Source organism: Mauremys reevesii, linkage group 4 (genome assembly GCF_016161935.1).
Source record: "Mauremys reevesii isolate NIE-2019 linkage group 4, ASM1616193v1, whole genome shotgun sequence".
In the NCBI taxonomy this organism is placed as follows: Eukaryota; Metazoa; Chordata; order Testudines; family Geoemydidae; genus Mauremys; species Mauremys reevesii.
The window spans coordinates 140,980,598-141,052,339 of NC_052626.1; the positions used below are offsets into that span (position 1 = coordinate 140,980,598).

Here is a 71,742-nt window from a genome sequence, read left to right on the forward strand (position 1 = left end):
GGTCTTACCATAAATAAATAATCAAATGACCCTAAGTCACAAGATATAATGCTGTGATAAACAAAGCTGACTAAACTGCTGACAGGTCACCGCATAATGTCAGTTGACACTAGTGTAGATAATTTAGGATAAGAACATCAGCAGATGTTCAACCACAGAAGTGCCATGGTAACCAATTGATGTATATCCTAATAAGCTTACGATAATTCATATACTAGCCTACGAGAAGAGAGAACCCCGGAATTATCAGCGTAAGGAAGTTTAGAAATAGACAGGGGACAGCTTCATGAATATTCATGATAGTCACAGAACCCTAGTCCACAGTCAGGGCTAAGCACAACCTAAGCTGCTGGGATCTTGGCACGCCAGGAACAGTACGACCACTTGTAGAGTGCCTATCTTGCCACGTTCGGGGTCTCCACAAGGGATGATGTGAGTATATGGACAGTCATGGGCTGGATGTACAGTCCTTTATTATCTCTATCTACTTGGCTGGGTTGGAGTATTTGTACTTCTGCTAACAAAAATATTACAAGGCTGTCATCCAAGTACTATGTGACATTCCTGCAGTATTTGCAAGCTTGCAGACATCATTTTAGGGTACCTGATTAAACGTGCAAGAAAATGCAAGTGGCCTCAGTGTAAGGGTATGTCTACACTACCAGATTAGTTCGGTTTAACTTAATTTGAATTTGTGGAATCGACCTTACAAAATCGAATTTGTGTGTCCACACTAAGGACACTAATTCGACTTTGTGAGTCCACACTAACGGGGCAAGCGTCAACATTGGAAGCGGTGCACTGTGGGAAGCTATCCCACAGTTCCCGCAGTCCCCGCTGCCCATTTGAATTCTGGGATTTCCCCACAATGCATGCTGGGGGGGAAAATGCGTCGAGGGTGGTCTTGGGTAACTGTCATCATTCAATGTGCTTTCGGACGTCTCATGGGGAGATGGAGGAGCTTACTGACTCGCTCGGATCTCAGCAAAACCAATATCCCCATTGTTATTGCAGCTTGCTGTGTGCTCCACAATCTCTGTGAGAGCAAGGGGGAGACCTTAATGGCGGGATGGGAGGTTGAGGCAAATCGCCTGGCTGCTGATTACGCTCAGCCAGACAGCCGTGCAATTAGAAGAGCCCAGCGGGAAGCGCTGTGCATCCGGGAGGCTTTGAAAGCTAGGTTCCTCAGGGAGCAGGGTAACCTGTGACTGTTCAGTTTCTTTACAGAGAAGCTGAACCTGCCCCTGTTTCAGTTACTGTTGACTTTCTTCTGCGGTTACATACCCCGTTCACCCCGTTTCCCCCCTTCCAACACACGTTTAAAAATAAAGTTAATGGAACACTGTTAATTAACAACATTTTCTTTATTAATGAATTTGCGTTAAAGGGTTGAAACAGGGACACAGACTGTGGTGGGTAGGGTGTGCAGTGATGTTAACACCGCTTCTACACTCGAGGAATGATAGGCTCCTGCTCCTAGAGCGGTCTGCAGTGCTGGACTGGTTGTTTCAACAGAGCCTGCCATCCCTCCTTTTCGGGACTCTGTGTGCGGGGGCTACGTGACCTTGTGGCGGGAGAGGACGGTTACAGATTCCCCTGCTGCGTGGCTCTGTGGTCCGGGACAAGGACTGCTGCATAAGTTCTGTAACCGCCCTCCCATGCCACAAAGTCACGTACCCCACACACACACAGAACATGGAAAACACCTCCCAGACCGACCAGGGTGCCTACTGACTGCACTGTGTGTGTGACCTGCTGTTGATCCTGCCCCCGTGTCCGTACCCTGGTAAAGTGACTGTTCTATGCAGTTAACAACCCCCTTCCCCGCCCCTTCACAGACAGTCTTCTGTAGAAAAACTTGACGGAAATAGTAATTAACAGCAAACTACTTTTAATAATCAACTACACAGTTAGGGGATGAAACTGGGATTGGGGCTTCGGTGAGCCAGGAAGGGAAGGACTTCTCAACATTTAGGGAATGAGAGCCTTCTTGTATTTGTGCACTCTGCAGGGGTGCAGTGACAGTTTTCACGGCCTCTGTCGCCCCTTCTTCTTGTTACTTTGGGTGAGGGGGGTTTGGGACTTTGTGGTGGGGGAGGGCGGTTGCAGATACAGTGCAGGGGGGCTCTGTCCTCCTGCCTGCGGTCCTGCAGAACATCCACAAGGCGCCGTAGCGTGTCAAATTTTCCGTGGGAATTTCCTGTGTGGCTGGTCAGAACATCCAAGCTTGGACTGCTGTCCAGAGCGCCAACAGAGTGGTGCACTGTGGGATAGCTCCCAGAGCTACTAAGGTCGATTTCCGTCCACACATAGCCTAGCGCTACTCCCCTCGTCGGGGAGGAGTACAGACTTCGAACTAAAGAGCCCTCTAGGTCGAACTAATTAGCTTCCTGGTGTGGACGGGTGCACGGTTAAGTCGAATTAACGCTGCTAAATTCGACATAAACTCCTAGTGTAGACCAGGCCTAAAAGAGGCAGTGAGGCCTGCCTTAATTCCAAAGTGAATTAAACTAAACTGAATTAAGGGCACTGTAAGCCGGGGCGGCCTTCGCTACCTCCGTCGGCGGTGGTGGAGGGGCCCGGGCACGCCCTTCTGGCACGAGCAGGCTGGCAATTGTCCACCGAGCGCCCCTCCGGCAGGGGCACTGGTATGAGTCCCTAGCGCGCCCCTCTAGCAGGGGGAGCGCTGGCAGTGGTCCGCGGCACGCCCCTCAGGCAGGGGAGCGCCGGCAAAAGTCTCTAGCGGGCCCCTCTAACAGGGGGCCGCTGGCACTGGTCCACGGCGCGCCCCTCAGGCAGGGGAATGCCGGCAAAAGTCTCTAGCGGGCCCCTCTAGCAGGGGACCGCTGGCACTGGTCCACGGCGCGCCCCTCAGGCAGGGGAACACCGGCAAAAGTCTCTAGCGGGCCCCTCTAGCAGGGGACCGCTGGCACTGGTCCACGGCGCGTCCCTCAGGCAGGGGAACGCCGGCAAAAGTCTCTAGCGGGCCCCTCTAGCAGGGGACCGCTGGCAAATGTCCGGATACACGAACCTCCTGCTCGGTCCGATAGACCGCTGCGGGCAGCTCCAGCTCCGCAAGGGGTTCCGGGTCCTCCGTTTCCCCGGAGTCAGCAGCTGGGCCGGGCGGAAGCAGTCCGGCATCAGCCCTTGCCCCCGTCCGTGGCGCCGCCGCCACGGAGCAAAGGGCCCTGCCCTTTGTACTCTCCGCTCCGCCCCTCCCACAGCTGGGTACGGAGCGAACTTGCCCTGGCGCCGCCCTCTCCGGCGGAAAACGCGGCGCGTTCCGCCCGCTCCGCCTCCCGCAGCTGGGGCGGGCGAGCTTCGCCGTGGCCCCGCCCGTCCAGCGGGAACCGCGCATCGGCCCGCTCCACCTCCCACCGCTGGGAGCGGGCGAACTCGCGTGGCCCCGCCTCCGCCGGCAGGGAACACGGCGCGTCCTGGTCCAGCTCGGTAGGGGGCCACCCTGGCTCCTTACAGGCACTTTAATTATGAATAAAGTGTCCATACAGGAATTGAATGTGGTTTAATTAATTCACTTTCAAAGTGAATTTGAATTAACTTTTCAGAGAATTCCTGTGTAGACAAGCCATGAGACTGTAAGGAGCAGGACCTGCCATGAGATTAACTGATGCAGGGATGGCTGCCTGGATTGACAAAGAGCCTGAGACAGTCATTTTGTGATGAGGGGGAAATGCCCAACACATCTCAATGAGGTGTTAACTCTAAGATCCACTGTTCTGGGGGTCTTGGTAACATCATGGTGGGAGACTGGTGGGAGGAGCGTGCAAGGAGCCTGGCACCACAAACACACTCAAAGAGAGGGACCCCTCCACTATCTCGCCTGCCTCTCTGTGGGGAGAAGGGAACTCTTGTCACTGCTTCTCTCCCACTGCCACCAAAATTCAAATGGAGGGGGTGGAGCCATAGACTGACAGGCATTTCCCCACAGACCCTTCAAAGGGTCTGAACTCTGCAGCCAACAGGGAATCCCTAGCCTTGCCAAGTCTCACAGGGTAGCTCCAGTCTTGACAAATCCCCAGATCCTGGAGTCCTGTGACATCATGACAAGCTCAGCTTTCCTTCACGGTAACCTGTTTCTTGCTCTTGTGGTTGTGGAAAAAATCTGGAAAACAAAGCCACGGAAGGATCCCAAACCAGCAGTCAAATTAAAAACCCCAATGGTTTTTTCCCCAAATCTCATGATTTTCAATCCAATCAGTTTTTGAAGCCTGACTCATGATTTTTGAACATTCCAATTTGACAACACTGAAAGTCCTTACGGAAGGCTTCATTTGGGATCAGTCTTTGCCTTGCCCCTCTCTGTTCTTGAGATGGGGGATCCTGCTTTTGTTTCCAAATGTGCTGAGCATCCATTGGCTTCACTGGGACTTGAGGGTACTCAACACTTCTAGCCATGAAGCATTGTAAGGCACCCAAGGTTGCAGTGCACCCAGCCCCCCACTAGTCTGGATTGTACCCTATGTCACACTATCCCCATACGATCTCTCTCTCTCTCATCAAGCTATTTTCTGTCTACACATCCTAGTGTCTACCCCACCCATCCCTTCATCCCAATCTCTAATCCATCTTCCTGTTTTTCCATCCTTAGGTCTAAACCATCCATCTGTCCTTCTTTTTGAATAACTAATCTAATCCATCTATCTAATCTAATTTCTACTTCAATCACTCATTCCTTTATCTAATCTCTAAACTCACCTCTAGTCTCTTTGCCACTCTGTTGCTCTACCAACTAATCTCTGATCTAATCTAATCTAGGGTTTACTTTATTTTAGGGAGGTAATAATGTCAAGAGGGTGGAGGCCAACCTTATAATGGTGTGAGGGTGTTTGTGTAGGACAAGTATTAGTGGTGGAGGTCTGTGATGGGGTGGAATAGGCCCAGAGGAAGGGCCGCCCAGAGGGGGGGCAAGTGGGGCAATTTGCCCCAAGCCCCACAGGGGCCCCCATGAGAATATAGTATTCTCTAGTATTGCAACTTTTCTTATGGAAGGAGCCCCTGAAATTCCTTTGCTCCAGGCCCCCTGAGTCCTCTGGGTGGCTCTGCCCAGAGGCCCCCTGCTGGAGGCCTCAGCGTCCTGCCACATCCATCCCAGGAAAAGAGTAGTAGAGGAGTCCTCCAAGCTACATAGAGAGGCTGAGGGGGATGCAGCCAATCAGGGGGTTGCAGGCTAGTATAAAGGTGCTGCAGTGTAGACCAGAGTCAGTTGCTGCTCAGGACCTGAGGAGTGAAACTGGTGCTCCTAGCAGACTGAAGTCTGCAGCACCATGGACAGCTCAGAGCTGGCAGGGATGGGGGAGTGAGGAAGAGCTCATGGTTGGCTGCTGGGACTGAACATAGAAGAGCCCTGAGGCAAGGGTGAAGCATTGGTAAAGGCTGGGGCCACGGGGAAGTGACACAGGGAACTGAAAGCAGTTTAGTTAAAGGGACACGGCAGCACATGGCTGCTATTCTTAGGGTCCCTGGGTGGGGACCCAGAGTAGTGGGCAGACCTGGGTCCCCTCCATAAGCCACTGGGGAAGTGGCCTGCAGTTGGACAGTGAAGGGGATCTGAATTGTTAAGAGGCTCAGGTGGATAGAACAGACCAGAGTGAGCGAAGAGTCTCCAGGGTGGAAGCCCTGGGATACAGTCTCCTACTAAGGCCAGAAGCACCTAAAGATTCAGTTGGTCTAATGCCTGTCTGAGTTCTGTACAGACTGTGACTTGGCCAGAGAGCTGAGTCACTAGAAACAGCCAGAAAAACTTAAAGAAGGAGTCACCACAGAGTGAAAGACACAGACACACACCTGAACAATGGGGTGCTTGCAAAAGGTGGGTGCCACCACATTGCAAGGTCCCAATCACAGCCAGGCTTCCTCTGGGATATGGGTTAGCAGGGCTGGGGTGTGAATGCATTGGATGCTAAACTCTTGATATGCGCCCATTACGTTGGGTGGGAGGTAGTGGAGGAGATGGGATGATTTTTGTGGCTGCTTAGATGGGTGGATAGAGGTGGATAGGGAAAGGATCATTTTCATCCCTTTGTCCTGCAGTCCTGGAGTCTTCAAACCTCCCCTTGCCCTGAAGAGTGAGAGCCACTGGATAATGGGTCAGTTCTGTAGTAACCTTAGACAAACCAGGTCGAGATGCAATAAGAATATGCTTGGATCCAAGCAATATGAATAAAGGGATATGAACGGAACATTTTCAATTGCCAAGAGGAGATGAAATCACCAACAAGTTGGCAAAACCTGCAACTTTCACTGTCATAGAGGCCACTAATGGATTTAGGCAAATACAGCTGGATGACCAAAGTTCTGGACTCTGTATGTTCAGCACACCATTTGGCAGATACAGGTTCACCGGATTTCCTTCTGACATCTGTGCAGCTCCTGAAGGGTACTGAAGCGTGATCCAAGGTGCTGAATGTTACGTAGACGACAACCTGGTGTGAGGGAATTCCAGATGAGAACAGGATGAAAGGCTCAGAAGAGTTATAGACAGGTGTCATGACAGGACCCTGCAACTGAACAAGAACAAAAGCAAATGGGCTCAAACAAAGAGAAAATAATTGCGGCATCACTTGACAAAAGAAGGTCACACGAGTATCAGTGGGAACAGAAACCTCTGCCCAGTGACTCTGCTCCAGTGAAGGCCCCTCATTCAGAATGTCCCCATGTGCTGAACCTCTTCCATATTCCATAAAGAACCACATCCAGATGATGGGGCATCTGCAGGAGAATGCAGAAGATGAGCTGAATGTACAGCCTTCACTTCAGCCCACAAGACCATACTACAGGGGCTGGGCATGACCAGATAGCTCTGCTGCACAGGCTAGCAGCCCAGGGCCTCTCTCCAAGGGAAATGGGTAAATGAGGGGTTACTAAATATTTGAATTTTTAACTCTTTCAATTGTCTCCCCTTCCCCATCCCCTGGGATGTGTGGGTGTGTTCAATAAATGTGTAAAGGAGTTTTTGCTCCTCGGGTGATGCCCAGCAACCACAGCCAAGTTCCTAACTAATGTGGCATTAATAGCTGCCCTAAAGGGTGAGATGGTGTCAGCCCCATCAGCAGTGTTTGCAGCTATTCCATGGACACAGAAGAGTCACACATACAAGTCTCCAGAGAACTCAGGAGGGCCAACAAAAGAGTGGAAACAACAAATTGCACCTGGACAGCAAGTCCATGTGGATGTGACACCTCCACCCATGTGACCCAAGGACCTCTTGATGCCAACAGGCAGAGGGTATATGGGGCACAGGGATCCCACTGGTTCACCAAAAGGGATCATCTGCTAAAAGCTTGTGTCACATTGGTCGTCATAACCATTGTGAGATGTATGTATAGAAAATATGTGAGGAGTAACGTATATCTACTCAAAATTATGTTCTCTGGGTCTGTAGTTAAAGACAGGTCACTCAAAGGTGACATACCTTGAGAACTCCTCCAGATGGGGGATGGGAGACACCTATCTCACTGGTGGACCATTGTGTGCCACACAATAGAAGAGTAGTAGCATGCTGAGTTAAATGCTAATGAAGAACTGAAGAAACTTCAGAAAGGAATTAACAGTAGGGTGGGAAGCCTATTTTCAGGTAAACACCACAGGTCTATTCTGGTACATTTGAAGAGGCAAAGAGACACCCTGTCTTCCTTCTGTCAGTGAAGATAAGCTGCCAGCAGGCTTGATATTATGAAAGTGGGATCTCAGCCCGCTTGGTTGAAAATGCTGGGAAAAATCAGAGAATCATAGAATATCACAGTTGGAAGGGACCTTAGGAGGTCATCTGGTCCAACCCCGTGCTCAACACAGGACCAATCCCCAACTAATTCATTCAATCCCAACTAAATCATCCTGTGGATGTGGATTAAGCTATGGGAGACTGGGGAATGTCTTTTGTAAGCTAAATTTAGTCTCTAGAAAGTAGGTCATGATTTTGTTAATAAAATTCTTATTTGCTATCACTTGAATCTCTGTTCTTTGATAATAAACTTACTCTTGTTTTCACTATATCACTATATCTAAGTGCTGAGTGGGGATCCTGAATTGAATCTGACAAGCTGGTGTAGCCTATTCCTTGGTAAATAGCGGATCTAAGAACTCTGGGAGTGTTCAGTGGAACATGGGCTGAGCAGAGGGACACTCGGAGGACGGTGTCTGCCTATCAACCACCTGCGCAGAGTCAGGGAAGCCTGGAAGGCAGTGCTTGTGTTGCCAGAGACTGGTGGAATTGGGGAGCTGGTTCACAGCCAGCACAAACAAGACTTTCTTGCTGCATTCCCTCTAAGGCGTGTTGCCTGAGCGACCACGCAAGAGGGCATCAAGGGCCGTGCACCTAATTAGTGGAGCCATGCAAGTGAGGCTCCACTAATTAGGTGCCTGGACCATGGAGAGGATGTACATATAAGAAGGTGAGGTGGTGGAGGGGGAATAGAGCTAGGTGGGGGGCTGTGGGGTGAGGTGGGGCGGGGAGTTTGGGCATGCAGGGCTGCGGTGGCCAGGGAGAGATGCCTCTCCCCTAGCCCCAGTTGGGCTGCAGGGTCCAGGGACTCGGGGAGAGAAGTGTTTTGCTGAATCAACCTTCCTGAATACGCCTTACTGCATAACTTTCTGCTTCAATCACATAAACCCTTAGAAATGCTGGCTTCTTCTACTCCTGACATTCCTAGCCATGTATTTGGGTTCCTGCCTTCTTCCTCACTGTCTCCATGCAGGGCCATCCTTAGGCACCCCTGGGCATAGGCACTGACTCCTGCTGAAGATTATAAAATCACATCTCTAAAAAATCCTTGCATAGATTTTTAGATCCACTATCTGAGTATTCATCTTTAGCCTTAAATGCTTGGATCTTCAGACATATAGGTTTTTTTAAATAAATCCTTCAAAAAAACTCTTATCTAAAATACACATCTTAATTTTAATTACTTTAGTACAAAAAACTTGTTTCCAAAGTCTTTCTGTCCATCCCTTTCTTTCTTCACCCCCCTGTTGAAGAGAGGCTAGCCCTTAAAGGGACAACACCCCTTTCCTTCCAGATAGCTGGACAAACAAGTTTCCCTCTCTTTACTTCTGACTATTTGATGAACTAGTTTTAAAAGAACTCTCCAGCAAAATCAGTACCTTCGTAAGATAGAAAATCCTTTGTTATGCCTAAAATCTTTGGAAACATATTTTTTAAAGTTGGTAAATTTCATAAACATGTCTGTTATGGAGATTACACAAAGTAAATTAGTGTTGCCTTTTTCTAAAAGTAATGAACATTGTGATGAACACAGTAAACCTCTGACTGATTCATTTAAAATAATGTCTTTATTTCAGTGAGTTAAATACATAGTCATCTGGAATGATTACTTTATGAAGGCTGAAGAGTGCATTTAAAATATAAAAATCATCTTAGAAATACTGATTAAGAAAATGTAAAACACAGAAGAGCTGCATCATGTATTCCATAATAATTAATGTTGTATTCAGCAGGGCAGCTGACTTGCCCTTACTGCAAATAAATCTCTGACAAACTTCAGGGTACAGTAACTCCTCAATTAATGTTATAGTTATGTTCCTGAAAAATTAGACCTTACGTGAAACGTTGTTAAGCGAATCCAATTTCCCCATAAGAATTAATGTAAGTGGGGGGGGGTTATGTTCCAGAGAAATTCTTTTCACCAGACAAAAGACATTATATACATACACTGTATAAGTTTTAAACAAACCGTTTAATATTGTACACAGCAATGAATGATTTTGAAGCTTGGTTGAGGTGGTGGAGTAAGAGGGTGGGATATTTCCCAGGGGATGCTTTGCTGCTAAATGATGAACTAGCACTCAGCTGAGCCCTCAAGGGTTAAGACGCTGTTGTTAATGTAGCATCACACTCTACAAGGCATCATGGACTGAGTCAGAAGGGAGGAAACACAATAGATGCAGGGTAGTAGCTGCAAACACTTCCCTGCAAAAACTGAACATGATGATGAGCCCACGCTATCTAGCTGGAGCGCACCACTCCCTCCTCGTGACAGCACATGCACGGCTGCACAGGTGCTGACTTTCCAAAGTGCTGGGGGGTGCGGGCATGAGTGAGAGAGAGAGAGAGATGTGCATTGCCCCTTTAAGTACGCTGACACCACTTCAAGTATATTGCCCTTTTATGAAGATCCGCCCATTCAGAGAGGAAGCAACAGCTTCCAGCCAGCTCCCTCCTTTCTGTCCCTCTCCTCCGCTTTGTGGAGCGGGGGTACAGAGCTTGGGGGGCAGGAGCAGGGGGACATCCTGACATCAGCACCCCGTCCCCCAGCAAGCAGGAAGATCCCGGGAACAGCTCCAGGACAGAGGGCAGGGCAGGAGCAGCAGGGCAGTGGGGGGAGGGACAGCTGAACTGCTGCTGGGCAGCTGTCAAGCCACATACCTTACAGGGAATTTAGGGGAGCTGATGAGGGGTGCTTTCTCTAAGGACGGCCCTGTCTCCACGTCTCTTTTTTTTTCCCCTCACAAAGCAGAGCTCATTGGATTTCCTGTACTTCTTCTCAGTCCATTACCCTTAAAGTGACAGAGCCTGACAGCAATCAGGACCTCCCTCAAAATGAGGAAAGCAGTAGGGACAGGAGCAGTTACAGGCAGCCGGGGTCTTCTTTCAGAAATAGGCATTAGGGCTCTGACAGGGAAGGCATGCAGCAGCTTCTGAGCTGCTTACCAACCCCTTGCACTCCTCCGTCACAGAACCATAGAATATCAGGGTGGGAAGGGACCTGGAGGTCATCTAGTCCAACCCCCTGCTCAAAGCAGGACCAATCCCCAACTAAATCATCCCAGCCAGGGCTTTGTCAAGCCTGACCTTAAAAACGTCTAAGGAAGGAGATTCCACCACCTCCCTAGGTAACCCATCGAGAAGATCTGGGATTAGTCAATGCCTGGAACAAAGTACCAATGATGAAGACAATAGAGACACTTTTGAAGACCATTTATACAGTCTTCTGCAGATCCTCAGTCTGAAGAGGACAATCTGAGGAAATGGCAAATGTCACAGAAAATGAGACTATTGTTTAAACCTCTAAATGAAGTGAGGTGGCTATCGAGACATTTCACTGTAAGTGCTTTGATGTGTAATTACGAGACCCTTCTTAGATACTTGAACATGAAATCTCAGAAAACAATAACCCGATAGCAAAGTACTTCCCGACTATGCTCTCTGACAATAATTACCATATCACTAACTGCGTGAAATGATGTCTTATATGAATTAGCAGAACCGACCAAATGCTTTCAGAAGAGCTCTTTAACAAGAGTGGAAGCTGTACACTTAGCAAGGGCCAGGGTGACCACAATGGCGTAGCCAGGTTCTAACATCAGGGGAAGCGAACACATAAAAATAGGTGCAACCCGCCGCCATATCAAATTACTAGTTAAATACTTTTACATTTGTAATACATATTTATTTTGTACTTAAAATAAAAACACAAGAATGATATTGTTTTATAAGTATGTGTGTTATTTTGCATTTAAAATATAAAAAAGGTTTACAGTATTGTATATAAAATCAAAACATAATAAAAACACGTGTTATTTAATTATTTTATATTTCATACTGTAAACCTATTTTAAATGCAAAATAACACATGTACTGATAAAACATCATTCTTGTGTGGCCCCTGAAAGCAGGCAGCACACAGGAGCAAGGCGGGGGGGGGGCACAGTCCCCCGCAAGAGAGAGACAATCGGACAGAGGTGGGTAGGGTCTGTTGGGGGTTCGCATGGGGAAGAGGGGGTGGGGAGCTGCACTGGGAGACTCTCCCATGCAGCACCTAGCCATGCTGGCTCTGTGCATCATGAGGCACTTGGGAAAAGGAGGCAGCAAGAGAGAGAGGCGGAGGAGGAGGTGCCCTTCCCCTCCCAACTGGGTCTATGAGTCCCTGATCTCACAGAGTCTCAGCGCTGCAGGCACCCAGCCCCCAGGTACTGGGCTGTAGTGCAAGCTAGAGGGGCTGATACAGAGAAGTCAGGACCAGTCAGAGCACTTCCCATGTCATCATGAAAACTCACTCCTGGAAAGCTGGGTGAGGTAATATGGCGGGGGGGATATATTTTATTGGACCAGCTTCTGTTGGAGAGAGAGACAAGCTTTTGAGCTTTCACAGAACTCTTCTTCAGGAAGAAGACAGAACTCCATGAAAGCTCAAAAGCTTCTCTCTCTCTCTCTCTCTCTCTCTCACACCAACAAAAGTTGCTCCAATAAGAGATATTACCTCACCCACCTTGTGGCTCTAATTTCCTGGGAACAACAGGGCTACACCAACACCGCATACAAAAATGCAAGATTCACATGAACAGCAGAGTGACCACCATCAAACCAGGACACTATTTTCACAATTCATCTTAGCATAATGTCATCATCACACCAAGGCAGTAGCACTATCAGCACAAGCACACTGGGATCCACACAGCAGGACAGTCGTGTCAGTTTAGCTCAGTCTCTGAGTCCATCCCCACTAAGCTAAGTCCAAAGGTTCAGCTAAACACAAGGGTACCTGCAAAGAGCTGTACTAACAGCAGGATCTACACTGGCACAATAGGAGGAGTTGCATGTCAGGGCACTGATTCCCAAGGCCAGTGCAAGGCAATATGGGATCCAGGCACCAGGTCCTTAGAACCAGAATTTGTACTCACAGGAGAGCGGGATGAAATTAGAGAAGTTACAGAAGGCAACTCCCAAGAAACAAGGCATTGACCAAATGGCTGGGTGGATGTTAAACCACCATCACCAGCCATTGTGTGCAGCAAGTGAATGGCAATTAGTAACTTAATGACCACCATCCCCAGAGAATTACTCAGCCCTGGGACTCAGCAATGCGTCCCCCTCCTCCCCACATGATCACAAGCCCTTCCCTTAGGAGACAATTCAGGTTTCTCCTGATAGGAGAGGGAAAATCAGGCTACCTCGCCCTGCCCCCCAACATGGTGCCTGGACTTGTGTTTGCCAGAGCACATGGACTAAACCAAACATACTACAACAGCAGATAGTTCGTTCCAGCCTTCCCTGGGGAGACGATTCCATTGTCGAAGAAAAACTCAGTTCTCGCTTTTTGTTTGGGTGCAGCAAAATCAAATACTTTATTATTTCTCCAGTAATTACAATGGAGGGAGAGAGTGCCATAGGACACAGGGTCCTGGACAGGTCTCTCAACTGGTAAACAATTACATCAAGCCTTTATACCTTTGTTACAGACAAGCTTAGACAATCATGGAGACAGTAAAAAGCAACAAATACATTTTGTTTATACATAAGCTTTTCTGCTATCTTACTAGAAAAAGCAAGACTGCACATTGCAAGGTCGTAATACTTTCACACAGTTCACTCTGTCTTACATTATCTTGCTTCTACAAATCTCACGTCATAAGGGTCACAGTATGGCCTGACTCTTGCTAACTGACTAACATGCATTAAAATCCCCTTCAAATCCTTATTAATTCTTTCCTTGCTTCCACACTCCCCCCTTTTGTACTTCTAGTACAACAAACAATTTCAAATCTCAATTCGTATTAAACCATGGAGTTTAGATTCTACAGCAGATATGTCAACCTGAGGGGTTGTCAAGGGATGTAACGACAATGCATGATTAGCATGATCATGAAAGGTATTATTACTATAATTATGTTTTTTTCAAAAACAACAACAATAACATAATCCTAGACTAACTAACAACACGACAAACAATAACATTCCCATAGGAATAATATAATGGGGCTGTTGTACAATTTTGATCACAAAACATAAAACATCATACCTAGTACATAAAGTAAACACTCTATAAGCTGTATGAAAGGCATTCTTTTCAGCTTAATATATATTCTAAAGCATGTGAATTTGCCCTTGCAATTCAGAGATTCTTTGAACCTTTGGTAACAATGAAAGCAAATTTTGAAACCGATCAGGCACTACCCTAGTCCAATCAAAATATACCTGAAATCTAAGAGCTACTTGCAACATTCTATCTGCATTCTATCTGCAGGCCAGTAAATTATATAATTGCCTGCAGCAGTGGTAAGATCAATATGTATATCTCGTCAGGTGTTATTCTAGGGGTACTGTCTATAAATCAGGTAGGTATACCAGGTGGTCTAATTTCCCAGATGTCTCGGCAAATAATTCAGTTCCACATGCATCCTCCCCATGGACCCAGCAGGATTCGGTATGTGGGAGCCCACACCCATCCTAACCGGTCCATATGCTTGGAAGGAGCACTGTGAATGTCCACACTTCCATCCAGAAAGTGTCCAAGTATGTCTTCATGACCACAGATCAGATGGTACTCCTGACGTGTCTGTAAGGGCAGTGGGCCAAGTCTGGTCTAGATCCCACTGCAATGCCTTCCCAGCCTCAGTGATATTGCAATACCATCTCTATCAGTAACTTCTGGGTCATAGAACTAAGGGCTGAAATGACATGTAACTTAACCAACTCCAGCCTGTACTGAAGATAGCTGAGCTTCAAAAATAAGGCTAGTGGCCTTTTCTAGTTGGCCCAATTTCTTATCATGTTCTTTGCTTTTAAGATATTGGCCCTAGCCCACAGGGATCTGCTCAATTCCCTTTTTGTCCAGAGGAAATAACCCAGGCCTTTTGTTGTGCTAATCTAATGGCAGCCCCTTGTGAGCAATCTGGGTATGTAGAAGTGATTTGAAAACCTGATAAGGGCAATGTCATATAAAATCCAATTAGGGAGGGCAATATATACTGAAGGATTTATCCAGAACACAGGGCGCAGCCTGTAGAATAAACCCCAAAATCCAATTAATACCGCAGTCCCAAGCATGGGTCCCACAAATTTCTTCCTGCCAGTATGTAATTCTTTGTTTCTTCACCAGGGTCAGTTCTCAATGTCCTTTTAAGTCAGGAATTCCTGGACTTTGGCAATGTCAGTGGAGTGAGTGTGCCTTCTTCTTTCCCAAAACAATTGTGGTTTAGCATCCTACAGGGGAGAGGTTGCCAGCACATATCACCCTGTAATGGCTTTGCTTCTTCTTGAAAAGTCTAAAGGCACAGTTGGTCTGTCAGTGGACAAGGGAGAGGTTGCCAGTACGGCACCTTGTCCTTTTTCCTGCTGTCCAGAAGCACAGTGGAACTAGAAGAAAGAATAGGGTAATCATCAGTAGGAAAATTCTCCTGATGCGGAGGGGTCTTTTTTGCAGTGAGAATCCTGGGTCCAAGCAGTCAGTCTGTGGCACTGCACAACGGTGTTGGTAGTCAGCAGGACTTGGAAAGGGCCTTTCCAGCGTGGAGCCAAGGCAGTCCTTCGTTGATGGATCTTTTTGTAGACCCAGGCTCCTGGTCCCAACGAGTGGCAAGGTTGCACAGGATCCTTCGGTAGTGCTTCCTTCACCTGTGTATAAAAAGACTTAACACATTTCATTAGTGCCTGACAATACTTAAGCATTATGTTATCCAGCAAATGAATGTCCATCTGAGCTGGGGTTAGTGGGGATGCAGTTGGTAGGCGCATTGGGTGTCCTGTCAAAATTTCATGAGGGCCGAGTCCAGTCTTTCGATTGGGAATGGCTCTCATACACATCAGTGCCAAAGGAAGGGCATCTGGCCACTTCAAGTGTGTCTCAGCACAAATCTTGGCCAGTTTATTTTTTGTAAGTCCCGTTCTGGCGTTCCACTGTCCCAACTGTGGGTGGTGAGGGCAGTGAGTTGCACATAACCCCTTTACAATCTGTCCAGTAAAATGAGTTCCAGGATCACTGTTGATAGTCACAGCGATGCCAAAACGTGGTACAAAATCTGTAAGCAAAGACATCTACTGTCCTGCAGGGAAAAGCGTCAACCCAAGTGGTAAATACATCAACTAAAACTAATACATATTCATAACCACAACATTTAGACATTTAAATAAAATCAATCTGAATATTTACAAAAGGTCCCCAAGGAGGAGAGTGGGCTGGCCGCTGCACACCAATCTCATGTAACTGCAGCAACCATTCCCCCCCCCTTCCCTTGGTAGGCAGCCAAGCGGTGTCCTTGACTGGGGCCAGCGCATGTTAGCCATTCTCTTTTTTCTCCCTTCTTGGCGTTTTTTTTTCTTTTTTTTCGTTAACATACAAAGGAAACTTTTACCCTTTACTTATACACCTTCTTTTATACCATGAACACATAAACATTACTGTTATACAGTACATTAGTCTTATTATTCAATGTATGCCACATATACCCTTTCACTAAAATAACCTTATTACAGAACTTTGGAACAACAAGCCAGGACAAGCACACCCACTTTGAGAAGTTCACTTAATATAACCTCTAGTCCAATAGCTTTCCACCATCCCCAGCCCTCTGGCTAAAAGTCTGAGGTAGCCAGAAGGATCCCTTGTACAATATGGGGAGTGGGTTAACTTTTCATGTCCTTGCTTCCAAAGACTGTCAGTATGATTTTAACAACAATTCTCAATTAAAAGATTTGGCCAATGTAGTTTCTTTCTCCTACTGAAGAAAATGTATTAGACTTTAGTATATCACATTTTTCTGATGTAACCAAACACTTTGTATTCTAAGTTGAACAAAACAAGTATCTGCATTGCAATGCAACATTTTCGCTTGATGTCAAATCAGACCATCTCATGAAAATATTAAACACAACAATTTTGGCCACGAGACAAACACCACAAGACAGAACATAGAACACACAACATAATTGTGACTGCCAGTAAATCATAGTACGTTGAATGCTGTGCAGCTGGCATTAATGTTCTTTGATTATCTGAAAGACAAAAACAGAGGTCCACCCCTTCGGGGCAGTTAAATACTTAAAATATACAAATACTCTTGTTGATTCTAGGCAAAACAGAGGAATTACCCCATATTTTCTCGTATGTGCTTCTTAGACAGCCCTGGTTCAGCGGCCTCTACCTTATCAGTTAGTTAATTTGCATTAACACAGATGCTCTCCGGCTTGCTTTTTTTACTGTTAACTCCTGCTTTTAAACACTGACAGAAAACATCACTTTTTACAGTGCCGTTAGAGCCTAATACAATTTTAATTACATAGCACTATATCCATTTTTCAGCTAATTCAACAAAATTGGTCACAGCCAAATTATTACAATCTAATAAATTTATTTGCCTGAATTCATTCACAAACATGTCAAAGACACCAAAAAACTGTTCTCTTTAGCATTTTTACAAAGCTCAACCGCTGTTGCCTCCAGCAACTCCCTTCCAACAGCCACTTTACCAATTCAAATCACCATTCCAAATATCCTTCTGAGTATTTGAAATTCTCATGGTCATATTCACTTACTCCGTCTTTCCACTACACCCTCAAAAGTTTCCAACGTATTTTCCAATCTCTCTGTCTGTTGCCTGCCCGTCTGGGCCCGATCCTTTTTTCTCGCTGAGCCGTCCCTATCCTAGGCACAACTTGTGCCACTACCAGTTTAGCTAGGAGGGTGGGCTTCACAACTAGCCCCCACCCTTCTGGTCTTTTCCCTAAAACATTTTTACTCCCAAACTACTCGAGTCCTCCCTAGTAAGGCTTGCCACCTGGGCAAAATACATGGCCATTGGGTAAAGGCCATTTACTTAACACATAATCCAAACCCCTTGGGGGTCTACCCAGAGACCCACCCATTTGTCTGCTGACACTTAAACAGAAAAGAAAAGTACACAGAGAGCAGAGAAAATTACAGTCTAAGCCAGATTTTTCCACTTCTATTACATTGTCCGTCACAGGGGGCGGGACAGAATTATCTCAATACAACCTCAGAGCTTCATCGCACACATGGCTTCCACCCTGAGGAATTACGAACGAGAAGTTCAGTTCCGCTCACACACCCAACGCCCAAATGAACAGAGCAGAAAAACAACAGTAACCGGTTAAACAAAACAGAACAAAACTAAATAGTGCACCAAAACCAAATAGTGTTTCCTTATTCTATTAGAGCTCACCTTTAATCATGCAATCCTTATCATATAACACCAACAATACCAAACAAAGCAAACACAAAATAACAAGGGTAAAACAGATAGATGGTGTAAATTCTGCAGGGCTCCCCCATTATTAAGTGCTCACCAAACTGTGACAAATTCCTGTTACTAATTTATCCCTCATGTCAGGTGATCAGACTGACAGAGCACATAATCAAACTTTAAAGCTTCATTAAAAATAATAAAACAACAATGGAGAGTATTGGGAATGCTCCCACCTCACACAGGAAAAACATGAATGCCCCAAGCCTTAAACCACTTTAATACTCACACATGTCTCACTGGGAAGTTAAGCTTTGCAAATATAATTCCAATTCTGTAACTTGTACTGCCTTTGGTTTGCCTGTCTCTATTTTCCACAAGCAGCTGGGGCTGAAAGCAGTTTTCCTTTGCACTTAGCATAGTCCGCACTGATTCTCGACCTTGAACACAAAACAACTTCTCCTATCTCTGGGTGAAGCCGAATTTCAAATTAACCTGTTCCTAGACTAATTGCTCACACTGTGTCAGAGGTTTTTCTTTGTGATTAAAGCTCCACTGAGATATATGATTTTATCTAGATTGAAGGTACCTTCTAATGGGCATTATTTAGATGGCTTTTCACGCATGTACAGATTCCAATCATTTAAATACCTGCAGGTTTTAGGACCATAATGTACGTACATGTAATATGCTGGGGTACCCTTAGGGGGTGAGGTGGAATATTTAGACAGTCCCTTACCCATTTTCTACTAAGGAGATGATCAGACTGTCAGTAGCCCACACGGAAGGGAAAGGGGAGGGAAGATGGGTTCACACACCCCTAGACCCAGGCAGCTTCCTCGCCGGACTATGCCAGGCTGAGTCAGCCCACCGTGGGTCGGATCTCCTAAAGATCCACTAGTTACCGGGCTAGCCCGGTAACAGCCACTCACACTGGTGTACACACACACACACACACCAAGGCCTCTTTTTCTTCCTTTTTCTCTTTTTTAACCTTTTTTTTTTTTTTTTAACCACGATGCATCTTTACCTGGTCCGGACCAATACCATGAGGCGGTATGACAACCCCTCTTGAGGCGGTAAAAACCCCTCAGCACCGGTGCATTCTAATGCATTTACCTATGCATTACCTTATGCATTACCTTGGCCAACTCAGCAGTTCCCAGTACTGCTATAAACTAACCTTATTGGGGCCTCTCCCCAATACCACTTTGCATCTGATCCTGCTGCACAGTCAATAAGTTCAGATGGTGTGAGCCCAACAGAGACAGACGTCCTCACGGAAAGTCCTCCTCCGATACCCCAATAGAGATTTCAAAAGGTCTCATACCTCTCATGTGGCACCATGGGGTTCGAAGGGGAATGATCCGTAGTAGTTGTCTGTGGGTCCGTGGGCGTTGCCATCCCGGACGAGCCCCCAAATTGTCGAAGAAAAACTCAGTTCTCGCTTTTTGTTTGGGTGCAGCAAAATCAAATACTTTATTATTTCTCCAGTAATTACAATGGAGGGAGAGAGTGCCATAGGACACAGGGTCCTGGACAGGTCTCTCAACTGGTAAACAATTACATCAAGCCTTTATACCTTTGTTACAGACAAGCTTAGACAATCATGGAGACAGTAAAAAGCAACAAATACATTTTGTTTATACATAAGCTTTTCTGCTATCTTACTGGAAAAAGCAAGACTGCACATTGCAAGGTCGTAATACTTTCACACAGTTCACTCTGTCTTACATTATCTTGCTTCTACAAATCTCATGTCATAAGGGTCACAGTATGGCCTGACTCTTGCTAACTGACTAACATGCATTAAAATCCCCTTCAAATCCTTATTAATTCTTTCCTTGCTTCCACACTATCCACACCCCGAAGGCAGAGATTGTGTGGCTATGACGTTTCCCCTGATAGTCTCAGTTTTCCTCTCCTACTCCCCCACCTCTATCCCTTCCCCACTGCCTCTTCCCTTCCACCCCTCACCCCCTAAGAGGCAGTCACTCAGATGCCAGGGAGGGGGAAACCAAGCACACTACATGGCCACTGTCTCTGAGAGGCAGGCATCTCTGCCTGGGCAGGGAGGGCAAGCAGGGACACCACACCCCACAGGAGACCAGGAGATGCGCCTCCCCTCCCACCAATGCCTGTCCTGGTCCAGCTGCCCGGGTGCAGGGGATGTTTTTGGAGATGCCTCTGGCTGAGCCCCCTGCCCCTCACCATGCAGACGGCCATCCCACCGGCAGCCAGGTGCTGGCTCTCACAGCCACCTGGGGGGTTTCCAGTCCCCCCTCCAAGCCACCCTCACCACAAGAAAGACCCCCCACTTTGAAATACACTTACCAGCTGCTGCTATTGGCTGCCTTTAGTTGGGTGAGAGGTTAGGAGCTGCTGCTGCAGAGCCAGAGAAAGCACCCCTGCCACAGTGCCACAAGAAGCAGGAGGAGAAGGAGGTGGGGTCTCTCAGCTGCTCAGCCCCTTGCTCCAGGGGCAGTTCCTCTCGCTGATTAGCTGGTGGCCAAAAACCAGCTAAACAGCGAGCACTCACACTCCCCTAGCTAGCTACCCTACTGCCCCCGCCCCCACCCAACAGCTGATGGCTTGTGGACCCCCACGGGCCCCATAAACTGTTGACTGGTGGGTGGGTGCCCCTGCCCCCTATAGGGGCATGCCCCGACCAACCCCCTTCTTCCCCAAGGTCCCAGCCTCTCCTCCTCCCCAAGAGCCCAGCTTGCTGGAGCTCAGTTCTTTCCCCCTCCCCTCACTGATTAGCTGTCTGTCTCCCTCCTGCTGGGAGACAGCTAATCGGCGAGGCAGGGAGGGGGCAGGGTTTATGCAGCACACTAGGGGAAGCCAGCAAAGCCTGCCTGCCGGAGCCCAGCTTGCTGGAGCTCAGTTCTTCCCCTCCCCTCCTGCTGGGAGACACAGCTGATCAGCGGGGGAGGGTATGCAGCAAGCTGGGGGAAGCCGGGCAGGCCAAGCTTCAGAGCGGAGCGTGGGCCCCACCCCTGGTGCCATGGTAACCCCACCTAAGGTGGGGCTTTTTTGAAAATGTGCTGAGAGGAAGCTGCTGCTTCCCCTGCACCCCACTAGCTATGCTACTGGGTGACCAGACAGCGAATGCGAAAAATCAGGACTGGGGGTGGGGGGTAATAGGTGCCTATCTAAGAAAAAGTTCCAAAAATCAGGACTGTCCCTATAAAATCAGGACCTCTGGTCACTCTAGGACCCAGATCCACAAGATGAGAGGACAGTATCGTGGAGAAACAGTCTCTTGGAGCAACAATGTGGAAAAATCTAATTGCATCGAGCACAAGAGATGAACAATTCAGCTGTGAATCTATTCTAAGTTTCATATCATTACTGCCTGCCTGCCACCCTCACAGCGACCAGCAGAGCGCCCCCCGTGTCTTACCGCCGCAGGCACGCGCTTGGCGTGCTGGTGCCTGGCGCCACCCCTGATGAATGGGCAGCTTTTGACTTTGCCTCACTTTCACCACAACAAATCAGTTATGAATTTGGTACTGAAAACATTAGCAAGCTAGTTGACAAATACAGAAAAATTTTGGACCTTAGTCAAGTAAAGTCATCTGCCCAAAACACCATGGAGGAGGAGGAGTTCATTGTGAACTATTACAATGATTACAAATACATAATTGCAGAGAAACATGAAGCAAAGATGATGACAAATTTCCAGGAAGTGGTGACTTTCAGTCTACAAAATCCAGAACAATCCAGTGTAGTTTCACAACTGGTGGATATATGTGCAACCTTTCAAGCTTCCAGTGCTGATTGTGAGTGTGGCTTTAACCTTATGAATAATATCAAAACTAAATCATGAAACAGACTGAAAGAAGATCACCTGGATATGCTAATGAGGATCAAATTTCACACTTCAAGTGGTGGAGAAGTAAACCTTTACCACTCTTCCAGTGTTTATATACAGCGTCAAGACAGAAGAGAAAAGGTTCATGATCAGTGGCAAGTATCTGCCCCATCATCTGGCTTGCCAGCTACTGACTCAGGGTCTCATTCCAGTGATAGTGATTAGTGGTCTCCTAAATCAAGAAAATAAATAAAGTTATTTCTTTCATGTGTCAAAACAAAATGTTTAACTTTATGTCACAAGTCACAACAAGAGTGTGTGTGTGTGTGTGTGTGTGTGTGTGTGTGTGTGTGTACACAATCCTACATAAAGGAACTAGATAAAAAGCTTTTTTTTGTCAAGCCGAGAAACATAATCTTTAATGTCAAGGATAAAGAAAGTGTAACAATTATTTTATTTCATGCATCAATACTAATGATAAAATATTTTGTTTCCTATGTCAAGAAAATGGCTAATTTTGTTTTATGCCTCAATGGAATAGATACATGTACGTTCCTAAAAGGCCACTGAAAATTTTGCAGTGTTAATTTTCTTTTTATTTGATTTCATATTAAATAAACATCTTAAGCAGTGCACCTTGTTAATTATCCCTGGTTTTAATATTCTTCCATACCTATGAACTTTTTAAAAACAATATATTATATCTAGGGGTTTTTTTGTACTGGTGGCGCACATCCGCATATTACCAAATATTAGTGGTGCACATAAAATTAATTCCACACGTGGATGGAAAAAATTAGAGGGAACATTGCTTCCTTGTGCTGAGGATAGTGGTAGCCAGGGACACTGGAATGAGGGGTAGGGGGCCATGCACCCCCCCCCCCAAACACACACACACACTTTTTACCGGCCATAAGGGTGAGCGTGGTAGTGGGACCTCAAGGGAAGAAGTGGTATGAGGGCGAGCAGGGGCGGCTCTAGGAATCCCGCCGCCCCAAGCAGGGTGGCGCGCTGCAGGGCGCGCTCTGGCGGTCGCCGGTCCCGAGGCTCCGGGGGACCTCCTGCAGACGTGCCTGCGGAGGTTCCGCTGGTCCCGTGGCTCCGGTGGAGCATCCGCTGGCGTGCCTGTGGGAGGTCCACCCGAGCCGCGGGACCAGCGAACCCTCCGCAGTCATGCCTCCGGGAGGTCCACCGAAGCCGAGGACCAGCGGACCCTCCGCAGGCATGACTGTGGAAGGTCCGCCGGAGCCGCCTGCCGCCCTGCCGGCAAAATGCTGCCCCAAGCACGCGCTTGGCGCGCTGGGGTCTGGAGCTGGCCCTGAGGGTGAGGGCTTGGGGATGGGGGCCACAGTTCAGGCACCTGTGGCCCCCACACTTTCAGGGCTCTTCTGCCACTCCTGGTGGTAGTGTAGGCCAAAAGCCTAATGGGGAAAAATTGTCTTGAGTAAATTGTACTCTATTTTGCTTTATACTCCATTTTGCTAGCTTTGAATTAGTAAGAAGAAATTGTAGCCTTGAAGTAGCAAGAAGAAATTGTTCTGAGTTTATCCTTTGCAGATTGTGTTGATTGTTCTTAGAAGGATAGAAGTTTTATGGCTGTAATTCTTGCCTTTGATATCATTTACTGTGTTGTGTGTGAGTGAAGAAGGTATGCTATGATGATTAACAGAATAGAGACGGGAGGCACCATACTGATGGAGCCCGGATGGTCGAAAGGGGAGTGGAGGAGTCAAGAGGCACCAACTTTATTATCAGAATCACCCAGCTGGCAAACTGACGACCCTAAAGCAAAGACATACACCCCAAGGACAAGATAAGGAGTTGAGCCAGAGGGCCGAGATAAGAAACAGCTGGGTGTGAATGGAAACATATGCTGATTTTAATGCTTAAATTGTACTCTCAATACACGCAGCATATTGCCTTATCCCCTTTAAAAAGATTCTGTGTGCTTCTTAGAAGCATAACAGTAGCAAGGTGTCTCACAACCATGAGTACCCCTGGAAAACATCACAGTTATTAATGGGGGACTGAGTTAAGGTTGTGGATTTCCTGATTCCAGACCATGTCTGCCTAGCAGATAGTTTGTCCTTCTTAATACAAACCTATTTACCACAACATCAGTTTAAAAATATACTCCCAGGAAATCTATCTTTAGGGATATGTAGAACATACACCACGTACCAGACTCATGTGTTGAGGCCAATTCATACACTAGTTACCACAGTAACTATTACATCCTAAATACCAAAGAAGCCTTTCAGTTATAACTGGGCCATTTTGTGGTATCCATCCCTTGAGTTTTAAGCTTTGACGAGCCATTTCCTGTATGTTTAGGAGAGTGAAAACAATCACAGCAGTGAAGCAGAATGCTAACGCTACCAGTTGCTATAAAGTGCTCAATGCTTACCGGCAGTTTTGTGATCCCCATGTTCCCTTCCCGCCCTCCCCCCCATGCCCAAAGTGGAAGGATATTTCCCGGACAGAGCCTGGCACATATTGTATGCCGAATGCTGCCTAGAGACAGTCAGATAAATTCTTAGTGCTTGTGGCACAGAAAATTTTCACAAGATCCTATGGGGAGGATCACAGTGACTGAGACACGGAGATTCTGAAGTAGACCCGCTCCTGCCCAGCTTTTGTAAACACAGTTCAGGTGCTGAGAGGGGTAAGAGAAGGGTTTGCTGGATAGATTCTTTGGGTTTTTGCATTCATCCAATGGGGCATACTTTATACTGAGAAATCTCTCCTCTGATCTCTACCCCACTATCCACAACCCTTTCCTCTGCCAGTCCTGCCCAGACAGGACTGATGGCCCCTACCAATTTCTCTTACTCTCTCCCTCTCCATATCTCCCTCTCTGTATCTCCCCTTCTCTGTGTGTGTGTCTCTGTCACTCTTCCTCTATCGAGGCTGGTCCCCACCCATTCGTCCTTCTCTGTGCCTCTCTCTGTCCCCACCTTCCCCCATGGCCATTATCTCCCTGGGTATTTCTCACTCTTATTCCTTGGGATCTGGTTGTTCCAGGCCAGGAGGTTGGGGAGGGGCTGAAATGATCAGTGAAACTTTGTGCTGGGAATGTCAAAGTCACTGATTTCCACTCCCCCTTCTGCTCTCTACTAACAGGTGCGCATGAAATACAAGGAGACACTGGCATCCCTCAGCAGAGGTTTAATGATGACTGAGCTGAGCACAACGTCCCTGCTTCTGACAGAAACCAGCCCAGACTATACGGATAATGAGACTGGTTGCCAAATACACAGTTTAACTGATGTGATCCTTGATGGTGTCACTGTGCTCATCTGTCTCTTCGGGCTGGTGGGCAACGGGATCGTCCTCTGGCTCCTCAGCTTCTTCATTAAGAGGAATCCCTTCACCGTCTACATCCTCAACCTGGCCGTAGCAGACTTAAGCTTCCTCCTCTGCCTGCTTGTTTACCTCATACATTATACTGTGGAATCTCTCTTCTGTTTCTATGAATTTGGGCACTTTCTGAGGTTTTTACAACTGCTGTTTCTGTTCGCCCACAATACCAGCCTGTACTTCCTGACGGCCATCAGCGTTGAGAGGTGTCTGTCTGTCTTCTACCCCATCTGGTGCCGATGCCACCGCCCCAAGCACCTGTCTGCCCTTGTGTGTGCCCTGCTGTGGGCGCTCTCCTGCCTGGTAACCGGACTAATGTCTTATTTTTGTGTTTTTGTTGGAACTGAACACTGTCCGATGTCACACATAGCCATGTATGTTCTGGATTTCCTGATTTTCGCTCCCATCATGGTTCTGTCCAACCTGATCCTGTTCATCAAGGTCCGATATAGCTCCCAACAACGTCAGCCTGGAAGGTTCTACATTGTTATCTTGCTCACCATCCTCTTCTTCCTCATCTTTGCTGTTTCCTTCGGTAACCAGCACTCTGGCTGGTATTTTAATTCTTTTAATATGCCCATTGAGATAGGTAATGCATTGGCCTGTTTAAACAGCAGCATTAACCCACTTATTTACTTTTTAGTTGGGAGCTACAGGAAGCGGCGGTTCAGGGGCTCTGTTAAGGTCGCACTCCAGAGGGTTTTTGAAGAGCATGCAGATTCCAGAGAAGACAGAGAAGCCACCAGGACAGACACAATGGAGATGGCTAATTAAATCCCTACAGCACCCAGCCTCAGAGACCTTATTGTGGATGTGGAGCTTTATTAATCATATGAAAATTAGCAGCTTCCTACTTGTTTAATTTTTCTCTAATTTTCCAAATACCATATTTGTTTGGCACTTGGTTATGATGTTATGTCTGTCTTGGAAAACTCGTCAGCATGGTCTCTGGGCCTATCAGATATATTTTACACATCCCCCAAGTTATATCTCCAGTGAGTGTATATGTATGCAAGGTGACAGAAAATAATTTCTGCTTCTGACTACAAACCCATCTACTAGAAAGAGGGATTGGGGAAAAAAGGCATTTTGACAGGGTGGGCATGAGAGGAAATAACATACTGACATTAACATCGATGGCAACTTTATTATATCTGCCCAAACCATAAGAACTAAAAAGAACAAAAGTTATTCTAAAGCACGAAATACATATAAATATCTACCTAATTAAACAACATACACATTGCCCAATTCAGTATTAAGTATGATCATTAGAAAATTTAAATAAGTCCAGTGGGACACAAATAAAAGAGCAGTGAGTGCGGGAAATGCAATGGCTAGAGATCACCCAATAGCTATAAATAGGGGCCCTACCAAATTCACAGCTGTGAAAAACACATCACGGATGGTGAAATCTGGTCTTTTGTGTACTTTTACTCTATCCAATCAAGATTTCATGGGGGAGTCCAGCGTTTCTCGAACTGGGGGTCCCAAGCAAAATGCGGTTCTGGGGAGTTGCAAGGCTGTTGTAGGGGGGGTCACAGTAGTGCCATCTTTACTTCTGCATTGCTTTAAAAGCCGGGCACTGGAGAGCAGTGGATGCTGGATGGACGCCTAGCTCTGAAGGCAGTGCCACATTAAGCAGCAGCGCAGAGGTAACTGGGGCAATACCATATCGTGACACCCTTATTTCTGGACTGCTGAAGACAGTGGTGCTGCCTTCAGAGCTGGACTCCCAGCCAGCAGCCGCAGAGCTTCCTGCAGCTGGGGGAGGTTCCCGAAGGTGGGTCTGACACGGGAGCGGCACCTGCAAGGGAAGAGGAAGTCCCATCCCTCACCATGCTGGCCAGAGCCAGCAGCTGGAGCTTGGTGTAAGGTAGGAGCCCTCGGCCAGGGCACCTCCAGCCCTGCCCCTCCTCGGCTCCAGCCCAGCGCCCTGGCACTCGGGAGTTAAAGGCACCTTGGGATGGCTGGGGGGGGAACCACGGAACCCCCCCAACCACAGTACCCTGGGCGGTCACCCATGTCGCCCACCCATAAGGCCAGCCCTGCTCCTCCCCAACAGAAAGCGCCCAGACAGCAGCTACTGCTCTCTGGCCACCCAGCTCTGAAGGCAGCGCCACCACCAGCAACAGCGCAGAAGCAAAGGTGACAAGAGCATGAGCCCACTACAATCGCTTTGTTACCTCCCCCATAGCCTCCTTTTGCATTGGGACCCCCCATAGTTATACCACCATGAAATTTCAAATTTAAATATCTGAAACCATGAAATTTATGATTTTTTAAAATTCTATGACTGTGAAATTGACCAAAATTGACAGTGAATTTGGTAGGGCCCTGGCTATAAGAAAGGAAACAGATATGGAGTCCCAGTCCCACTCCACAGGCATATGGCTGTTTATATTTCAAATGTTTTCTCTCTTTTGGCCACCTTCTCTGTATCTTTAATCAAAGGATAAAAAGTGTTTTAATGGGAGATGCCAACAGTAACTTGAAATGAAACTGCTGGGCCACAGTCACCTATGTAATGTTGTAACAGTGTACAAAGATATCGATAACATCGTCTCCCTTGTGGGCCCAAGACACCACAGAGCTACCCACACAACAGATGTTTAGCCATTTATCTCATGCTTGGCTAAAGTTCAAGGAAAGGAACTGGGCAGGGCTGGTACTTCCTATTGTTTCTGGTGTGAAGAGTGAAAGACACCATGTCATAAGTAGTTAGTAAAGGGTTAAAACATAGTACCTGGTAGGCACCTGACCTGAGGACCAATCAGGGAAGAGAATTTGAAACTCCTAGGAGGGAACTTTTTCCCTCTGTTTCTGTGTGTGTTGTTCTTAGCCGTTTGGAGTTACAAGAGTCCAGATGTTTCAATTAAGTCTGTTACAAATTTCCATCTTTCTGAACTAATTTCTTCTAGTCAAAATAGTGAGTATTAGAAAGGTACTTTGTGTCCTCATCTAATAATCCTATGTTTGCAATTCTGTGTGTTTGCTATTGATTATTCTTAATTCTGCCTGTATTGTTTGTACTGAGAAGGAGAGAGGATTCTCTCCAGAACTTAGCAAGGTTATACCCTATGAGTGTCCAGCTTGGACTCATAGAGATTCTGTATTTTCTTGTTTTTCTTTTAATAAATTCTTTTTATAAAGATTTGATTAAATCCCTCTACTGTGGATACAGGGGGAGGGGCTAAGAAACTCTCTCTCGGTGGTGAGACAGACTTATCTCCGGGCAGAGAGGGGAGGGGGAAGGTTTCTCTCTCTGTGAGTTGATCTGTGTTTCCCCAGGGAACGTCTTTGGAAAGAGGCAGGGGGAAAACAGGGGTGTCCCGGCCCACGTAATTGACCGGGTGGTGGCGGCAAAAAGGGGACCTACCCTAGGATTTTAGGGTGGGGGGATACATGCTGGTCCTCAACTTGAAACCCCCCAGTTTCAAGTGAGGGTAAAACCATGACACACCACAATTGGTGACAAGGCTGGGATCCTCACCTAGAGATGCGGTGGCACAGAGAGCGACTGTTAGGCAAGTGAAAGTTAAATGGCAACTGCACCTCTTTCAGATTTGACAGAGATGCTAGTGCTTATGGTTTGGGGGCAGTATTGGCACAAGCACAAAGGATTTGAGAGGATGGTGGTTTTGTTCAGCAAAAGTCTAGTTCTGAGAGGGCACCACATGGAAGGAACTCCTGCAGTGGTTAAATCTAGAGAACATTTTCATCAGTATTTGTATGGGAGGAATTTTTGGTGAGGACAGACCATGCTTCCCTGCAATGGCTCTTTAGATTCAGGAATCCTGACGAACAGCTTGCCATGTGGTTGGGAAAACTGCAGTGCTGTGATTTCCCATTCATGCACAAGCCTGGCCATAAGCATAGCAATGCAGATGCCTTGTGTACATGGCCTTGTTGGAGAGACTAAACGCAAACATTCCCATAGCAGAAGAGCAAACAATTGTTAGCTCACAGGGATGTGTGTACTAGGGAGTAGATGGTTGCCTCCTCTCATCCAATAATTTTCAGAATTGCACAAGTTCCTTGTTCATCCACTGGAATAATGGAAGTGGGGTTACAGAAATGGATGCCAAAGCAACTAGAAACTTCCCAAAGAAAGGACCCTGATGTCAGAATAATGTGTGACTGAAAAATCAATTTGCGAATAGAGCCACCCTGGAATGTAGTGGACCCTCACTATACCACTGTAAAAGCTTTCTGATTTGGAGGTGAAAGATGGAATATTGTATAGGTGATGGGAGAGGCCAGAAGGTGATGGGTACAGGTATCATATGGTTGCACCAAGTACATGGACAAAGGAGGAATTTTCATTGGACAAGTAGCATTTCTATTGGGCAATGTAGTGGTCCATGGCCGTCCGGCTCTGCCTCACTCCATCAAACAGCCAAGTCATAGGGGCTTGTGAGTCTTTGGCCTAGACTCCTGGCTAGGCAGACAACAAGTAACGGTCTATAGCTCAGGCCCTTTGAGTGGGACAGAATCAGAAACAGTCTTCAGTCTAGCCTCCCGGCTAGGGCAGGCAGTGACCACAGTCTGGGGTTCTGCCCCTCAGGGTGGGGCCACGTAATAAATAGTCTTTAGTCCAGGCCTCCTGGCTGGGCTGATGACCTGGACAGTCTCTTGGATCCTCCAGGTGGGGCACAGCAGGGAGCAGGCTATAGCCCAAAGCCTCCTGGCTAGGGCCAACAGCAAACGAGACAATATGGAGGGCTCACTACCTTCAGGCTGGGGCAAGCCACAGGTAAGGTGCAGGCCTTCCAGCCTAGTGAGTAGGCCACCACCTCAGGGGTGGGGTTGGCAGCAAGGGGTAGGGGCATCTGAGCCCATCCTACTCCACTGGTCCCAGCCCAAGGCCCTAACAGTGGCGGATCATCCCGCCACTGGGTCAGTGGGGATCTTTCTGAAAAATCTCTCAGCAATATAACGGGATTAATGTCTGAGTTCCCTGGGCTACTTCCTACCACCCTTCCTTGATGTGGCTCCATAGGTCCTCAGACTCCTCGGGGTAGATAGCAGATAGCACTCCCAGCAATTCCTCACAGCAGTCAGTTTCCTTCAGGATCAGGGTGCGGCACAGCTCAATCCCTGATCCGGAGCTCCACAGCGAGGCAGAGACATCTGCCTCTTTCCCTGGCTCCAGCCCACCACTGTTCCCCCCGGGGTTCCGCCCATTCCACCCCTCCCCCACTACAGCCCCTCAACCCCTTTTGCTCCTTTCTGCCCCCCACCCCCACCCCTCAACTGTGGCCCCAGGACAGAAGCTCTGTCAGCAGGGAGTGAGAGCACCTCCAGTTCCAGGGCCACGGGGGTGCAGGTGCTGGGGCTTTCACCGTTACCCCCTGTACTTCTGTTGGGGACCAGGGTCGGGGTGCTGGGGCTTCTCCCACCCCACCCACCTGGCGGTTCTGCCAGAGAGCCGGGTTGGGCCCAGGGGCTTACCCCACCGCTCCACAGCTTCTGCCAGGGACACATGGAGGTTGCTGGGGCTTCCCCGCCCAGGGGCTTCTGCCGGGGACAGTGTCAGGAGCTGCTGGTGGGGAGGGGGAGCTTCCCCCAACCCATGGCTTCTGCCAGGGCTGGGGTCAGGCCTGGGCCACTGTTGGGGGAGCTTTTCTGTTGGGGACGGGGTCAGGGGCCGCGGGTGGAGGGGGGGTTCCACCTCCCCAGCATGGTCCTAGAGCCTGGGTAGGGTTGCCAAGTGCCCAGTTGCCAGAAAGCCCAGTCGAAAAGGGACCCTGGTGGCTCCAGTCAGCACTGCTGACCGAGCCGTTAAAAGTCCGGTTGGCAGCACAGCGGGGCTCAGGCTTCCTGCCTGCCCTGGCTCCACGCAGCTCCCGGAAGCAGCAGCATGTCCCCCCCTCCAGCTCCTATGCATAGGGGCAGCCAGGGGGCTCCACACGCTGCCCCTGCCCCAAGTGCCAGTTCCACAGCTCCCATTGGCTTGCCCAGCCCAGAGCCCCTCCCATACTCCAAATCTCTCAGCCCAGAGCCCCTCCTGCACCCCTCATCCCTGGCTGCACACCAGAGCCCACATCCCCAGTCTGAGCCCTCATCCCCCCCTACACTCCAGCCCCCTGCCCCAACCTGGAGCCCCCTCCCTCACCCTGAACCCCTCATTTCTGGCCCCAACCCAGAACCCACACCCCCAGTCCAGAGCCCTTCTGCCTTCCCATACCCCAACCTCCTGCCTCAGCCTGGAGCCCCATCCCATACTCCAAACCCCTCGGCCCCATCCCCCAGCCCAGATCCCCCTCCTTCACCCCAAACCCCTCATCCCTGGCCCAACCCCAGAGCCCACACCCCAAGCCGGAGCCCTCACCTCTTCCTACAACCCAACCCCCAGAGCCAGCCCATTGAACATGAGTGAGTGAGTGAGGGTGGGGAAAGCGCGCAACAGGGGGAGTGGGCGACAGAGTGAATTGGGGGGGGAAGGCTCAGAGAAGGTCAGGGCCTCAGAGGAGAGGCAGGGCAGGGGGTGTTCGGTTTTGTGCAAGTAGAAAGTTGGCAACCCTGGGATCGGGTCCTGAGTCAGACTGATTTGTGTGTGGACGGGAAAGAGGGCTCGGGCTCAAATCTGAGTCAGACGCTGGGCTTAGCGTAGACCAGGGGTCTCCAAAGCGGTGCCCGATTTTCGGCGGCATTTCGGCAGCGACGCCTCTGGATGACGCTGCTTGTCGGCGGTGATGCCTATTGACGTTGCCGCTTGGCAGCATTTCGGTTGATGCTTGTCCGCCGCCACGGTCCTCCATTTCTCATCGTCTGCCGCCCGCCAGACGAAAAAGGTTGGGGACCACTGGCGTAGACGTACCCTGCCACAGCCAGGATGCCCATCGGGAACCATGTTTCAGACTTAAGGGAGCAAATCCTAACCTCCTGCATCGGTGCCATGGTCTCGGTCTCATCCCTGAGTTCACAGCAGCACCTGGTGGTGGCTTTCCATGTCATGTGCTCTAAGCAGCTACAGCTCCTAGTGGTATTTCCTGCCTGTGTTTAACCTCCCTGGGTGCCTTTGTGGTATTTCCCTTTTCTTACTGGTGTCAGGGGCCCTTTACAAGGCAAGAGCATCTGTGAACACCATTGAGAGGCTATTTGCTCCCTTTTGCAGCTCATTAAAAATGCTGTTCAACCAGAATGGGCCTAAACCTCTGGGGTGCCACCCCCTACAAGGCCATTTACCACCCTGCCATCATATGGGGACAGGGCTTGCCAGGCTGAATCAGATCACATCCAGCCCAGTAACCTGGCTCCCCGCAGCATCAGCTGCTTCAGCAGAAGGTCTCTAAACCTCTGCAGTGAGCAGTCATGGGATAATCTGCCTGACTCCAGGCTAAGGGTTTCTTTCCAGACCCTAGCCTGTTAGAGGTGAGCTCATTCTCTGAAGCATGAGGATTTATAGCCTTAATAAAACTCTTGGTTTCTTAACCTCCCCTGCCACTCGCAATTCTCTCCTTGTCTCTACGACTGTCCTGTTCTGTTTGGAAACTGGCTAAGCGCTGGGCCCCAGGCGGCGGTGAGTCCCACAGATTATTATTGCTGCGTGTGTGGAAAAGCATTCCTTTTCTGTATTGCTTTGCTTTGTTTTGAATTTGATTTGATAGCAGCCTTCAACTACCTGAAGGGGGGTTCCAAAGGGGATGGAGCTTGGCTGTTTTCAGTGGTGGCAGATGACTGAACAAGGAGCAATGGTCTCAAGTTGCAGTGGGGGAGGTCGAGGTTGGATATTAGGGGAAAATTATTTCACTAGGAGGGTGGTGAAGCACTGGAATGCGTTACCTAGGAAGGTGGTGGAATCACCTTCCTTAGAGGTTTTTAAGGCCCGGCTTGACAAATCACAGAATCATAGACTGTCAGGGTTGGAAGGGACCTCAGGAGTTCATCTAATCCAACCCTCTGTTCAAAGTAGGACCAATCCCCAACTAAATCACAAAGCCCTGGCTGAGATGATTTAGTTGGGGCTGGTCCTGCTTTGAGCTGGGGTTTGGACTAGATGACCTCCTGAGGTCTCTTCCAACCCTAATCTTCTATGATTCTTCTATGAATCTCTTGGGTTTGGCTAGAGCATATCTTCTGGAGAGGCACTCACAAGCTGGAGCATCCACTACTTCCCTTGGAAGTTTGTCCCAAGGTTAATCACCCTCACTGTTAAAAAATTGGGTCATCATTTAATTCAAATGTGTTTGGCTTGAGCTGCCAGCCACTGGGTCTTGTTATGCCTTTCTCTGAAATTAATACACCGTGCGGTCTCACTGTTTTTGTAGTCCACCATCCCTCTGTGTTCTCCTGTTGTCTCTTAATTGAGTGTCAGCTCTTTGGGGAAGAGGTTGTTTTTGTTGTGTGCTTGCACAGTGCCTAGCGCAATGGAGTCCTGGTCCAGGCTTGGCACTATGATCATAGAAATGATTATGACTATATAATGATGATGATGATGATGCTAGAATCCCAGCCTCATTGTCTTATCAGTTGTTCAGATTAAATACCTTATGTGAAGAAGAGATTCAAGCCTTTTGCCTCGGTGTGATAATGAGTGCACTATCTCCAAGGGCATTTTGTTGGTAACCCCCAGGCAAGACACAGAGAGGCTGACCTAGTCAATGAGACTGTAGGAAATTTGCCTGTCACATCTCTCCGCTAAAGAACTGAACATAACTAGGCTGCTTGACCGGCATGCTAGTGGAATCCTGTGGCGGGGTGATGACTCACCGGTGTGGCGCCTCCTGCTGGTCATCCTGGGAATTAGCTCTTTCAGTCCAGAACGCCCTCTGCAGACCAGTGTCTCACCTGCCGCTGGCTCCCATGTCCCTCCCAGACCCCGGTGCCCCTCTACATCAGGGTCCTGTCCCCAGCAGCAACCCAGGGGAACCCCCAACCCTCTATCCCCACCTCACCTCAGTGGCTACTGCCAGTCACCATCAAGCCCCTGCTCCCTGGGGCAGACTGCAGTCTGTAAACCACTCATCATCGGCAAGGGGGGTTGGACCAGCTGCTTCTGCCTACTCCCAGGCTACACTTCCATAGCCACACTACCTTTCCTAGTATAAGCCCCAAGGAGATTACATAGATTCCTGGAGCTCTGTCTGCTGGCAGCTCAGGGAGGAGGAGTCAAGGCAACCTCAGAGTCTGCCCAGCAACCAATAGGGAGTGGAGATGCCCCTCCCAGGGAGTTGAGGAGAGGGAGAAGCCATTTTTGAGGAGAGGCTGGAGCCAGCCAGGGCAAAGGCCAAACTGGCTGTGCGGGGAGCTGGTGAGTCCCAGCCCTGCAAGCAGGGTTCCCCCTGAGAACTGGCCTCTAGGGACCTGACACCAGATTCCCCAGCTGGGTTTTCCTTCCTCACGGATGATTCCCAATTGTTATGTTTGCTGAGAAATTTCCCCAGCCAGGCTGGGTTCGCCTCCAGCTCCCCTGGTGAGACCAGTCCCCACATGGTCAGTGCTGCTAGTCCAGGGCTGATTCCTGCCTGAGGAGGATCCCTGCCAGCGGACAGCAGCCCCTGAAATCGTCCAGCGTCATCCTCAACCCTGAAGATCATTTGTGGAGTTCGTGAGTGCCTTGTCTTTAGTTAGTTAGTCAGGGAATTTGTTTTGGGGACCCTCTACTCCCTGAACTGTGTCCTCAAGCCAGGGAGTGAGGGTTTGAGGATTTTATAATCTACCACTTATTACACCTGTGGAGGGATTCACCACCTCCTCCCACTTGTGGGTCTTTTGGGCTGTACTGAACCCAGTCAGCCACACTGCTACACCTCTGCAGAGAATTGTATAGGTCATCAAGGGCCCCAGCAAGGTACGCGTACCAACAGGACACTAGTTTTACATTTCTTACATCCAGACACGGGTATTTTAAGTGTGGGCACCGGTGACCCTAAACATAGTGTTTCCCCTGTTATGTTGTATTTGTTGCCTGTTTAATATAATTGTTGTGTTGAATATATTTTTATGTGTTGTGTTATCTCTTGGAAGTCTCCAACTATCTGTCAAATAAGTGGGGATTCCTCTGTAGTTAGGATTTTCCGCCCAAGCTGCCCTGGTGACCCTGCCAGGAAGGAGCGAGGGGGGTGGAGGCACCGCCAACTAATTTCATAACCAAAAAAAAAAAAAAGAACAAAGATTCCCCCTGCTGAGTGGGTGGCGGGATCCAAAAGAACCCAGACCTGTCCATCAGAACATGTAAGCGGATTGCCATTAAAGGAGGTAATCAGGTGGAGAGGGGCGCTACACTGGCCTTTAGCAAGGCCTGCAGGTTTTTCCAGGCTGGAGCTCCCCAGCTCCTCTGGCCTTCCCCCAGCCCTGCTGCACTCTAGGTATCCTGCTCAGCTCCCTGCAGCCAGGTCCATCTTTCTCTCTCAGCTCCTGGCTCACAGCCCTTTTATAGGGCCAGCTGTGGCCTAATTGGGGCATGGCCCAACTGTGGCTGCTTCCCCCAATCAGCCTTTTCTTCTCGGCTTTCAGCCCCAGCCCTCTCCAAGGACCTTTAACCCTTTCACAGGAGCGGGGTTACTGCCCCGCTACAAATCCATTGACTTATTTCCCAGACAGAGCATCAGGCATTTATCAGAAATCAGCCTTGGCATTCCCTTTCCCATGGATCACTTCCATATCATAATCCTGGAGCACCAAACTCCATCTTGGCATCGTGGTATTTGCCCCATTCATTTGATGTGGCCAAGAGAGTGGGGAGCGGTCAGCATCCACAGTGAAATGTCCTCCAAAAAGGTAGGGCTGTCATTGGCTGAGAGCCCCCCCCCATGGCCAAACATTCATTTCCCCCGTCTCTCTTTTCGCTATACCTTTTCCGAAAGGGCATAAGACTTCACTCTACAATACTTGTTTCAACTGCTGTGTTCTGGGAGGGGCTCTATTATAGGGGGGAGGGATAGCTCAGTGGTTTGAGCATTGGCCTGCTAAATCCAGGGTTGTGAGTTCAATGCTTGAGGGGCCCATTTAGGGAACTGGGGCAAAAATCTATCAGGGGATTGGTCCTGCTTTGAGCAGGAGGTTGAACTAAATGATCTCCTGAGGTCCCTTCCAACCCTGATATTCTAGATATCTACCATAAGTAGCATATCTGGTCCTCATCACCATAGTATCTAAGCATCTCCCCACATGAGGTGAGGAAGTACTTTTTCACATGTGGGGAATTCAGATACAATAAAGCTAAGTGACTCACTAAAGACCACACTGGGAGACTGTGGTGGGAGCAGGAAATTGTATCCAGGTCCCCAAAGCCCTAGGCCACCACCCTAACCTCGGGCCCATCCTACCTGCCTGCTTTCACACTACTCTTCCAGACTGTTAAGTAACAGCAGACAATTCTGATGCAAGTGTCATAAGTCCCATTTATACCAGCCACCCTTGGAAGTGGGACCTGGCTTTGCCTCTATCCAGCCATAGACAGAGAACACCCTTATGTACTTCCAGGACAGAATCTCCTCCACCACCACCCCTCACATGATTATGGCCTTAGCCATGGTTCCCTGACTTCCTTGCTCCTCAGGCAGTAGATCAGGGATTCAGCATGGGGGTCACCACTGTGTAGAAGATGGAAACCATTTTGTCCTGCTCTGGAGAGTGGGCGGACCTGGGCCACATGTACATGAAGATGGCCATCCCATAGAACAGGGCCATGGCCATCAGATGGGAGGCACAGGTGGAGAAGGCCGTCCACTAGCCCTGGAGGGAGCAGATCCTCAGGACAGCAGTGACGCACACGTAGGTGGCCAGGATGAAGGAGAAGGGGATGAGCAGGGTGAAGACATCCCCACTGAAGATAACAGTCCCGTTGTAGCTGGTGTCGGCACAGGCCAGCTGCATCACCGCCAGCATCTCGTAGAAGAAGGGGTCTATCTGGTTGGGGCCTCAGAAAGGCACTGACAGGCTGAAGATAGGCACGACGGAGAGCAACAAGCCAACCAACCATGAGCAAGCCACCAAGGCGATGCAGGCCCTGAGGCTCATGACCTCCATGTAGTGCAATGGGAGGCAAACCACTATGTAGCAATCGTAGGCCATGACAGCCAGCAAGAGGCACTCATTAATCCCGCAGGACAACGCCATGTACATCTGCCCCTTGCAGCCGATGTAGGAGATGGCCCTGTGCCAGACATCAGGCTGTGCAGCATGCCAGGCATAGCAGATGTCCAGGAAGGAGAGGCTGCTGAGGAAGAAGTACTTATGGGTGTGGAGGCGCAAATCGAGACGGATCAGCCCAATGATCACCATGTTGCCAGGTGGGTGACCAGGTAGGAAGCAAGGAACAGAGCCAGGAGCATGGCCTGCACCATGGGCCAGCTGGAAAGGCCCAGCAGGATGAACTCGGTCACGAGTGTTTCGTTCCCCTTTCTCATGCTGCCAGTGGCCCACTGCCTGTGTGGAGGAAAGGGAAAGATGGAGAAACACTCTCGGGGCCCTGTGCTGCTGCTGAATCCACACCTCGCTCTACACGATCTGAGCTCCCAAGTGGAAACAAAACATTCTCCAAGCCTTTGTATTTGCAGAGAAATTTTCCCACTATTAAACAGGGAAAGCCTGCCTGACTCTGCAGATGGTCTTCCTTGATATTTATACATGATAATCATGCCAATCAAACCTAGCTCTTCTATCGTGCTTATGAGCCAGGGACATTTTGTTGCCAATTGGCAGACAGTGTCAAGTTTTACAAGGATTCCCTGGGTCAGATGTATGGGTATTAAGTGGCATATGAGGTCTCTACCTAAACCATGGGCTCCACCTAAACCAAAGTGGAACCAGACTGCTGGCACTAAACATTAAAAAGGTTGTAGAGCAGTTTTTAAACTAGGAGATGGGGGAAAGCCGACTGCTGCAGAGGAGCGTGTGGATCGGACACAGACTTCTCTTAGGGGAGAGTCTGATGATAGAGAATCCCCAGGTTATAGTCAGGAGCAGAGGAATGAGAAGTATAATGTAAGGGCCGGATCAGATGATAAACAGTCACTTAAAAAAGAATCTGGCACATCAGAAAAAGGCAGGCTAATAAACAGGGACAAGTTTTTAAAGTGCTTGTACACAAATGCCAGAAGTCTAAATAATAAGATGGGTGAACTAGAGTGCCTTGTGATAAAGGAGGATATAGATATAATAGACATCACAGAAACCTGGTGGACTGAGAGCAATCAATGGGACACAATCATTCCGGGGTACAAAATATATCGGAAGGACAGAACAGGCCATGCAGGGGGAGGAGTGGCACTATATGTTAAAGAAAGTGTAGATTCAAATGAAGTAAAAATCTTAAGCGAATCCACAGGTTCCATAGAGTCTCTATGGATAGAAATTTCATGCTCTAGTAAAAATATAACAGTAGGGATCTATTATCGACCACCTGACCAGGACAGTAATAGTGATGATGAAATGCTAAGGGAAATTAGAGAGGCTATCAAAATTAAGAACCCAATAATAGTGGGGGATTTCAATTATCCCCATATTGACTGGGAACATTTCACTTCAGGACGAAATGCGGAGATAAAATTTCTCGATACTTTAAATGACTGCTTCATGGAGCAGCTGGTACGGGAACCCACAAGGGGAGAGGCGACTCTAGATTTAATCCTGAGTGGAGCGCAGGAGCTGGTCCAAGAGGTAACTATAGCAGGACCGCTTGGAAATAGTGACCATAATACAATAGCATTCAACATCCCTGTGGTGGGAAGAATATCTCAACTGCCCAACACTGTGGCCTTTAATTTCAAAAGGGGGAACTATACAAAAATGAGGGGGTTAGTTAGACAAAAGTTAAAAGGTACAGTGACTAAAGTGAAATCCCTGCAAGTTGCGTGGTCCCTTTTTAAAGACACCATAATAGAGGCCCAACTTCAATGTATACCCCAAATTAAGAAAAACAGTAAAAGAACTAAAAAAGAGCCACTGTGGCTTAACAACCATGTAAAAGAAGCAGTGAGAGATAAAAAGACTTCCTTTAAAAAGTGGAAGTCAAATCCTAGTGAGGCAAATAGAAAGGAGCACAAACACTGCCAACTTAAATGCAAGAGTGTAATAAGAAAAGCCAAAGAGGAGTTTGAAGAACGGCTAGCCAAAAACTCCAAAGGTAATAACAAAATGTTTTTTAAGTACATCAGAAGCAGGAAGCCTGCTAAACAACCAGTGGGGCCCCTTGATGATCAAAATTCAAAAGGAGTGCTTAAAGACGATAAAGTCATTGCGGAGAAACTAAATGGATTCTTTGCTTCAGTCTTCACGGCAGAGGATGTTAGGGAGATTCCCAAACCTGAGCTGGCTTTTGTAGGTGACAAATCTGAGGAACTGTCACAGATTGAAGTGTCACTAGAGGAGGTTTTGGAATTAATTGATAAACTCAACATTAACAAGTCACCGGGACCAGATGGCATTCACCCAAGAGTTCTGAAAGAACTCAAATGTGAAGTTGCGGAACTATTAACTAAGGTTTGTAACCTGTCCTTTAAATCGGCTTCGGTACCCAGTGACTGGAAGTTAGCTAATGTAACGCCAATATTTAAAAAGGGCTCTAGGGGTGATCCCGGCAATTACAGACCGGTAAGTCTAACGTCGGTACCGGGCAAATTAGTTGAAACAATAGTAAAGAATAAAATTGTCAGACACATAGAAAAACATAAACTCTTGAGCAATAGTCAACATGGTTTCTGTAAAGGGAAATCGTGTCTTACTAATCTATTAGAGTTCTTTGAAGGGGTCAACAAACATGTGGACAAGGGGATCCGTGGACATAGTGTACTTAGATTTCCAGAAAGCCTTTGACAAGGTCCCTCACCAAAGGCTCTTACGTAAATTAAGCTGTCATGGGATAAAAGGAAAGGTCCTTTCATGGATTGAGAACTGGTTAAAGGACAGGGAACAAAGGGTAGGAATTAATGGTAAATTCTCAGAATGGAGGGGGTAACTAGTGGTGTTCCCCAAGGGTCAGTCCTAGGACCAATCCTATTCAATTTATTCATAAATGATCTGGAGAAAGGGGTAAACAGTGAGGTGGCAAAGTTTGCAGATGATACTAAACTACTCAAGATAGTTAAGACCAAAGCAGATTGTGAAGAACTTCAAAAGATCTCACAAAACTAAGTGATTGGGCAACAAAATGGCAAATGAAATTTAATGTGGATAAATGTAAAGTAATGCACATTGGAAAAAATAACCCCAACTATACATACAATATGATGGGGGCTAATTTAGCTACAACGAGTCAGGAAAGAGATCTTGGAGTCATTGTGGATAGTTCTCTGAAGATGTCCACGCAGTGTGCAGAGGCAGTCAAAAAGCAAACAGGATGTTAGAATCATTAAAAGGGGATAGAGAATAAGACTGAGAATATATTATTGCCCTTATATAAATCCATGGTACGCCCACATCTCAAATACTGTGTACAGATGTGGTCTCCTCACCTCAAAAAAGATATTCTAGCACTAGAAAAGGTTCAGAAAAGAGCAACTAAAATGATTAGGGGTTTAGAGAAGGTCCCATATGAGGAAAGATTAAAGAGGCTAGGACTCTTCAGTTTGGAAAAGAGAAGACTAAGGGGGGACATGATAGAGGTATATAAAATCATGAGTGATGTTGAGAAAGTGGATAAGGAAAAGTTATTTACTTATTCCCATAATACAAGAACTAGGGGTCACCAAATGAAATTAATAGGCAGCAGGTTTAAAACAAATAAAAGGAAGTTCTTCTTCACGCAGCGCACAGTCAACTTGTGGAACTCCTTACCTGAGGAGGTTGTGAAGGCTAGGACTATAACAATGTTTAAAAGGGGACTGGATAAATTCATGGTGGCTAAGTCCATAAATGGCTATTAGCCAGGATGGGAAAGAATGGTGTCCCTAGCCTCTGTTCGTCAGAGGATGGAGATGGATGGCAGGAGAGAGATCACTTGATCATTGATCATAAGCATTGCGGACTGTTTGTATGGATAATGTTTACGGAATATGTAGCTGTGCTGAAAATTAGGTTCTCAAGGTCTAAGTTAAGGCAGATTCACCAGAAGATGGTAAACCTGCTCCTGACAGGTAGGAAGGGACACTTTTCTCTCCTTGGTGTGCATTGTGTAATGTCTGCTTCACAATGGAGGCCTGTCTACAGACTGAGCCGAATGCTAATCAAGAGACGGTGCAATCGACAAGAAAGAGGCACACAGGAAAAAAACAGCCAGTGGGAGGTGTCCAGTTTATGAATAAAGGCAATGGATTGGGGAGTGTAACTGGGACCACGAAGAGACATCCAGGATCTTTTCCACTGATGGGGCAAGCTGACAGTCTGACTTGCCTCCTGAACGGATGATCACAGCCAGGCCTGAGCTTTTGCTCTGTAAGATAGGCAGTAACTAGTTCAGTCCATCTAGGGTCTAGAATGAGACAAGCCACACAAGATCTGGTACATAGCCCTCTGGAACAGGGCAGGAGCAGACGTTATTCCGAAGGGTAGGCGACAGTATCGATAAAGCCTCTTATGAGTCACAATAGTCAACAGCTCTTGGGACTTTTCATCAACGTGCATCTGTAAATATGCTTGACTCAGATCAATCTTACTGAACTTTTGTCCCCCAGCCAGGCCTGCGAAGAAGTCATCGATGTGGGGAACCGGATATTGCTCTGCACACAACACTGGGTTGACAGTGACTTTAAAATCACCGCAAATCCGGAGGGAGCCATCTTTCTTCACTATTGGAACGATAGGAGTGGCCCATGGGCTATGGGTAACTGGTATTAGGACTCCATTGGTCACCAGGTGCTCCAGGTCCGCTTCAACTTTTGGCCTGATGGCATATGGCACAGTTTGGGCTTTCAGATATTTTGGTGGACTGTCAGGTTTAATGTTCAATATCACAGTGATTCCCATCATACTTCCCAGATCCTCTCCAAAAACAGCAGCATGTTTACTTAGTATAGGGGTTAGACTGGTTTCTTCTTTAGTCATTCGGTGCACTTCTGCCCTGTTCAGCTGAATCTTCCCAAGCCAAGACCTACCCATTAAGGCTGGGTAATTACCTCTCACCACAAACAGTGGCAATTTTGCAGCCTGTCCATTGAGCTCCACCTTAACATCAATAGTGCCCAACATGGGCACAGCTTCTCCCGTATACGTCTTCAGAACAGTTTTTGTTGCCTTAAGTGGAAGATGCTGTAGCTTTTCTTTATACACAGTCTCGGAGACCTGCGAGATGGCTGCACCGGTGTAGAGTTACATGCGTATAGGTTTGCCGTCCAACAACAGGGTTACCCAGTATTCATGTGAGCCCACTGCCAAAGACAAAACATGCAGTGGCACTTCCTCTTGCGATGAACGCCGGGAACAGTACGACCACTTGTAGAGTGCCTATCTTGCCACGTTCGGGGTCTCCACAAGGGATGATGTGAGTATATGGACAGTCATAGGCTGGATGTGTTGACGGTCCTTTATTATCTCTATCTACTTGGCTGGGTTGGAGTATTTGTACTTTTGCTAACAAAAATATTACAAGGCTGTCATCCAAGTACTATGTGACATTCCTGCAGTATTTGTAAGCCTGTAAACATCATTTTAGGGTACCTGATTAAACGTGCAAGAAAATGCAAGTGGCCTCAGTATAAAAGAGGCAGCGAGGCCTGCCTTAATTCCAAAGTGAATTAAACTAAACTGAATTAAGGGCACTTTAATTATGAATAAAGTGTCCATACAGGAATTGAATGTGGTTTAATTAATTCACTTTCAAAGTGAATTTGAATTAACTTTCCAGAGAATTCCTGTGTAGACAAGCCATGAGTCTGTAAGGAGCAGGACCTGCCATGAGATTAACTGATTCAGGGATGTCTGCCTGGGTTGGGAAAGAGCCTGAGACAGTCATTTTGTGATGAGGGGGAAATGCCCAACACATCTCAATGAGGTGTTAACTCTAAGATCCACTGTTCTGGGGGTCTTGGTAACACCATGGTGGGAGACTGGTGGGAGGAGCGTGCAAGGAGCCTGGCACCACAAACACACTCAAGGAGAGGGACCCCTCCACTACCTCGCCTGCCTTTCTGTGGGAAGAAGGGAACTCTTGTTGCTGCTTCTCTCTCACTGCCACCAAAATTCAAATCAAGGGGGTGGAGCCATAGACTAACAGGCATTTCCCCAAAGACCCTTCAAAGGGTCTGAACTCTGCAGCCAACAGGGAATCCCTAACCTTGCCGAGTCTCACAGGGTAGCTCCAGTCTTGCCAAATCCCCAGATCCTGGAGTCCTGTGACATTATGACAAGCTCAACCTTCCTTCACGGTAACCTGTTTCTTGCTCTTGTGGTTGTGGAGAAAATCTGGAAAACAAAGCCACGGAAGGATCCCAAACCAGCAATCAAATTAAAAACCCCAATGGTTTTTTTTTCCAAATCTCATGATTTTCAATCCAATCAGTTTTTGAAGCCTGACTCATGATTTTTGAACATTCCAATTTGACAACACTGAAGGTCCTTACAGAAGGCTTCATTTGGAATCCGTCCTGACAGCCTCAGCCTCTGCCTTGCCCCTCTCTGTTCTTGAGATGGGGGATCCTGGTTTTGTTTCCAAATGTGCTGAGCATCCATTGGCTTCACTGGGAGTTGAGGGTACTCAACACTTCTAGCCATGAAGCACTGTAAGGCACCCAAGGTTGCAGTGCACCCAGCCCCCCACTAGTCTGGATTGTACCCTATGTCACACTATCCCCATACAATCTATCTCTCTCTCTTATCAAGCTATTTTCTGTCTACACATCCTAGTGTCTACCCCACCCATCCCTTCATCCCAATCTCTAATACATCTTCCTGTTTTTCCATCCTTAGCTCTAAACCATCCATCTGTCCTTCTTTTTGAATAACTAATCTAATCCATCTATCGAATCTAATTTCTACTCCAATCTCTCATTCCTTTATCTAATCTCTAAACTCACCTCTAGTCTCCTGCCACCCTGTTGCTCTACCAGCTAATCTCTGATCTAATCTAATGTAGGGTTTACTTTATTTTAGGGAGGTAATAATGTCAAGAGGGTGGAGGCCAACATTATAATGGTGTGAGGGTGTTTGTGTAGAACAAGTATTAGTGGTGGAGGTCTGTGATGGGGTGGAATAGGCCCAGAGGCAGGGCCGCCCAGAGGGGGGGCAAGTGGGGCAATTTGCCCCAGGCCCCACAGGGGCACCCACGAGAATATAGTATTCTCTAGTATTGCAACTTTTTTTATGGAACGAGCCCCTGAAATTCCTTTGCTCCAGGCCCCCTGAATCCTCTGGGCGGCTCTGCCCAGAGGCCCCCTGCTGGAGGCCTCAATGTCCTGCCACATCCGTCCCAGGAAAAGAGTAGTAGAGGAGTCCTCCAAGCTACATAGAGAGGCTGAGGGGGATGCAGCCAATCAGGGGGTTGCAGGCTAGTATAAAGGCGCTGCAGTGTAGACCAGAGTCAGTTGCTGCTCAGGGCCTGAGGAGTGAAGCTGGTGCTCCTAGCAGACTGAAGTCTGCAGCACCATGGACAGCTCAGAGCTGGCAGGGATGGAGGAGTGAGGAAGAGCTCATGGTTGGCTGTGACTTGGCCAGAGAGCTGAGTCACTAGAAACAGCCAGAAAAACTTCCAGAAGGTGTCACCACAGACTGAAATGCACAGACACACACCTGAACAATGGGGTGCTTGCAAAAGGTGGGTGCCACCACATTGCAAGGTCCCAATCACAGCCAGGCTTCCTCTGGGATATGGGTTAGCAGGGCTGGGGTGTGAATGCGTTGGATGCTAAACTCTTGATATGCGCCCATTACGTTGGGTGGGAGGTAGTGGAGGAGATGGGATGATTTTTGTGGCTGCTTAGATGGGTGGATAGAGGTGGATTGGGAAAGGATCATTTTCATCCCTTTGTCCTGCAGTCCTGGAGTCTTCAAACCTCCCCTTGCCCTGAAGAGTGAGAGCCACTGGATAATGGGTCAATTCTGTAGTAACCTTAGACAAACCAGGTCGAGATGAAATAAGAATATGCTTGGATCCAAGCAATATGAATAAAGGGATATGAACGGAACATTTTCAATTGCCAAGAGGAGATGAAATCACCAACAAGTTGGCAAAAGCTGCAACTTTCACTGTCATAGAGGCCACTAATGGATTTAGGCAAATACAGCTGGATGACCAAAGTTCTGGACTCTGTATGTTCAGCACACCATTTGGCAGATACAGGTTCACCGGATTTCCTTCTGACATCTGTGCAGCTCCTGAAGGGTACTGAAGCGTGATCCAAGGTGCTGAATGTTACGTAGATGACAACCTGGTGTGAGGGAATTCCAGATGAGAACAGGATGAAAGGCTCAGAAGAGTTATAGACAGGTGTCATGACAGGACCCTGCAACTGAACAAGAACAAAAGCAAATTGGCTCAAACAAAGAGAAAATAATTGCGGCATCACTTGACAAAACAAGGTCACACGAGTATCAGTGGGAACAGAGACCTCTGCCCAGTGACTCTGCTCCAGTGAAGGCCCCTCATTCAGAATGTCCCCATGTGCTGAACCTCTTCCATATTCCATAAAGAACCACATCCAGATGATGGGGCATCTGCAGGAGAATGCAGAAGATGAGCTGAATGTACAGCCTTCACTTCAGCCCACAAGACCATACTACAGGGGCTGGGCATGACCAGATAGCTCTGCTGCACAGGCTAGCAGCCCAGGGCCTCTCTCCAAGGGAAATGGGTAAATGAGGGGTTACTAAATATTTGAATTTTTAACTCTTTCAGTTGTCTCCCCTTCCCCATCCCCTGTGTTCAATAAATGTGTAAAGGAGTTTTTGCTCCTCGGGTGATGCCCAGCAACCACAGCCAAGTTCCTAACTAATGTGGCATTAGTAGCTGCCCTAAAGGGTGAGATGGTGTCAGCCCCATCAGCAGTGTTTGCAGCTATTCCATGGACACAGAAGAGTCACACATACAAAATGTCTCCAGAGAACTCAGGAGGGCCAACAAAAGAGTGGAAACAACAAATTGCACCTGGACAGCAAGTCCATCTGGATGTGACACCTCCACCCATGTGACCCAAGGACCTCTTGATGCCAACAGGCAGAGGGTATATGGGGCACAGGGATCCCACTGGTTCACCAAAAGGGATCATCTGCTAAAAGCTTGTGTCACATTGGTCGTCATAACCATTGTGAGATGTATGTATAGAAAATATGTGAGGAGTAACGTATATCTACTCAAAATTATGTTCTCTGGGTCTGTAGTTAAAGACAGGTCACTCAAAGGTGACATACCTTGAGAACTTCTCCAGATGGGGGATGGGAGACACCTATCTCACTGGTGGACCATTGTGTGCCATACAATAGAAGAGTAGAAGCATGCTGAGTTAAATGCTAATGAAGAACTGAAGAAACTTCAGAAAGGAATTAACAGTAGGGTGGGAAGCCTATTTTCAGGTAAACACCACAAGTCTATTCTGGTACATTTGAAGAGAAAAAAAGAGACACCCTGTCTTCCTTCTGTCAGTGAAGATAAGCTGCCAGCAGGCTTGATATTATGAAAGTGGGGTCTCAGCCCGCTTGGTTGAAAATGCTGGGAAAAATCAGAGAATCATAGAATATCACAGTTGGAAGGGACCTTAGGAGGTCATCTAGTCCAACCCCCTGCTCAACACAGGACCAATCCCCAACTAATTCATTCAATCCCAACTAAATCATCCTGTGGATGTGGATTAAGCTATGGGAGACTGGGGAATGTCTTTTGTAAGCTAAATTTAGTCTCTAGAAAGCAGGTCATGATTTTGTTAATAAAATTCTTATTTGCTATCACTTGAATCTCTGTTCTTTGATAATAAACTTACTCTTGTTTTCACTATATCACTATATCTAAGTGCTGAGTGGGGATCCTGAATTGAATCTGACAAGCTGGTGTAGCCTATTCCTTGGTAAATAGCGGATCTAAGAATTCTGGGAGTGTTCAGTGGAACATGGGCTGAGCAGAGGGACACTCGGAGGACGGTGTCTGCCTATCAACCACCTGTGCAGAGTCAGGGAAGCCTGGAAGGCAGTGCTTGTGTTGCCAGAGACTGGTGGAATTGGGGAGCTGGTTCACAGCCAGCACAAACAAGACTTTCTTGCTGCATTCCCTCTAAGGCGTGTTGCCTGAGCGGCCACGCAAGAGGGCATCAAGGGCCGTGCACCTAATTAGTGGAGCCATGCAAGTGAGGCTCCACTAATTAGGTGCCTGGACCATGGAGAGGATGTACATATAAGAAGGTAAGGTGGTGGGGGGGGACTAGAGCTAGGTGGGGGCTGTGGGGTGAGGTGGGGTGGGAGTTTGGGCATGCAGGGCTGCAGTGGCCAGGAGAGATGCCTCTCCCCTAGCCCCAGTTGGGCTTCAGGGTCCAGGGACTCGGGGAGAGAAGTGTTTTGCTGAATCAACCTTTCTGAATACGCCTTACTGCATAACTTTCTGCTTCAATCACATAAACCCTTAGAAATGCTGGCTTCTTCTGCTCCTGACATTCCTAGCCATGTATTTGGGTTCCTGCCTTCTTCCTCACTGTCTCCATGCAGGGCCATCCTTAGGCACCCCTGGGCATAGGCACTGACTCCTGCTGAAGATTATAAAATCACATCTCTAAAAAATCCTTGCATAGATTTTTAGATCCACTATCTGAGTATTCATCTTTAGCCTTAAATGCTTGGATCTTCAGACATATAGGTTTTTTTTAAATAAATCCTTCAAAAAAACTCTTATCTAAAATACACATCTTAATTTTAATTACTTTAGTACAAAAAACTTGTTTCCAAAGTCTTTCTGTCAATCCCTTTCTTTCTTCACCCCCCTGTTGAAGAGAGGCTAGCCCTTAAAGGGACAACACCCCTTTCCTTCCAGATAGCTGGACAAACAAGTTTCCCTCTCTTTACTTCTGACTATTTGATGAACTAGTTTTAAAAGAACTCTCCAGCAAAATCAGTACCTTCGTAAGATAGAAAATCCTTTGTTATGCCTAAAATCTTTGGAAACATATTTTTTAAAGTTGGTAAATTCCATAAACATATCTGTTATGGAGATTACACAAAGTAAATTAGTGTTGCCTTTTTCTAAAAGTAATGAACATTGTGATGAACACAGTAAACCTCTGTGACTGATTCATTTAAAATTAATGTCTTTATTTCAGTGAGTTAAATACATAGTCATCTGGAATGATTACTTTATGAAGGCTGAAGAGTGCATTTAAAATATAAAAATCATCTTAGAAATACTGATTAAGAAAATGTAAAACAGAGAAGAGCTGCATCATGTATTCCATAATAATTAATGTTGTATTCAGCAGGGCAGCTGACTTGCCCTTACTGCAAATAAATCTCTGACAAACTTCAGGGTACAGTAACTCCTCACTTAATGTTGTAGTTATGTTCCTGAAAAATGAGACCTTACGCGAAACGTTGTTAAGCGAATCCAATTTCCCCATAAGAATTAATGTAAGTGGTGGAAGGGTTATGTTCCAGAGAAATGCTTTTCACCAGACAAAAGACATTATATACATACACTGTATAAGTTTTAAACAAACCGTTTAATATTGTACACAGCAATGAATGATTTTGAAGCTTGGTTGAGGTGGTGGAGTAAGAGGGTGGGATATTTCCCAGGGGATGCTTTGCTGCTAAATGATGAACTAGCACTCAGCTGAGCCCTCAAGGGTTAAGACGCTGTTGTTAATGTAGCATCACACTCTACAAGGCATCATGGACTGAGGCAGAAGGGAGGAAACACAATAGATGCAGGGCAGTAGCTGCAAACACTTCCCTGCAAAAACTGAACATGATGATGAGCCCACGCTATCCAGCTGGAGCGCACCACTCCCTCCTCGTGACAGCACATGCACGGCTGCACAGGTGCTGATTTTCCAAAGTGCTGGGGGGTGCGGGCATGAGTGAGAGAGAGAGAGAGATGTGCATTGCCCCTTTAAGTACGCTGACACCACTTCAAGTATATTGCCCTTTTATGAAGATCCGCCCATTCAGAGAGGAAGCAACAGCTTCCAGCCAGCTCCCTCCTTTCTGTCCCTCTCCTCTGCTTTGTGGAGCGGGGGTACAGAGCTTGGGGGGCAGGAGCAGGGGGACATCCTGACATCAGCACCCCCTCCCCCAGCAAGCAGGAAGCTCCCGGGAACAGCTCCAGGGCAGAGGGCAGGGCAGGAGCAGCAGGGCAGTGGGGGGAGGGACAGCTGAACTGCTGCTGGGCAGCTGTCAAGCCACATACCTTACAGGGAATTTAGGGGAGCTGATGAGGGGTGCTGCTGGCCCCCCTCCCCCTGGTTCTAATCCCCACAAGGAGGGGCTGCTCTTCCAGAGAATCCTGCAAGCAGAGGACAAAGCGGCAGCTGCCAAAGGATGCTATAAGGGAGCATTGCGCAACTTTAAACGAGCTTGTTCCCTAATAGATCAGCAACGGAACAATGTTATCCGGGACAACGGTAAGTGAGGAGTTACTGTATATCAAAATACCTGTGACTAACATTTTTTATTCCTAAATTTAGTGCTTTTAATTAGGTACCTTCTATATGTCCAGTCGTCACCTTCTGGCATGCAGTGGAAAACGTGCTCCATTTTCCTTGAAAAAACCCACTCTTCTGCAATTTCTTTCTGTCATTTGCTTCATTTGGGTTCAGGGATTTGGCTGGAAGGGGGTGAGCAGGGAGGGGGAGGGAAGAGAGGAGGGAGACAGTGGGGCAGGGCCTGGGGCAGAGCAGGGGTGGAGTATGGGCAGGGCCACAGGCAGAAGAGTTGGGGAGCCAGCCTCCCCAAGCGGCAGCTTCTTCCACCACCCATGACCGCAGGTAAGAGCAGATCGGCTCCCGCACACCCAGCGCGCGCTGCAGTGTCCTTAGGCAGGGGCCACATTCACAGAGCCGAATGCGCCGGTGCTGTGCATTCTGTGTGAGGGAGAGGGCACGGGGGTCTCTGCGGGATACTGTGACTCTCCGCCACTGTGAGGTGTGCCGGATGGCTCGGTATCCTTTGCTGCCTCGTCCCTCCCATCCTGGGCTGCGAGCCCAGGCGGCCGTCGGGCATAGGGGCACCAGTTTAATAATACTGCGTAGGGCCCCATAAATCCTAAGGACGGCCCTGTATCCACGTCTCTTTTTATTTCCCCCCCTCACAAAGCAGAGCTCATTGGATTTCCTGTACTTCTTCTCAGTCCGTTACCCTTAAAGTGACAGAGCCTGACAGCAATCAGGACCTCCCTCAAAATGAGGAAAGCAGTAGGGACGGGAGCAGTTACAGGTAGCCGGGGTCTTCTTTCAGAAATAGGCATTAGGGCTCTGACAGGGAAGGCATGCAGCAGCTTCTGAGCTGCTTACCAACCCCTTGCACTCCTCCGTCACAGAACCATAGAATATCAGGGTGGGAAGGGACCTGGAGGTCATCTAGTCCAACCCCCTGCTCAAAGCAGGACCAATCCCCAACTAAATCATCCCAGCCAGGGCTTTGTCAAGCCTGACCTTAAAAACGTCTAAGGAAGGAGATTCCACCACCTCCCTTGGTAACCCATCGAGAAGATCTGGGATTAGTCAATGCCTGGAACAAAGTACCAATGATGAAGACAATAGAGACACTTTTGAAGACCATTTATACAGTCTTCTGCAGATCCTCAGTCTGAAGAGGACAATTTGAAGAAATGGCAAATGTCACAGAAAATGAGACTATTGTTTAAACCTCTAAATGAAGTGAGGTGGCTATCGAGACATTTCACTGTAAGTGCTTTGATGTGTAATTACGAGACCCTTCTTAGATACTTGAACATGAAATCTCAGAAAACAATAACCCGATACCAAAGTACTTCCTGAATAAGCTCTCTGACAATAATTACCGTATCACTAACTGCGTGAAATGATGTCTTATATGAATTAGCAGAACCGACCAAATGCTTTCAGAAGAGCTCTTTAACAAGAGTGGAAGCTGTACACTTAGCAAGGGCCAGGGTGACCACAATGGCGTAGCCAGGTTCTAACATCAGGGGAAGCGAACACATAAAAATAGGCGCCACCCGCCGCCATATCAAATTACTAGTTACATACTTTTACATTTGTAATACATATTTATTTTGTACTTAAAATAAAAACACAAGAATGATATTGTTTTATAAGTATGTGTGTTATTTTGCATTTAAAATATAAAAAAGGTTTACAGTGTTGTATATAAAATCAAAACATAATAAAAACACGTGTTATTTACTTATTTTATATTTCATACTGTAAACCTATTTTAAATGCAAAATAACACATGTACTTATAAAACATCATTCTTGTGTGGCCCCTGAAAGCAGGCAGCACACAGGAGCAAGGCAGGGGGGGATGCGATCGCGATGATCCAGGTGGAAAACCTTCCAATTGGTCCAACTTGTCACATATATGCTGCAGCTGTCGACCCTGGCGCTCCATCTCCTTATAGAAGGCATCAGACTGAGTAAACTGAGTAAACGTAGTCAAATCGGGATATGGGTTCGATGGCACATGTTCCACCCGAGCCTCCTCTGTCCCCCCGCAATCTTGGCACCCCCAGGCCCCGTGGACACGGCATGGCTTTGGAGGGGGTGCATACGGCAAGGCTGTCTCCATAGGCTCGGGCGTATCGGGGGGTAACGGGACCGTAGCAGGATCAATCATGTCGGGGCCGATAGCCACATTGGAGGGTAGTGGGGCCGTAGCAGGGGCAACACCATCTATGGGGAAGGGGTCGGAAGCCAAAGGTATCACCGTGTCCTCACCACCGAAAAACTCTCTGGCTCCAACCGGCAACACAGAAGGCATTCCGGGCGTTGGGCGGCAAAGCTCAGAAAGGGCCGCCTGCACTCCTGCCTCGGCCGCGAGAGTTTCTATCATCTCCTTCGCCTTATTCCATACTGGACTCAGGGAGAAGGCCTCCTTATCGCCCTGAGCCACCGACTTCCAAAGCTTGGAGCCTAGCCGCTCCCAAACAGTTTTATCAAAAATTGTACTTGGTTGAACAGAAAGTCCCCTTCTCCGTCCCCACCGCAGCAGACGGGATAATGTATCAGAGGGGAGCTTCTCTCCCTGCCGCTCCGCGATGCGCATCAAATATTCATGCACCGTCCTTTCTTCCGCTGATGCAGCGGTTCCCATATTAGCTGCTCACCTCTGGGCTGGGGTGTGCCTCCCTTTTCAGACGCCCTGCGGCTTGCCGCTCGACACTGAGCTCAGGTGCGCCCCTCTTTTCGGACGCCCTGCGGCTCCTAGCCGCTCGACACTGAGCTCAGGTGTGCCCTTCTTTTCGGACGCCCTGCGGCCGCCGCTCAACACTGAGCTCAGGTGCGCCCCTCTTTTCGGACGCCCTGCGGCTCCTAGCCGCTCGACACTGAGACTCAGGTGCGCCTCCTTTTCTTCTTTTCAGTTCAGGCCACCAACACTATCCTCGTTCAATCACGTCGGGGTCACCATTTGTTGCATCGCAGGAGAGCATGGACAGATTCTGACAACCCATGTGATCATAAAACAGAGAGTTCTTTATTCATTTCCAGCATGCTCTTATATACAATTATAGCAAGCAATCAAACTGTTGCTAATTGGTTAATTAAATTAACACAGCCGCAGCTGTAACCCCATAGGGTAATTATCATCCTAACACCTGTTTGACTTATCATCCTATTTACAATTAGCTGGCCGCTCAAGGCCAGCCCTTTACACACAGTTCCCAGCGTAATCGGCTCGTCCCAGAAGCCTAAACAATCTCAGCATTTCACATTCCATTCCCAACAGGGAGGGGCTGAAATGATCAGTGAAACTTTGTGCTGGGAATGTCAAAGTCACTGATTTCCACTCCCCCTTCTGCTCTCTGCTAACAGGTGCGCATGAAAGACAAGGAGACACTGGCATCCCTCAGCAGAGGTTTAATGATGACTGAGGTGAGCACAACGTCCCTGCTTCCGACAGAAACCAGCCCAGACTATAGGTATAATGGGACTGGTTGCAAAATACACAGTTTAACTAATGTGATCCTTGATGGTGTCACTGTGCTCATCTGTCTCTTCGGGCTGGTGGGCAACGGGGTCGTCCTCTGGCTCCTCAGCTTCTTCATTAAGAGGAATCCCTTCACCATCTACATCCTCAACCTGGCCGTAGCAGACTTAAGCTTCCTCCTCTCCCTGCCTGTTTGCCTCATACTTTATACTGTGCAATCTCTCTTCTGTTTCTATGAATTTGGGCACGTTCTGGGGGTTTTTCTCCTGCTGGTTCTGTTCGCCCACAATGCCGGCCTGTACTTCCTGACAGCCATCAGCGTTGAGAGGTGTCTGTCTGTCTTCTTCCCCATCTGGTACCGATGCCACCGCCCCAAGCACCTGTCTTCCCTTGTGTGTGCCCTGCTGTGGGCGCTCTCCTGCTTGGTATCCGGACTAATGTCTTATTTTTGTCTTTTTGGTGGAACTGAACACTGTCGGATGTCACACATAGCCATGTATGTTCTGGTTTTCCTGATTTTCGGTTCCATCATGGTTCTGTCCAACCTGATCCTGTTTATCAAGGTCCGACATAGCTCCCAACAACGTCAGCCTGGAAGGTTCTACATTGTTATCTTGCTCACCATCCTCTTCTTCCTCATCTTTGCTGTTCCCTTCAGTATCCAGCACTTTGGCTGGTATTTTAATTATTTTAATATCCCCATTGAGATATGTAATGCACTGGCCTCTGTAAACAGCAGCATTAACCCACTTATTTACTTTTTAGTTGGGAGCTACAGGAAGTGGCGGTTCAGGGGCTCTGTTAAGGTCGCACTCCAGAGGGTTTTTGAAGAGCATGCAGATTCCAGAGAAGACATAGAAGCCACCAGGACAGACACAATGGAGATGACCAATTAAATCCCTACAGCACCCAGCCTCAGAGACCTTATTGTGGATGTGGAGCTTTATTAATCAGTATGAAAATTAGCAGCTTCCTACTTGTTTAATTTTTCTCTAATTTTCCAAATACCATATTTGTGTGGCACTTGGTTATGATGTTATGTCTGTCTTGGAAAACTCGTCAGCATGGTCTCTGGGCCCATCATATATATTTTACACATCTCCCAAGTTATATCTCCAGTGAGTGTATATGTATGCAAGGTGACAGTAAATGATTTCTGCTTCTGACTATAAACCCATCTACTAGAAAGAGGGATTAGGGAAAAAAGGCATTTTGACAGGGTGGGCATGAGAGGAAATAACATACTGACATTAACATCGAGGGCAACTTTATTATATTTGCCCAAAGCATAAGAACTAAAAAGAACAAAAGTTATTCTAAAGCACGAAATACATATAAATATCTATCTAATTAAACAGCATACACATTGCCCAATTCAGTATTAAGTATGATCATTAGAAAATTTAAATAAGTCCAGTGGGACACAAATAAAAGAGCAGTGAGTGTGGGAAATGCAATGGCTAGAGATCACCCAATAGCTATAAATAGGGGCCCTACCAAATTCACAGCTGTGAAAAACACGTCACGGATGGTGAAATCTGGTCTTTTGTGTACTTTTACTCTATCCAATCCAGATTTCATGGGGGAGTCCAGCGTTTCTCAAACTGGGGGTCCCAACCAAAAGGCGGTTCTGGGGAGTTGCAAGGCTGTTGTAGGGGGGGTCGCAGTAGTGCCATCTTTACTTCTGCATTGCTTTCAAAGCCGGGCACTGGAGAGCAGTGGATGCTGGATGGACGCCTAGCTCTAAAGGCAGTGCCACATTAAGCAGCAGCGCAGAAGTAAATGGGGCAATACCATATCGTGACACCCTTATTTCTGGACTGCTGCAGACAGTGGTGCTGCCTTCAGAGCTGGACTCCCAGCCAGCAGCCGCAGAGCTTCCTGCAGCTGGGGGAGGTTCCTGAAGGTGGGTCTGACACGGGACCGGCACCTGCAAGGGAAGAGGAAGTCCCATCCCTCAGCACGCTGGCCAGAACCCAACAGCTGGAACTTGGCATAAAGTAGGAGCCCTCGGCCAGGGCACCTCCAGCCCTGCCCCTCCTCGGCTCCAGCCCAGCGCCCCGGCACTTGGGAGTTAAAGCACTTTGGGATGCTTGTTATCAGGGGCGGCTCTACAGTTTTGGCCGCCCCAAGCAGTCATGCGCGGGAGGCGCCCCGGAGCCGCGGGAGCAGCGGACCTCCCGCGGGCATGACTGCAGAGGGTCCGCTGGTCCCGCATGGCCCGGCTGGACCCCCCGCGGCTGCGGACGGTTCGCGGATCCCGCGGCTCCGCTTGAGCTGCCACAGTCATGCCTGCGGGAGGTCCAGCCGAGCCGCGGGACGAGCGCTCCCTCCGCAGTCGTGCCTGCGGCAGGTCCGGTAGTCCCGGGGCTCCGGTGGACCTCCCGCAGGCATGACTGCGGCAGGTCCGCCGACGCAGCCTGCCGCCCCCTAGATTTGGCCGCCCTAGGCACCAGCTTGTTTTGCTGGTGCCTAGAGCCGCCCCTGCTTGTTATACCAATATAATAAAAAGCAGCAGGATCTTATTAAGAGGGATAAGGCAAAGATGCCACATTTATTGTAAATACCATAACAAAACAAAAAAACAATGTTTTTCTACTTGTTTCTATTACTACTTATTCCTTATACACACACACACACACACACACACATATTCATTCACACAATCATTCATTCATGTTCTGTATAGATGTTATAGTTACCAGCCTAGATGTTGCTCATGCCAAGTTACTGGCCAGGTATCTTGGTCATGAGGATGGAGCCGAGTCTGTGTCAGATGCATCTGATGCTCCTGGAGGCTGGTGGCAGAACCATAGACTCAAAGTCCTTATTCTTTAGAGTCCAGTTTTATAGAGATTTTTCCCTATGTAAGTTCATAGGAGTTGCTTCGTTCTGCTGTTGCTAAATCAATCAGCAGATGGCTGGCTCCATGTTATTAGATGTTTTGTTTTTCCTTCCTTTGAGGTGTGGTGGGTGGATTCCAGTTTGCCCTCCGGGGGTCATCTGGTTGATCCCACTTGACACCTTCTTCAGCCGACACTGAATTCTTCAGGCTGGTAACTCCCTAACCATTCATTCACATACATTCTCTATCTTAATCACATCTATTTCACTGTCTCTTTACCTTTTGGGGTGTGACCAATTTATGTGAGACTCCCTGTCTTTTAACAATCAAAGATAAAGTGAGATGAAAATTTACGGAGGGTGGGGGTCTCTATTTATACACTATAACAGCTACTGTTTTGGCTTACTTAGAGTTAATTAATGTTTAACAAGTTTTATACAAAGTATTTCTTTGAGCAGGCTTCACACAGACACAGCTGGTGGCTTGCAGGTTAGAATCACAAATTTACTTTTAACATAAACCTTTAGTTATAAGGCATCAGTTAACAATAAGTCATTTTTCATATAAACCATGTTTAATATAAACCTTCTTTAATATCTCTACATAATCCCCCTTTTGACACTACGATACACATATGCTCGTTAGTGTCACTTTCTATGTAACCTTTTTAAAAGAAGGTACTGTGAGGTAACATGGGTTAGTGATTTCTATCTATTGTACATCCTTTTTATCCAAAAGCACATGCTAAACATTTCAATAATACAAATACAATTTAATACTAAGACAACTATCAAGGGATGTAGCATTACTGGTAGGATGCCAGTAGTGGTTGGGGACCATCAAGAGAATATATTATACCAGTAATAAGTTGTTATTTGTTTAGTAAAAACAGTACTGACATTGCATTTACATTTATCTACTGGGGGCTGCTAACACTCTGCCCCTTGATCTATGATCATTACAGTAGTTGTTGTCATGGTAGGGCACAGGTGATTTGTTGTAAACAAACCAAACAATTATAACCAGGTGAATATTACTAAAACCATTACAATTGACTAAACACCAGATATAACCTAAACACAAATCCAAAAAATTATAGTTATAATAATTGGGAATACAATAAAACCATAACCATTACAATAATTGGGTACATTGACACATAAGATGAGGCCCAAGTTTGATGCTGCAATAGCCATCAAACAATAAAAGTTACTGAGGTCAGGACCTCCTTAAGCACACACAACAAATAAGATTTTGTTGGAGGACCATAGTTGTCATGCAAGGTTAAGCTGATTTGGACTTAAACTAACATTTATTTGCTAAAATGTTGCAGAATTTCCTATTTTTAACAGTTGTACTTAAGAGGTTTTTGGGGACCTGAAAGATGAGGCTCTGCAATTATGGGCCAAGGTCTTACAGGTTATGGGGACCCAAGAACTGCCCTTTAGGACTTGGGGAAGTAGAACCAGGGTGCATAGAGAAAAGTTTGGAATTAACAATACAAGCAAATGTAACTAACAAAACAAATGTATTAATAAAACCTAACAAAAAATAAACCTGAAGCACTGGGGACCAAAGTTTTTTGGACACAAGTGGTGATTGATAAGTTGGATGGACATGGGGGAAGTAGAGAGAGGAAAAGACATTTGCTTTGTTCAGTGTAGTATTTTTTTTTTCTGGACCCAATGCTAGCACAGGACACCACTAGAGACAGACACAGAACATGCAACAGAGAACATGCAACACAGAACACTGAACACTGAACACAGACTTTGTCGCGACACTATAACCATGGTATTTTATAACTCTTCAGCTGGTACCAGCTCTTCTGATGTTCTGGTTTTAGAGCCTGAAAGATAGAAGCTTACACATAAATTAGCACAGTGCTTCCACATGGCAGACCCTGCTTAGTCTCTGCCACAGTGTGTTTGGTACTTGGGGCTGCACAAATGCTAATTAAGTGTTGCAAAAAAATTTTTTTTTTCATTTTAAAATTCCCAGCCACTTTGCCACGGCCTGGAGGTCTGAGGCAGAAGCAGGCACTGTTGTTACTGTTGCAATGGCATTCTGGCCCTGGGAGGAGGAATCTACCCAAATATTCCCCTTCCCACTCTTCAGAGGGGTCCCAAAAACCTTCCCCTTCTGGGGTTTCAAATGTTTTTTCTTTTGATGTTACTGCTGTTGTAGGATTTGAGAGTGCTGTTTTAACTCTCTGTACCCAACCTTAAGGGCATCTAACTGGGTTTGAGTACTACATACATTTTTATTTTTTTGCTTTTGCAGCAGAGGCTTGTAAATCTTAATGCAATTTTTTGTTTTTACATTTTCCCAACAGTTGTGAACAACAACCAAGCACAACAAAAAAAACCAAACTGATAAATATTAAGCACTATAACCCTTAATTCCTAAAAGAGCAGCTTACAATGGTTGTTTTACATATTTTTTTCAATGTTTTTCGGGGGTCCCAAGCCTCTTTTTCCCAATGAGCCATTACTTTCCAATTTTCTACCCCTTTTTCCAATTGGGATAGTTTTTTTTTTTTAGAGATATTTTCTCCTCTTTACAGGCTGCTAGGCGGAGGTAGCTGTCATTACAAGCCTCCCACAGCAGCCAGATTCCTGCAGCATCTCTGTTTGCTGCATCTAGGGGTTTGCATATGAGGATATATTGGGCCAATCTATCCTCTAGGTCCAAAATGGTGCAGATATCTGCAAGGGCTTGTTCAGTCCAAGGACTGTGCCCATATCTTTGGAGAATTTGCTGAAAAGGCATTCTCTCTTTAATAAAAGGTGAGGTAGAAGCTACTTTTGACTTCATTTCTTCCTCTGGGACTGTTTTCCCTTGCCTTTTCTTAAACATTTTAAATTTTCTTCAGCGAGCAGCACTGTCTGGTCCCTGGGACCCTCTTGTTGCTCCTGATTATATATATATATATATATATATATATATATTTTTTTCTTTTTCTGCTACCTTCACGGAGGCCAACAGATTTAGTTAACAATTTTACTTTTCCTACTACCCACCCGGGGGCCAGCAGGTTTTGTTAACAATTTTACTTTTCCTACTACCCACCCGGGGGCCAGCAGGTTTTGTTAACAATTTTACTTTTCCTACTACCCACCCGGGGGCCAGCAGGTTTTGTTAACAATTTTACTTTTCCTACTACCCACCCGGGGGCCAGCAGGTTTTGTTAACAATTTTACCTTTCCTACTACCTTCACGGAGGCCAGCAGGTGTTGTTAAAAATCTTATGAGCTCTTTATTTTCCTGCTACCCACACGGGGGCCAGCAAGTTTTGGTTAACCAAGAATAGAACCGTGCATTGTAGAGCCGGTTGTGTGAACACAGAATGGTTTACAATAAGTGAGGCAAAAATACCAATAATCCCCCTTTCGCTATTCTCCACCAAAATGTTATCCCTCTTAATAAGATCCTGCTGGTTTTTATTATATTGGTATAACATGCTGTGGGGGGAACTATGGAAAATCCCCCCCACAACCACAGTACCCTGGGCGGTTGCCCATCCATGAGGCCAGCCCTGCTCCTCCCCAACAGATTGCGCCCAGCCAGCAGCTGCTGCTCTCTGGCCACCCAGCTCTGAAGGCAGCGCCACCACCAGCAACAGCGCAGAAGCAAGAGTGACAAGAGCATGAGCCCACTACAATCGCTTTGTTAACTCCCCCATAGCCTCCTTTTGCATTGGGACCCCACACAGTTACACCACCATGAAATTTCAAATTTAAGTTTCTAAAACCATGAAATTTATGATTTTTTAAAATTCTATGACTGTGAAATTGACCAAAATTGACAGTGAATTTGGTAGGGCCCTGGCTATAAGAAAGGAAACAGATATGGAGTCCCAGTCCCACTCCACAGGCATATGGCTGAAGTTTATATTTCAAATGTTTTCTCTCTTTTGGCCACCTTCTCTGTATCTTTAATTGAAGGATAAAAAGTGTTTTAATGGGAGGTGCCAACAGTAACTTGAAATGAAACTGCTGGGCCACAGTCACCTATGTAATGTTGTAACAGTGTACAAAGGTATCGATAACATCGTCTCCCTTGTGGGCCCAAGACACCACAGAGCTACCCACACAACAGATGTTTAGCCATTTATCTCATGCTTGGCTAAAGTTCAAGGAAAGGAACTGGGCCCGGTTGGTACTTCCTATTGTTTCTGGTGTGAAGAGTGAAAGACACCACAACTGGTGACAAGGCTGGGAGCCTCACCCAGAGATGCGGTGAGACAGAGAGCGACTGTTAGGCAAGTGAAAGTTAAATGGCAACTGCACCTCTTTCAGATTTGACAGAGATGCTAGTGCTTATGGTTTGGGGGCAGTATTGGCACAAGCACAAAGGATTTGAGAGGATGGTGGTTTTGTTCAGCAAAAGTCTAGTTCTTCTGAGAGGGCACCACATGGAAGGAACTCCTGCAGTGGTTAAATCTAGAGAACATTTTCATCAGTATTTCTATGGGAGGAATTTTTGGTCAGGACAGACCATGCTGCCCTGCATTGGCTCTTTAGATTCAGGAATCCTGACAAAAAGCTTGCCATGTGGTTGGGAAAACTGCAGTGCTGTGATTTCCCATTCAAGCACAAGCCTGGCCATAAGCATAGCAATGCAGATGCCTTGTGTAGATGGCCTTGTTGGAGAGACTAAATGCAAACATTCCCTTAGCAGAAGAACAAACAATTGTTAGCTCACAGGGATGTGTGTACTAGGGAGTAGATGGTTGCCTCCTCTCATCCAATAATTTTCAGAATTGCACAAGTTCCATGTTCATCCACTGGAATAATGGAAGTGGGGTTGCAGAAATGGATGCCAAAGCAACTAGAAACTTCCCAAAGAAAGGACCCTGATGTCAGAATAATGTGTGACTGAAAAATCAATTTGCAAATAGAGCCACCCTGGAATGTAGTGGACCCTCACTATACCACTGTAAAAGCTTTCTGATTTGAGGTGAAAGATGGAATATTGTATAGGTGATGGGAGAAGCCAGAAGGTGATGGGTACAGGTATCATATGGTTGCACCAAGTACATGGACAAAGGAGGAATTTTCATTGGACAAGTAGCATTTCTATTGGGCAATGTAGTGGTCCATGGCCGTCCAGCTCTGCCTCACTTCATCAAACAGCCAAGTCATAGGGGCTTGTGAGTCTTTGGCCTAGACTCCTGGCTAGGCAGACAACAAGTAACGGTCTATAGCTCAGGCCCTTTGAGTGGGACAGAATCAGAAACAGTCTTCAGTCTAGCCTCCCGGCGAGGGCAGACAGTGACCACAGTCTGGGGTTCTGCCCCTCAGGGTGGGGCCACGTAATAAATAGTCTTTAGTCCAGGCCTCCTGGCTGGGCTGATGACCTGGACAGTCTCTTGGATCCTCCAGGTGGGGCACAGCAGGGAGCAGGCTATAGCCCAAAGCCTCCAGGCTAGGGCCAACAGCAAACGAGACAATATGGAGGGCTCACTACCTTCAGGCTGGGGCAAGCCACAGGTAAGGTGAAGGCCTTCCAGCCTAGTGAGTAGGCCACCACCTCAGGGGTGGGGTTGGCAGCAAGGGGTAGGGGCATCTGAGCCCATCCTACTCCACTGGGTCCCAGCCCAGGGCCCTAACAGTGGCGGATGATCCCGCCACTGGGTCAGTGGGGATCCTTCTGAAACATCTCTCAGCAATATAACGGGATTAATGTCTGAGTTCCCTGGGCTACTTCCTACCACCCTTCCTTGATGTGGCTCCATAGGTCCTTGGTCTCCAAGGGGTAGATAGCAGATAGCACTCCCAGCAATTCCTCACAGCAGTCAGTTTCCTTCGGGATCAGGGTGCTGCACAGCTCAATCCCTGATCTGGAGCTCCACAGCAAGGCAGAGACATCTGCCTCCTTCCCTGGCTCCAGCCCACCACTGTTGCCCCCCGGGGTTCCGCCCATTCCACCCCTCCCCCACTACAGCTCCTAAACCCCTTTTGCTCCTTTCTGCCCCCACCCCCACCCCTCAACTGTGGCCCCAGGACAGAAACTCTGTCAGCAGGGAGTGAGAGCACCTCCAGTTCCAGGGCCACGGGGGGCGCGGGTCCAGGTGCTGGGGCTTCCCCCGTTACCCCCTGCACTTCTGTTGGGGCCCAGGGTTGGGGCGCGGGGGCTTCTCCCACCCCACCCGCCTGGCGGTTCTGCCAGAGAGCGGGGTTGGGCCCAGGGGCTTCCCCCGCCGCTCCACAGCTTCTGCCAGGGACACATGGGGGTTGCTGGGGCTTCCCCCGCCCAGGGGCTTCTGCCGGGGACAGTGTCAGGAGCTGCTGATGGGGAGGGGGAGCTTCCCCCATCCCATGGCTTCTGCCAGGGCTGAGGTCAGGCCTGGGCCACTGTTGGGGGAGCTTTTCTGTTGGGGACGGGGTCAGGGGCCGCAGGTGGAGGGGGCGGTTCCACCTCCCCAGCATGGTCCTAGAGCCGGGGTAGGGTTGCCAAGTGCCCAGTTGCCAGAAAGCCCGGTCGAACAGGGACCCTGGTGGCTCCAGTCAGCACTGCTGACCGAGCCGTTAAAAGTCTGGTTGGCAGCACAGCGGGGCTAAGGCAGGCTCCCTGCCTACCCTAGCACCACGCAGCTCCCGGAAGCAGCAGCATGTCCCCCCTCCAGCTCCTATGCATAGGGGCAGCCAGGGGGCTCCACACGCTGCCCCTACCCCAAGTGCCAGTTCCACAGCTCCCATTGGCTTGCCCAGCCCAGAGCCCCTCCCATACTCCAAATCTCTCAGCTCAGAGCCCCTCCTGCACCCCTCATCCCTGGCTGCACACCAGAGCCCACATCCCCAGTCTGAGCCCTCATGCCCCCCCTACACTCCAGCCCCCTGCCCCAACCCGGAGCCCCCTCCCTCACCCTGAACCCCTCATTTCTGGCCCCAACCCAGAACCCACACCCCCAGTCCAGAGCCCTTCTGCCTTCCCATACCCCAACCCCCTGCCTCAGCCTGAAGCCCCATCCCATACTCCAAACCCCTCAGCCCCATCCCCCAGCCCAGATCCCCCTCCTTCACCCCAAACCCCTCATCCCTGGCCCCACCCCAGAGCCCACACCCCAAGCCGGAGCCCTCACCCCTTCCTACACCCCAACCCCCAAAGCCAGCCCAGTGAAAATGAGTGAGTGAGTGAGGGTGGGGAAAGCGCGCAACAGGGGGAGTGGGCGACAGAGTGAGTTGTGGGGGGAAGGCTCAGAGAAGGGCAGGGCCTCAGAGGAGAGGCAGGGCAGGGGGTGTTTGGTTTTCTGCAAGTAGAAAGTTGGCAACCCTGGGCCCGGGTCCTGAGTCAGACTGATTTGTGTATGGACGGGAAAGGGGGCTCGGGCTCAAATCTGAGTCAGACGCTGGGCTTAGCGTAGACCAGGGGTCTCCAACGCGGTGCCCGATTTTCGGCGGCATTTCGGCAGCGACGCCTCTGGATGACGCTGCTTGTCGGCGGCGACGCCTACTGACGTTGCCGCTTGGCAGCATTTCGGTGGATGCTCGTCCGCCGCCATGGTCCTCCGTTTCGGCGCCAGACGAAAAAGGTTGGGGACCACTGGCGTAGACGTACCCTGCCACAGCCAGGATGCCCATTGGGAACCATGTTTCAGACTTAAGGGAGCAAATCCTAACCTCCTGCATCGGTGCCATGGTCTCGGTCTCATCCCTGAGTTCACAGCAGCACCTGGTGGTGGCTTTCCATGTCATGTGCTCTAAGCAGCTACAGCTCCTAGTGGTATTTCCTGCCTGTGTTTAACCTCCCTGGGTGCCTTTGTGGTATTTCCCTTTTCTTACTGGTGTCAGGGGCCCTTTACAAGGCAAGAGCATCTGTGAACACCATTGAGAGGCTATTTGCTCCCCTTTGCAGCTCATTAAAAATGCTGTTCAACCAGAATGGGCCTAAACCTCTGGGGTGCCACCCCCTACAAGGCCATTTACCACCCTGCCGTCATAGGGGGACAGGGCTTGCCAGGCTGAATCAGATCACATCCAGCCCAGTAACCTGGCTCCCCGCAGCATCAGCTGCTTCAGCAGAAGGTCTCTAAACCTCTGCAGTGAGCAGTCATGGGATAATCTGCCTGACTCCAGGCTAAGGGTTTCTTTCCAGACCCCAGCCTGTTAGAGGTCAGCTCATTCTCTGAAGCATGAGGATTTATAGCCTTAATAAAACTCTTGGTTTCTTAACCTCCCCTGCCACTCGCAATTCTCTCCTTGTCCCTACGACTGTCCTGTTCTGTTTGGAATCTGGCTAAGCACTGGGCCCCAGGCGGCAGTGAGTCCCACAGATTATTATTGCTGCGTGTGTGGAAAAGCATTCCTTTTCTGTATTGCTTTGCTTTGTTTTGAATTTGATTTGATAGCAGCCTTCAACTACCTGAAGGGGGGTTCCAAAGTGGATGCAGCTTGACTGTTTTCAGTGGTGGCAGATGACTGAACAAGGAGCAATGGTCTCAAGTTGCAGTGGGGGAGGTCGAGGTTGGATATTAGGGGAAAATTATTTCACTAGGAGGGTGGTGAAGCACTGGAATGCGTTGCCTAGGAAGGTGGTAGAATCACCTTCCTTAGAGGTTTTTAAGGCCCGGCTTGACAAACCACAGAATCATAGACTATCAGGGTTGGAAGGGACCTCAGGAGTTCATCTAATCCAACCCTCTGCTCAAAGTAGGACCAATCCCCCACTAAATCACAAAGCCCTGGCTGAGATGATTTAGTTGGGGCTGGTCCTGCTTTGAGCTGGGGTTTGGACTAGATGACCTCCTGAGGTCCCTTCCAACCCTAATCTTCTATGATTCTTCTATGAATCTCTTGGGTTTGGCTAGAGCATATCTTCTGGAGAGGCACTCACAAGCTGGAGCATCCACTACTTTCCTTGGAAGTTTGTCCCAAGGTTAATCACCCTCACTGTTAAAAAAATTGGGCCATCATTTAATTCGAATGTGTTTGGCTTGAGCTGCCAGCCACTGGGTCTTGTTATGCCTTTCACGGAAATTAATACACCGTGCGGTCTCACTGTTTTTGTAGTCCACCATCCCTCTGTGTTCTCTTGCTGTCTCTTAATTGAGTGTCAGCTCTTTGGGGAAGAGATTGTTTGTTGTGAGCTTGCACAGTGCCTAGCGCAATGGAGTCCTGGTCCAGGCTTGGCACTACGATCATACAAATTATTACGACTATATAATGATGCTGATGCTGATGCTAGAATCCCAGCCTCATTGTCTTATCAGTTGTTCAGATTAAATACCTTATGTGAAGAAGAGATTCAAGCCTTTTGCCTCGGTGTGATAATGAGTGCACTATCTCCAAGGGTTTGACCAATGTGAGAAAACAACCATGTCACAAAACCATGATTTGAGCTGTGTGAATAACTCAGTCTGATTTTTTTGGACCACCGGCCAAATTGAAAAATCAAGGGGGAAAAATCATTTGGGGTGAACCAAAATGAATATTTTTCAAAGTAACAGAAAAGTCTAAAAACCTTAGCTTCAGGTCAAAAGAGACATTGTGTTTGACGGCCAACAACATGTTTCACGTGGGGAGTTTTTTTAAAACTCTTTTCAAAAATTAAAATTGAAGTAGAAGTCGAAACACAAAGTTGTTTCAAATTGAAAAATCAAAATGTTTCCTTTCAAAAATGTTCTGATTTGTTTCTGGGTTGGGGAGGGAGGGAATGTTTTGACCAAAACAGTTTGGCAAATTCAATATGAAATCATGAAATTAATCTGCATTTTTTAATTGAAACAAAAATTGAAAATGTTTTCCCTGCTCTAGCTACGATTTTGACACAGACCACAGCTATCAACATCCTCTGTTCCCATCATCTTCACCCATCTGTCTTCCCGGATTGTGACCCCCCTCCAAGAGTGACGAGAAGATGAGGAGGAATGAATGAATAATGCTGGCCAACTTCTTAACCACGCCTTTGTTTGTCTAGGACAATTCAAAAATAGACGTGCAAGAAGGGGGGGGGAAGGGGATGGATGGAGAACTGCAGGATATTAAGTGCCTGCCCTTTGGGATGTCTGCATGTAAAAGGTGATCACGAAGCAGCCTGATTGCAGTACTCATGGCATCCACTTAGATCAGCCCCCATTATGGGCTGTGGGCCAAATGCTTAACCCTCAAAGTTGCATGGCTCAGCCCCACTTCACAAAGCCTCTTATCCCTGGCTTCTCTGTGCTCCCTCACTTTGCTCTGTCCGTGCCTCAGTTTGCCCACTTGTAAAGTGGGTGAGGATAATGCTCCCAACATCCATAGGCACCTTTGAGATTCACTGAGGGATAGTATTATGGGGCAAGGCACACAACATTACAGAAGTCCGATGTGAATTAACAAAAATAGCAAACTCTAAATCTTTAGGAGCAATCTGCTAAGCATTCTTCTCGCTGAACAGAATCCCTCGCAAACTGAATACTATCAATAGATGTGTCTGCGTAATACAGTCAAAGTAAAACAGTCTGATGCAATGGCCACAACAACTTACAACAACCCAAGGAGTATGGAGGAAGAGAGGGACATATCTGAGCTATCTTTAAAAATGTCCAATTTTCGGCTACTTAAGCAAGCATTTTGTTGGTAACCCCCAGGCAAGACACAGAGAGGCTGACCTAGTCAATCAGACTGCAGGAAATTTGCCTGTCACATCTCTCCGCTAAAGAACTGAACATAACTAGGCTGCTTGACCGGCATGCTACTGGAATCCTGTGGCGGGGTGATGACTCACCGGTGTGGCGCCTCCTGCTGGTCATCCTGGGAATTAGCTCTTTCAGTCCAGAACGCCCTCTGCAGACCAGTGTCTCACCTGCCGCTGGCTCCCATGTCCCTCCCAGACCCCGGTGCCCCTCTACATCAGGGTCCTGTCCCCAGCAGCAACCCAGGGGAACCCCCAACCCTCTATCCCCACCTCACCTCAGTGGCTACTGCCAGTCACCATCGAGCCCCTGCTCCCTGGGGCAGACTGCAGTCTGTAAACCACTCATCATCAGCAAGGGGGGTTGGACCAGCTGCTTCTAACTACTCCCAGGCTACACTTCCATACCCACACTACATTTCCTGGCCTTTAGCAAGGCCTGCAGGTTTTTCCAGGCTGGAGCTCCCCAGCTCCTCTGGCCTTCCCCCAGCCCTGCTGCACTCTAGGTACCCTGCTCAGCTCCCTGCAGCCAGGTCCATCTTTCTCTCTCAGCTCCTGGCTCACAGCCCTTTTATAGGGCCAGCTGTGGCCTAATTGGGGTGTGGCCCAACTGTGGCTGCTTCCCCCAATCAGCCTTTTCTTCTCGGCTTTCAGCCCCAGCCCTCTCCAAGGACCTTTAACCCTTTCACAGGAGCAGGGTTACTGCCCCGCTACAAATCCATTGACTTATTTCCCAGACAGAGCATCACGCGTTTATCAGCAATCAGCCTTGGCATTCCCTTTCCCATGGATCACTTCCATATCATAATCCTGGAGCACCAAACTCCATCTTGGCATCGTGGTATTTGCCCCATTCATTTGATGTGGCCAAGAGAGTGGGGAGCGGTCAGCATCCACAGTGAAATGTCCTCCAAAAAGGCAGGGCTGTCATTGGCTGAGAGCCCCCCCATGGCCAAACATTCATTTCCCCCATCTCTCTTTTCGCTATACCTTTTCCGAAAGGGCATAAGACTTCACTCTACAATACTTAATTCAACTGCTGTGTTCTGGGAGGGGCTCTATTATAGGGGGGAGGGATAGCTCAGTGGCCTGAGCAGTGGCCTGCTAAATCCAGGGTTGTGAGTTCAATGCTTGAGGGGCCCATTTAGGGAACTGGGGCAAAAATCTATCAGGGGATTGGTCCTGCTTTGAGCAGGAGGTTGGACTAAATGAGGTCCCTTCCAACCCTGATATTCTAGATATCTACCATAAGTAGCATATCTGGTCCTCATCACCATAGTATCTAAGCATCTCCCAACACCCCACATGAGGTGAGGAAGTACTTTTTCACATGTGGGGAATTCAGATACAATAAATCTAAGTGACTCACTAAAGACCACACTGGGACACTGTGGTGGGAGCAGGAAATTGTATCCAGGTCCCCAAAGCCCTAGGCCACCACCCTAACCTCAGGCCCATCCTACCTGCCTGCTTTCACACTACTCTTCCAGACTGTTAAGTAACAGCAGACAATTCTGATGCAAGTGTCATAAGTCCCATTTATACCAGCCACCCTTGGAAGTGGGACCTGGCTTTCCCTCTATCCAGCCATAGACAGAGAACACCCTTATGTACTTCCAGGACAGAATCTCCTCCACCACCACCCCCCGCATGATTATGGCCTTAGCCATGGTTCCCTGACTTCCTTGCTCCTCAGGCAGTAGATCAGGGATTCAGCATGGGGGTCACCACTGTGTAGAAGATGGAAACCATTTTGTCCTGCTCTGGAGAGTGGGCGGACCTGGGCCACATGTACATGAAGATGGCCATCCCGTAGAACAGGGCCATGGCCATCAGATGGGAGGCACAGGTGGAGAAGGCCGTCCACTAGCCCTGGAGGGAGCAGATCCTCAGGACAGCAGTGACATAGGTGGCCAGGATAAAGGAGAAGGGGATGAGCAGGGTGAAGACGTCCCCACTGAAGATAACAGTCCCGTTGTAGCTGGTGTCGGCACAGGCCAGCTGCATCACCGCCAGCATCTCGCAGAAGAAGGGGTCTATCTGGTTGGGGCCTCAGAAAGGCACCGACAGGCTGAAGATAGGCACGACGGAGAGCAACAAGCCAACCAACCATGAGCAAGCCACCAAGGCGATGCAGGCCCTGAGGCTCATGACCTCCATGTAGTGCAATGGGAGGCACACCACCATGTAGCAATCGTAGGCCATGACAGCCAGCAAGAGGCACTCATTAATCCCGCAGGACAACGCCATGTACATCTGCCCCTTGCAGCCGATGTAGGAGATGGCCCTGTGCCAGACATCAGGCTGTGCAGCATGCCAGGCATAGCAGATGTCCAGGAAGGAGAGGCTGCTGAGGAAGAAGTACTTATGGGTGTGGAGGTGCAAATCGAGACGGATCACCCCAATGAATACCATGTTGCCAGGTGGGTGACCAGGTAGGAAGCAAGGAACAGAGCCAGGAGCATGGCCTGCACAATGGGCCAGCTGGAAAGGCCCAGCAGGATGAACTCGGTCACTAGTGTTTCGTTCCCCTTTCTCATGCTGCCAGTGGCCCACTGCCTGTGTGGAGGAAAGGGAAAGATGGAGAAACACTCTCAGGGCCCTGTGCTGCTGCTGAATCCACACCTCGCTCTGCACGATCTGAGCTCCCAAGTGGAAACAAAACATTCTCCAAGCCTTTGTATTTGCAGAGAAATTTTCCCACTATTAAACAGGGGAAGCCTGCCTGACTCTGCAGATGGTCCTCCTTGATATTTATACATGATAATCATGCCAATCAAACCTAGCTCTTCTATCGTGCTTATGAGCCAGGGACATTTTGTTGCCAATTGGCAGGCAGTGTAAAGTTTTACAAGGATTCCCTGGGTCAGATGTATGGGTATTAAGTGGCATATGAGGTCTCTACCAAGAGCCAGTATTCCACTGATCATCATAAGCATTGCGGACTGTTTGTATGGATAATGTTTACGGAATATGTAGCTGTGCTGAAAATTAGGTTCTCAAGGTCTAAGTTAAGGCAGATTCACCAGAAGATGGTAAACCTGCTCCTGACAGGTAGGAAGGGACACTTTTCTCTCCTTGGTGTGCATTGTGTAATGTCTGCTTCACAATGGAGGCCTGTCTACAGACTGAGCCGAACGCTAATCAAGAGACGGTGCAATCGACAAGAAAGAGGCACACAGGAAAAAACAGCCAGTGGGAGGTGTCCAGTTTATGAATAAAGGCAATGGAGTGTAACTGGGACCACGGAGAGACATCCAGGATCTTTTCCACTGATGGGACAAGCTGACAGTCTGACTTGCCTCCTGAACGGACGATCACAGCCAGGCCTGAGCTTTTGCTCTGTAAGATAGGCAGTAACTAGTTCAGTCCATCTAGGTTCTAGAATGAGACAAGCCACACAAGATCTGGTACATAACCCTCTGGAACAGGGCGGGAGCAGACGTTATTCCGAAGGGTAGGCGACAGTATCAATAAAGCCTTTTATGAGTCAAAATAGTCAACAGCTCTTGGGACTTTTCATCAACGTGCATCTGTAAATATGCCTGACTCAGATCAATCTTACTGAACTTTTGTCCCCCAGCCAGGCCTGCGAAGAGGTCATCGATGCGGGGAACCGGATATTGCTCTGCACACAACACTGGGTTGACAGTGACTTTAAAATCACCGCAAATCCGGAGGGAGCCATCTTTCTTCACTATTGGAACAATAGTAGTGGCCCATGGGCTATGGGTAACTGCTATTAGGACTCCATTGGTCACCAGGCGCTCCAGGTCCGCTTCAACTTTTGGCCTGATGGCATATGGCACAATTTGGGCTTTCAGATATTTTGGTGGACTGTCAGGTTTAATGTTCAATATCACAGTGATTCCCATCATACTTCCCAGATCCTCTCCAAAAACAGCAGCATGTTTACTTAGTATAGGGGTTAGACTGGTTTCTTCTTTAGTCATTCAGTGCACTTCTGCCCAGTTCAGCTGAATCTTCCCAAGCCAATACCTACCCATTAAGGCTGGGTAATTACCTCTCACCACAAACAGTGGCAATTTTGCAGCCTGTCCATTGAGCTCCACTTTAACCTCAATAGTGCCCAACAGGGGCACAGCTTCTCCCGTATACGTCTTCAGAACAGTTTTTGTTGCCTTAAGCGGAAGATGCTGTAGCTTTTCTTTATACACAGTCTCGGAGACCTGCGAGATGGCTGCACCGGTGTCCAGTTCCATGCATATAGGTTTGCCGTCCAACAATAGGGCTACCCAGTATTCATGTGAGCCCACTGCCAAAGACAAAACATGCAGTGGCACTTCCTCTTGCAATGAGGTGTCACCTTGATCATCCTGGGTCTGCTCTAGGGTATGCAGGGTCCCCTTTTTGTTGGCCAGACCACAGGCCTCTTTTTCTTTTGTTTACAGGCACACTCAATCTGTCCCTTTTTGCCACAATGTCGACACACCAGGTCCTTACACCAGCATTCTGATGCCTGGTGACCCGGCTTACCACAGCGGTAACATTCCTGACTCTGCACAGATTTGTGGGTAGGTTCTTGTGACACTTTTTGCACCCTAGGGGATGCACCGATGTATTGCACCTCCTTTGTAGCCAGTTCCATGGAGACTGCAATATCAACAGCCTTCTGAAAGGTAAGCTGAGCCTCTGTCAGTAGGCGCTTCCGTATAGCTTCACTGTACAGGCCACACACTAACCTGTCACGTAGGGCATCATTTAACATCTCTTTAAATTCACAGTGTTCTGCTAGTTTTTTTAAAAAATTGCTACAAACTGTACAACTGTTTCATCTTCTTTTTGGTCTCTTTTGTGAAACCTATATCTTTCAGCAATTACCAGTGGTTTTGGGGGAAAATGGGACCCCAGGATTTCCACAATGTCACTGTAAGATTTGGTCTCAAGCTTAACAGGGTGTAGTAAGCTGCATAGCAGGGAGTAGCTTTTAGCCCCTACAACACTTAAGAATATTGGCACCTTCTTCGCTTCTGTAAAAGACGGTTACTCACCTGTAGTAACTGTTGTTCTTCGAGATGTGTTGCTCCAATCCATTCCAGTTAGGTGTGCGCGCCGCGCGTGCACGGCATCTCAGAACTTTTTACCCTAGCAACCCCGGCGGGCCGGCTGGCGCCCCCTGGAGTGGCGCCGCTATGGCGCTAAATATATACCTCAGCCGGCCCGTCCGCTCCTCAGTTCCTTCTTGCCGGCTACTCCGACAGTGGGGAAGG

General features: G+C 48.0%; 2 protein-coding genes and 2 pseudogenes across 3 annotated transcripts; 2 read left to right on the plus strand and 2 right to left on the minus strand.

The window, feature by feature from the left end:
* The first annotated feature begins 349 nt into the window (after positions 1–349).
* LOC120404987 (mas-related G-protein coupled receptor member H-like) lies at positions 350–27,340 on the plus strand. Its single transcript, XM_039538125.1, has 2 exons — positions 350–432; positions 24,896–27,340. Exon 2 carries the CDS (start codon positions 24,902–24,904, stop codon positions 25,904–25,906), a length of 1,005 nt encoding a protein of 334 aa, XP_039394059.1. The 5' UTR covers positions 350–432; positions 24,896–24,901; the 3' UTR covers positions 25,907–27,340.
* A 9,256-nt stretch (positions 27,341–36,596) lies between these two features.
* LOC120404031 lies at positions 36,597–37,650 on the minus strand (annotated as a pseudogene).
* A 4,708-nt stretch (positions 37,651–42,358) lies between these two features.
* LOC120404986 (mas-related G-protein coupled receptor member H-like) lies at positions 42,359–54,074 on the plus strand. 2 transcript variants are annotated; one of them, XM_039538123.1, is made up of 2 exons: positions 42,359–42,497; positions 52,935–54,074. In XM_039538123.1, the coding sequence occupies exon 2, from the start codon at positions 52,941–52,943 to the stop codon at positions 53,943–53,945; it is 1,005 nt and encodes a 334-aa protein (XP_039394057.1). In that variant the 5' UTR covers positions 42,359–42,497; positions 52,935–52,940; the 3' UTR covers positions 53,946–54,074. The 2 variants fall into 2 exon arrangements, with proteins under 2 accessions (XP_039394057.1, XP_039394058.1); XM_039538124.1 differs by lacking the exon at positions 42,359–42,497 and adding an exon at positions 49,536–49,545.
* A 14,120-nt stretch (positions 54,075–68,194) lies between these two features.
* On the minus strand, positions 68,195–69,051 carry LOC120405232 (annotated as a pseudogene).
* Positions 69,052–71,742: the final 2,691 nt, after the last annotated feature.

Excerpts from the sequence above, each read along its gene's own strand:
- LOC120404986 (XM_039538123.1), top strand. The coding sequence starts at position 52,941 with ATGAAAGACAAGGAGACACTGGCATCCCTCAGCAGAGGTTTAATGATG.
- LOC120404987 (XM_039538125.1), top strand. The coding sequence starts at position 24,902 with ATGAAATACAAGGAGACACTGGCATCCCTCAGCAGAGGTTTAATGATG.